The sequence below is a fragment of the Ziziphus jujuba genome, chromosome 1, assembly GCF_031755915.1.
Source record: "Ziziphus jujuba cultivar Dongzao chromosome 1, ASM3175591v1".
NCBI classification, from domain to species: domain Eukaryota; kingdom Viridiplantae; phylum Streptophyta; class Magnoliopsida; order Rosales; family Rhamnaceae; genus Ziziphus; species Ziziphus jujuba.
Window position 1 is genome coordinate 36,546,182 of NC_083379.1, and position 66,871 is coordinate 36,613,052.

The 66,871-nt window shown below is 32.2% G+C and overlaps 4 protein-coding genes across 11 annotated transcripts; all 4 read left to right on the plus strand.

Moving 5' to 3' along the window:
- The first annotated feature begins 15,790 nt into the window (after positions 1–15,790).
- LOC112492011 (replication protein A 70 kDa DNA-binding subunit D-like) lies at positions 15,791–18,342 on the plus strand. The gene is made up of 7 exons (XM_060813974.1): positions 15,791–15,839; positions 16,059–16,137; positions 16,222–16,354; positions 16,439–16,599; positions 17,508–17,628; positions 17,757–18,012; positions 18,107–18,342. The coding sequence occupies exons 1-7, from the start codon at positions 15,791–15,793 to the stop codon at positions 18,340–18,342; spliced, it is 1,035 nt and encodes a 344-aa protein (XP_060669957.1).
- A 6,320-nt stretch (positions 18,343–24,662) lies between these two features.
- LOC132800402 (uncharacterized) lies at positions 24,663–27,763 on the plus strand. The gene is made up of 2 exons (XM_060813975.1): positions 24,663–25,263; positions 27,672–27,763. Exons 1-2 carry the CDS (start codon positions 24,663–24,665, stop codon positions 27,761–27,763), a joined length of 693 nt encoding a protein of 230 aa, XP_060669958.1.
- Positions 27,457–31,486, plus strand: LOC132800014 (uncharacterized). 7 transcript variants are annotated; one of them, XR_009634946.1, is made up of 7 exons: positions 27,457–27,891; positions 27,993–28,022; positions 28,093–28,177; positions 28,324–28,448; positions 28,616–28,714; positions 30,463–30,635; positions 31,347–31,486. XR_009634946.1 is itself a non-coding variant. In XM_060812896.1 (6 exons), exons 1-5 carry the CDS (start codon positions 27,829–27,831, stop codon positions 28,664–28,666), a joined length of 354 nt encoding a protein of 117 aa, XP_060668879.1. In that variant the 5' UTR covers positions 27,457–27,828; the 3' UTR covers positions 28,667–28,714; positions 30,463–30,806. The 7 variants fall into 7 exon arrangements, 3 of the variants coding, with proteins under 3 accessions (XP_060668879.1, XP_060668889.1, XP_060668882.1); XR_009634948.1 differs by lacking the exon at positions 31,347–31,486 and having other exon boundaries at positions 28,324–28,497; positions 30,463–30,806; XM_060812896.1 differs by lacking the exon at positions 31,347–31,486 and having other exon boundaries at positions 30,463–30,806.
- Positions 31,487–37,319: 5,833 nt separating this feature from the next.
- On the plus strand, positions 37,320–43,313 carry LOC112492941 (putative F-box/FBD/LRR-repeat protein At4g03220). 2 transcript variants are annotated; one of them, XM_048467551.2, is made up of 5 exons: positions 37,320–40,530; positions 40,785–40,826; positions 41,414–42,514; positions 42,601–42,783; positions 42,876–43,313. In XM_048467551.2, the coding sequence occupies exons 3-5, from the start codon at positions 41,456–41,458 to the stop codon at positions 43,203–43,205; spliced, it is 1,572 nt and encodes a 523-aa protein (XP_048323508.2). In that variant the 5' UTR covers positions 37,320–40,530; positions 40,785–40,826; positions 41,414–41,455; the 3' UTR covers positions 43,206–43,313. The 2 variants fall into 2 exon arrangements, with proteins under 2 accessions (XP_048323508.2, XP_024933444.3); XM_025077676.3 differs by having other exon boundaries at positions 37,320–42,514.
- Positions 43,314–66,871: the final 23,558 nt, after the last annotated feature.

Below are 66,871 nucleotides of genomic sequence, written 5' to 3' on the forward strand. Positions count from 1 at the left end.
TATTATTGTCATTATTATTATTATTAATATTATTATTATTGTTATTTTTTTTCTAATTATTATCGTTATTATATTTATTATCGTTATTAGTATTAATGTTGTTATTATTATTATTAATATTGTTATTATGGTTATTATTCTTCTTGTTATTATTGTTATTATTATTATTATCATGTTGTCATTATTTATATTATTATTAATATTCTTATTATTTATATTATTTTAATATTGTTATTATTGTTATTATTATCATGATTGTTATTAATATTGTTATTATTGTTGATGTTATTATTTTTATTAATGTAGTCATTATTATTTCTATTATTAATATTATTATTAATGTTGTTATTATTGTTGTTTATTATTATTATTATTGTTATTTTTCTTCTAATTATTATTGTTATTATATTTATTATCGTTATTAGTATTAATGTTGTTATTATTGTTATTAATATTGTTATTATGGTTATTATTCTTATTTTTACTATTGTTATTATTATTATTATTATCATGTTGTCATTATTTATATTATTATTAATATTGTTGTTATTATTATGATTATTATTAATGTTGTTATTATTGTTGATGTTATTATTTTTATTAATGTAGTTATTATTATTTCTATTATTAATATGATTATTAATGTTGTTATTATTGTTATTTATTATTATTATTATTAATATTATTATTATTGTTATTTTTCTTCTAATTATTATTATTATTATTATATTTATTATCGTTATTAGTATTAATGTTGTTATTATTGTTATTAATATTGTTTTTATGATTCTTCTTCTTCTTCTTCTTCTTCTTATTGTTATTATTATTATTATTATCAAGTTGTTATTATTTATATTATTATTAATATTGTTATTATTATCATGATTATTATTAATGTTGTTATTATTGTTGATGTTATTATTTTTATTAATGTAGTTATTATTATTTCTATTATTATTAATGTTGTTTATTATTATTATTATTATTATTATTATTATTGTTATTTTTCTTCTAATTATTATTATTATTATATTTATTATCGTTATTAGTATTAATGTTGTTATTATTGTTATTAATATTGTTATTATGATTATTATTCTTCTTCTTCTTATTGTTATTATTATTATTATTATCAAGTTGTTATTATTTATATTATTATTAATATTGTTATTATTATCATGATTATTATTAATGTTGTTATTATTGTTGATGTTATTATTTTTATTAATGTAGTTATTATTATTTCTATTATTATTAATGTTGTTATTAATGTTGTTTATTATTATTATTGTTATTTTTCTTCTAATTATTATTATTATTATATTTATTATCGTTATTAGTATTAATGTTGTTATTATTGTTATTATGATTCTTCTTCTTCTTCTTCTTATTGTTATTATTATTATTATTATCAAGTTGTTATTAGTTATATTATTATTAATATTGTTATTATTATCATGATTATTATTAATGTTGTTATTATTGTTGATGTTATTATTTTTATTAATGTAGTTATTATTATTTCTATTATTATTAATGTTGTTATTAATGTTGTTTATTATTATTATTAATATTATTATTATTGTTATTTTTCTTCTAATTATTATTATTATTATATTTATTATCGTTATTAGTATTAATGTTGTTATTATTGTTATTAATATTGTTATTATGATTATTATTATTCTTCTTCTTATTGTTATTATTATTATTATTATCAAGTTGTTATTATTTATATTATTATTAATATTGTTATTATTATCATGATTATTATTAATGTTGTTATTATTGTTGATGTTATTATTTTTATTAATGTAGTTATTATTATTTCTATTATTATTAATGTTGTTTATTATTATTATTAATATTATTATTATTGTTATTTTTCTTCTAATTATTATTATTATTATATTTATTATCGTTATTAGTATTAATGTTGTTATTATTGTTATTAATATTGTTATTATGATTATTATTATTCTTCTTCTTATTGTTATTATTATTATTATTATCAAGTTGTTATTATTTATATTATTATTAATATTGTTATTATTATCATGATTATTATTAATGTTGTTATTATTGTTGATGTTATTATTTTTATTAATGTAGTTATTATTATTTCTATTATTATTAATGTTGTTATTAATGTTGTTTATTATTATTATTGTTATTTTTCTTCTAATTTTTATTATTATTATATTTATTATCGTTATTAGTATTAATGTTGTTATTATTGTTATTATGATTATTCTTCTTCTTCTTCTTATTGTTATTATTATTATTATTATCAAGTTGTTATTAGTTATATTATTATTAATATTGTTATTATTATCATGATTATTATTAATGTTGTTATTATTGTTGATGTTATTATTTTTATTAATGTAGTTATTATTATTTCTATTATTATTAATGTTGTTATTAATGTTGTTTATTATTATTATTAATATTATTATTATTGTTATTTTTCTTCTAATTATTATTATTATTATATTTATTATCGTTATTAGTATTAATGTTGTTATTATTGTTATTAATATTGTTATTATGATTATTATTCTTCTTCTTCTTATTGTTATTATTATTATTATTATCAAGTTATTATTATTTATATTATTATTAACATTGTTATTATTATCATGATTATTATTAATGTTGTTATTATTGTTGATGTTATTATTTTTATTAATGTAGTTATTATTATTTCTATTATTAATATTATTATTAATGTTGTTATTATTGTTGTTTATTATTATTATTAATATTATTATTATTGTTATTTTTCTTCCAATTATTATTATTATTATTATATGTATTATCGTTATTAGTATTAATGTTGTTATTATTGTTATTAATATTGTTATTATGGTTATTATTGTTATTATTATTATTATTATTTATATTATTATTAACATTGTTATTATTATCATGATTGTTATTAATGTTGTTATTATTGTTGATGTTATTATTTTTATTATTGTAGTTATTATTATTTCTATTATTAATATTATTATTAATGTTGTTATTATTGTTGTTTATTATTATTATTAATATTATTATTATTGTAATTCTTCTTCTAATTATTATTGTTATTATACTTGTTATCGTTATTATTATTAATGTTGTTATTATTATTATTAATATTGTTATTATTATTGTTATTCTTATTATTATTGAAATTATTATTACTTGTATTATTTTTTTACTTGTTATTATTGTTATTATTTTTCTTATTCTTATTGTTGTTCTTAATATTATTATTAACTTAATAATTATGTATGGTTATTAAAAGGAAAAATGGAAAGTAGTAGCGGAAAAGCAGATCCAGCTTGGTCACATTGTATTCCAATCGAAGGTAACAAGTATGGTACAATTTGCAAATATTGTAACCATAAAATGCAAAGTGGTGGAATAACAAGATTAAAGTATCATTTAGCACATTCTGATCCAAAAAGTAATGTCAAAAAGTGCCCCAATGTATCTCCAGAAGTGAAGAAAGAGATTTACCATTATTTGAGGAAAAAAGAACATGCAAAATTGAAAAAAAAGACAATGTAGGAAGATATTCGTAATAAATTATGGGGTAACTTAGCTCCATCTCGGATTAATTATGATGATGGTGACGATGATGATGATGATAATGATGATATATGTATATATCCAGCAAATATGCATCCTGATGAAAGAGACTCATATAAAGCTGCAGTTCGTGCATCTAAACAAGACAGATGGGAAGAAGAACAAGGAAGGAACTTTGTAAAGCCTAGAGGCCAAGGATCAGGATCTTCTCGAGAGGGTGGTAGTCAACCATGTGCTCAATTCCGTCGTGCAACAAGTGTGAGGGAGCCCATTCGTAGACAACAATCTCAACAATTTTCTCCAGTTGCACTTGTACCTTCATTGTATAAGTCATCCGGTGCAAAACAAAAAAATATAAAAGATGTGTTGACAAAAGGTGGTATGAAAAACACATTGGGAAGACTAGTAGCAAAGTTCTTTATTTATGATAATGTCCCACCTGCAAAGGCAAAATTGCACCATTTCAAAAACATGATCATTGGTGCTCAACAATCAGGTATGGGAGTTCAAATTCCATCTCTATATAAAATTAATGAAAAATATCTAGACATGGAATATAAAGAGATGCAACAGCATATTGAAAAGTTTAAAAAAAGCTGGAAGACATATGGTTGTACAATTATGTGCGATGGATGGACAGGACTAAGCTGTCCATATTGAATTTTATGGTCTATTACAAAGGGTCATCAGTGTTTCTTAAGTCAGTTGATGCCTCAGATAAAATAAAAAACTATAAGTATATATACAAACTTTTGGAGAATGTTATCAATGAAGTGGACAAGAACAATGCTGTGCAAGTAGTCACGGATAACGGTTCTGCATTCGTAAAGGCTGGTAAGAAATTGATGACACAATACAACTTGTATTGGACACCATGTGTTGCGCATTATATTGATCTTATATTTGAGGATATTGGAAAGCATGAAAGTATTGCAAGGATCATTCAGCGTGCAAGAATGATAACCAATTATATTTATAATCATAATTGGTTACTTTCTTTAATGCGAGATATATGCAAAGGAGACATCGTTCGACCAGGAGCAACAAGGTTTGCAACAAACTATATTGCTTTAAATAGTCTCCTTAAAAAGAAAGCTTCTCTAAAACAAGTCTTTACAAGCGATGCATGGGCTGAGTATCAATTGAGTCGAACAAAAGCAGGTAAAGAAGTGGAGAAACTTATCCTTGATAATCATTTTTGGGATTCTGTTACTCACGTTGTTAATTTGTATGGGCCATTATATAATATTTTGCGAATTGTTGATGCTGAGTTCATACCTACGATGCCAATATTGTATGATTGTTTTCAAAAAATGAGATATGCAATCAATAACCAAAGAGAAATTCAGTGGGTTATGGGCATCATAAATGCTCGATGGGATAATACACTTTCTCATCCTCTCCATATGGCTGGTAATTTTATGTCAATTACTTATTATTAATTAATATTTTGTCTTATAATTTATGTATTAGATTTAATTTTTATTATTATTTTGTAGCATACTTTTTGAATCCACGATTCCAGTATAAAGAAGGAATTGGCACTGATTCAGACCTTGTACAAGCTGTTCATGATGTCTTTGCAGCATTATATCCAAATTCGGATCGTATATATCAATTTGGAAATGAAGTAAGATTTTTTTTTTTATTATTTTTTAACTAACATAGTAATAACATTTTTTATAATTTTTTTTCATTTTTACATATAGATAATATGTTTTAGAGATGCACGAAAAGGGTTTGGTGATCGTGTAGCAATTGCCGCCCGGGCGGAAATGATACCTGGTATGTGCATTTTAATTACTTGTTATAAAAAATTGTGCTTAATATCAAAAATTTTATTAATAGTTAAAATTTTTTTAAAATTTAATATATTTTGATTTATAATATTGAAATATACAGCTGAATGATGGACAATGTATGGTAATAGTACCCTAACACTTAGAAAATTAGCAATGCGTATTTTGTCACAAACTGTATCATCATCTACATGCGAGCATAATTGGAGCACCTTCGCTTTAATACATACAAAACAACGAAATAAACTCACATATGAAAAACTTCAGAAATTAGTTTTTTGCTACTATAATATGAAATTGCGGATACGTGATATGGAATTAACAAATCAACCACAATTAGATTCTGATTATTTGGATCTTCTTGAAATTGGAGCTGACCCTGGTGAAGATGAAGATAATCCTATTATCTAATGGGTTAAGAATTCACACTTAGATGATGATGAAGGCAATCCAGATCCTCGAGTCGCAATGCATGCTTCACAATTAGGGATAAATGTTGAGAATGTTATTGCTGAAGAAGTTATGAGCAGTGATAGTGGAGGAAATTATTCATTTGAAGTAGTGACAAGGCCTTCAACTAGACGATTTAGTCCTCGTGTAGAAACATTTGGTGGTGGTTATTCTCAACGAAATGAATATGAGGATGAAGATGATGATGATGTTGTTGATCTTGATGATGATGATGACGACGACGATGACGGTGGCGGTGGTGGTGGTGGTGGCAATAGAGGAGGAGGATATAATATAGGTGGAGGTGGGAGTGGAACATACTATCGAGAACCAAGCCAACAACCATTAAGCCCATTTACTGGTGAAGATCAATATACACATGCAACACAGGATTTTGATCATGGAGCTCGAACAGTAGGCACTGGTTCAAGAAGGCATTATGGCACTTCGATGATGAATCAATATGATGAAGATTATCTTTCTAACTCTTTGGATGCAATGCGTTTAAATACACAAGTTAATTCTCAATCTGGAAATTCTGAGATTCCAATTATGTATCCAATTGGTCAAATGAGCTCACATAATCCTCACAGAGATTACGATGTTGATATCTTCAATCATCCCATGTCTCAAAATGAATGTTACACTCCTCATTGGATAAATCCACACTATCCTCCACTTGGACAATTGGTTGGGATTGATAGAGAAAGATATACTTGGCACATCTACAATTACATGGAAAATTTCTCTAATATGATGAGTTGGAATGCCTATTGTTATACACGTGAAACATTAAAATATGATCATCAATTTGAAGAACCAAGGAATTCTTTTTGGTATTAATAATGTATTAGGGATTATATTTGAGAATTTCTTGTATTTTACTATTATCTGTTAAATTTTCTATATTTTGGTGTGAATTAACTTTATATTCTATTCACTTATAAATAATTTGTTATATTTATAGAATATTTTATGATTATTGTATTTTAATTATTGTATTTTAATACAATTTTATTATATTAATTATCTCATATATAAAAAATTGTATTTTAAATTAAAAATTTACAGTTTCCGTAATTTTACCGATATTTCCATCGATATCGACATTTCTATCGATATTTCCATAAAATCATACCCTCGACATTTCCATCGACATCGATATTTTCTTCACTGATTGAAACATATCTTTTTCTGCACCACGGAAACATATATATAAATATATATATAGAGTGTCTAGGATAAGTACCGACCACATGATTTTCATCAAGACAAAAAACGTGATGAATATTGGAACCTTTAGATTTGGACATCTAACATCAACGGGCCAGATTCAAGTTGCTCACACGTAAGAATTTTGGCCGAATCTCCCCTTTCCCATTCGCAGCTTCCTCTTTTCTTCTCCTCTGCTTCCACACTTCCACCATTCCAGTGACATTGCAAGCCACCGATCTCCAGCTCGTGGGAAAGCAGTTCAACCCCACCCGTTCTAGCCATTCTCCGCTGCTTCCACTGGCTAGCCCTGCTCCAAATTCTCTGCTGCTTCCACCATCTAGGGCTTGGGTTAAATCTGCAACTTCTCCCCACCGTTGCAGCTCTATCGTTCTAGCCATTCTCTGCTGCTTCCACTAGCCACCGGCCAGCTCTGCCCCAGATTTTCAACTCTTTCCACCATTGAGAATGTCTAGGTTAAATTTGCAACTTCTGCTTTTGCCTTATATTGAGTGGTTGTGCTTAATATTAAGAAGAAGGTACATTAATTGGGTAGTTAGGCAAAAATGTGTTTCAATAAATAATGATTTTGCAATTGCATATATTTGCATGGGGCTCCACTCACTATTAATCGGTTTTACTCGGGTTTTTGATTTCGTATAACTTTTTATTCCCCACCAGACAGAGCATTATGTTGATTGTTTATTTCCATAATCTTTTAGCCGCTACAACCGTATATTCCAGTATTAATTAAATTATAAACTTGGGAGATTGAAACATTAATGTTGCAACCAGATATGCTGCTATGTAGAAACTCGTGGACAAAGAGTAAAGTCAGTGTGTTTTGGTGGTTGATGGGGTTAGGAAACAATCTTAATTGTTTTTTTAGGCATAGATAATAGCCACACACATCCTAAAAACATGATTTATGGAAATATTTTTATTCATTTTTTTTCCTCTTTGAAAGAAAGTTATTAGATGAAGGTGGCATTTCCTTATCAATAAAAATTATACGCAATCCTCAACCACCTATACAATAAAAGGTTATATTAAATATATTTAAACAAAAGATGCTAGCCACAATTACTCAGTTACAAATAAATGATAAAAAGTAAATTTAGGATGATAAGCAAGGTCAAACAACTTGACAGATTACCCAAAGAGAACCAATTTAAATGCTAAGATGGAAGAAATATCAAGCCCTGCATGCTTAGTGGTATCACTCATTTTCTGTGAATTAATTCAAGTGAAAAGGTTTGAAAAAAGAAGAGGAAGTAGAGTAGAAGAGGAGCGAGCTGGTGGAATTGGGAATTTTGGCAAAGGTATTTCGAGCTGGTGAGAGCTGCCGCGAGCGGGAATGTCAGATTTGGCCAAAATTCTCACGTAAGAGTTGCAATTGAAACTGGGCTGTTGATGCCGGGTGTTACAATCCAAGGGCTCTAATTTTTATCATGTTTTTTGTCCTTAAGAAAGCCATGCGGTCGGTCTTTATCCTAGACACTATAACCTTCTTAATAGATCTATGGACAAACCAAACACTTGGTCAAGACATAAAATACAAATAATTTCAAAGCCTTTTTTTTTTTTAGTTTGTTCCAAGATCAGTAAGAAGGTGTTAGTGGATCTATGAAAGCATTTTATACTTTTTGATACGCAGCATTCTCAGAATGAAGCAAGTCTAGAATATACTAACATTCAAAGCACATCTAAGATCATAATAAGACTATAGGCTTTTAGGAAGGGAAGAAACTTAGAAATTTATGATACAAGGATAACACTACGGAATGTTATAGATATTTATCTGATGATTACTATAAAGAAAAACCTCTCTTTCTATAAAAGAAGGAGAAAAATAACAAAGTATAAAGGAACAGATGAATCTACTTTCACAATACACGCAAACACACATAAGTAAGGAATCTTGCTTTTACAAATCTAACACATTTAAATTGTTAGACAAAGGAATTTGTGTTTACAGCTTATACACACTATCATACAAGAGAGTGAAAGCTGCCTTTTCAAACGTTGTTTGTGATGGAGACGTGTTGAAATTTCTAGTCTTCTGAGTAGATAGAGAACCATACAGATTTGTCCATCAAGATTGTTGGTTTGAAAAATCTTGGATCTTGGAAAGTGTGCCATCTTAATGTCTGTATCTAGATACAAGATTGGTAGGACATCTTCATGTGGACCTTGAGCATCTTGGAGATCGAGTAAGAAATCTATTACAGGCTCCACTCTTAATGGTGCCCTTCCGTCAATTCCTTTAGTTTCATCCTTGCGACCATACTCCCTCCAGAACTCAAAAACTTTGCTTTCTCATAACGTACCGGTAGAGCCCTATAAGCAACATCCGCCGATCTCCATGGAAACCTCTATATGTGTAGGTTTTGCCTTGGGAACCGTAAGGAAAATTGGAATTCTTGAAACTATTCTATATTCTAAAAATTCACTTATATTAATGGTGATTATATCTTTTTGAGAAGGTGGTTCATAATCATTAAGCTCACAGAGGAACTTAACTAGTGCAGTTTTAATTCTGTCCGGTGCTTAAAACATAATGATCCATTATAAGCAATATTTTGAGACAAAAATAGATTAGCAGTGTAATTGTAATAATATGGTTTATTTATTATGAAAATGGATGCAACATTTTCAGTATCTTTTAAGACATTTTTCAAAGATTGTTTTCTCCAACAATCTTTTCGGCCTGCTTTATCCACCAAGAGATACATTCAAATCATTCAAACATCCTTTAAAGTATCCTAGAGATGTTCAAGGAGGTTAATAGGATGAAAGAAAAGAGATATGATGTACAGAATAATAGCATACCAAAGGAACCAAATGTCATCCGCATTGAAAACGTCTTTAGTATTTAGATTGTAGAGTAAAGGGAAAGGAATTGTTGGGTCGAAAATCAAATATGTGTTATTGGTTCACTGAAAGATTTTAGCTTGGTAAGAAAAAAGTTGGTTTTGGGCAAACTGTTTGATGTATCTAAAACTTGTTGGGTTTTTTAGCCCTTGGAGGGAAGGTTTTTTGGATTAAAACTTTTGAAGGTTGATCAGACAGTTTTAGCCATGAGTATTAAAGGAAATATAGTGATACTGGATATAATATTAATGGACTTGGATTTTCTGCATAACAATTCTGCAATGACATTGTGTTGGCCTTTTATATGGGAAACTTCAAAGTCATATTTTGCAAACCAATCTTTTGATCTTAGTAATTGAGAATTTAGTAGGGCCTTACATTTAAATCGCAGAGTTCTTGGAAAAGATGAGTTATCTATCAAAATCAGAAATATATACCCAATTAAATAAAATTAAAATTTTCAAATTCCATACTTCATTGTTAAGATTTCCTTGTAAACTATGTGATAATATTGTTCTAATGGTTTAAACTGTCAACAGACATGACCATAGTAATGACGATGTCTCTCAATCTCTTCTATTAGGACTGCTTTTTAATGAAGATCACTTGTATATGTCTGAAGGATTCTTTTTCCGGTACTTGGGATTTCTAAAAAAAGAGGTTGCTATGATATCTTTTCGGGATTTCAGACTACCTGTGTTTGCTTTTTTCCCCATGGTGGGGACTCGTTTTGAGAAGCTTACACAGGTGACTGATATGGATGGAAACTTTTGGGATAAAATTTTTGACAAAGTTTTTATCAAGTTTTGGAATAATGGTGTTATTCACAAAGCTTTTCAAGAGCAACTAGTGCCATTTGATGGATCTTAGTGTGATCTGTGACATATGTAGCTTTATTGCAAGTATAAACCTGGATTTCTGGTTGTAATTCTTCTAGGAGAGAAGCTATATACTTACCTGAGATTTGGATCATGGTGTCGTTAATCAAACAGTATCTAGAAGACATTCTCTTATAATGGCTCTCAATGTCTTTTCTCTTAAGAGAATAACACTTCATGGTGAAAAACTCTTTATATGTCTGTATTGATAAAAGATTGTAATTTCCAATGAATTCTATATATATGGTTCTAAGAGTTGTACTAGCATTTAGGACTTGGATGAATTGTAGCTAGCAATATCCTCTCAGTTGTTGGAACTATTCTCTCAAGGATCCAATGAACCTAGAAGCAAATTCTTTCAAGACTTGGATTAGAGTGGTTCTTGGCATGTTCATATGGTTGTCAATCTAGGCACCAAATTCATGCATTTTTTTTCTCTATATAGAAGGGTCAAGGTCATCGAAAGTGAACCACGATCCAGAGGAACTCTTATGGTTGAAAGAATTATCATGGCTTGGCATGTTGGATGCAGTTCCTTCATTTGCTTATTCTTCTGGTTCAAGAACCATGGGTTATGTGTGTTTCGGGTTTTGATAAGTTATGGAAGATTCTACCATTAAGATAATGGAAATGTCTGCTTGCTTAAACTTAGCATCTGTTTGATCCGATTCTGACTCAGAGTACACTTCAGAAGATTTTTCATTAGACTTAACTGAGTCATCTTTACTTGAGTGGTCTTTTGATACGATATGGCTAGTGTAGATGAAGGACCCGAGGGTGGCTTGCGGTCAAGATCCTTTTGAAAGGGTATTTTTTGATGGGATGGTATGGATGAAGATGGTGTGAATTTGAAAAGTTTTGATGGCATTGGTTTATCGAAAACTTCATAAGTCATTTTAAAGGCAGTGGAGAAATATGTTTTGAGTTGACTGTACGGGTGGAGTAAATAGCAGACTGAAGATAGGTGAGCTAGGATGCTTATTAAGATCATCATTTATCTGTTTCAGTTTGACTTTTAGATCTCTAATTACTCTTTCTTTGTTAAAGAATTTGAGCCAAATTCTTTCCATGCAATCATTATTTTGAGTTGTGATCAATTGTTGTTATTAAGGAAACCAAATTATCCCAAAGCTATTGTATCTCTTAAGAAAGGACCTCTATTTTGGCATCAATTAATGCTGTTTGAGTGACAACCTTATCCAACTTGGTGTTTATTCTTTTGAAAATAGAATTGAGCTTTAGCATTAATGGTTTGCCAGTTGAGAGCTTCTTATGCCTCAGCGATAGGTGTAGGAGTTCCATCTATTTGGACTTTGCCAGTTTGGATAAAGGTTTGGACTGAACTTTAAGTGTTGGATGTTCTTGTCTCTATAGAGCTGGAAATTCTTCATCATAAGAGGATGAAAACCCCATAAACTGCTTGCCCCATGATTTAGAAGCCCTTTCTTTTCTAAAACTCACAAAGGTGGTGGCTTGGATATCTGGTAAAGGCATATCAAAGGGGAATCTGGATCATTTGGTGATCTTTTCCTTGGTCGACAAGTACTAAAAGTCTTCTTCTTTGGGTGATAGTCACATTTGTGGATCTACATCCCATAAGAAATGCCCTTTGTGGTGGCTGATGTATACATTTTTCCCATATGCATCAAAGTACTTAATAGAGATCTGCTTTGAGTTGGAATATGAGAAAATGTCTATGCGAGCTGGAGTGATGACCATTCTTTAAAAGAGAGTAGACACTGGTTTCTCAGTAGAAGATTCAAGTTGGGTGAAGATGGTTTTAGACAAAAGTAGGATCTATAATTACCAAAGGTTTAGTCTATTGGTGAAGTCTCTCATAATTGGTGATCCATGTGAGTGGCATAATTTTTTTGAATTCTTCCCCATAAATTCTTCTATGGAATTGGGTTATAGAGACTCTTTCTTCACTATTAGTATTGATAATGATAGAATCAGAAGATAGTTTAGGATCTTTAGATTCAAGGCATGGTTTTGTAACCTGTAGGTTAACTGGTACTAAAGAGTAGCTGCATAGGCACTAGAAATCTATTTTGCACCATTGAGTTGCAACTGGGTCTTCAAGAGATTTGGAAGATTAGGGAGGTAATCTTCAGTGTCTAAGGAAGATAAGACGATGCCAATTACAGCATGTTTGTATTAAACGAATGTGTGATTAAGAAGAGCCATTTTGGCTGTGATAGGAAAATCAAATTTGCCATGTAGGGAGAGATAACAGCACCAAAATGGATATGAAAATATCTTTCATTTAAGCAGGTGGAGATGAGTTGGGATGGAATATTAAGATCAATGTATTGTTCATGTAAGTAATAGGGATAGAGTAGTTGTCCATTTTTGAAGATTGGATAGAGTAGGGGATTTGATCAAAGTTTTAATACTTCTGAGACCAAACTGCTTTATTTGAAAAACCTTTTAAGGTTAAGCAAAGGTCAAAAGTGGGTAGACATTCAGGTTCGTGTTGAGACTTGACAACATGGTTTATCTATTTCCTTTAGTCTATACTATAAGCGAGAAGGGCTCCCAAGTTTTGGTCATGTTTTACTGTTCAAAATGGTTCCAAAACGACTACTTTTCGTGCGTTTTGGCTTTTCTTTTCTCTGTTTTTTACTTTTTTTTTTTTTTACAATTTCATTTATCCAAATCTATCCTTTTTTTGTTTCATTTTACAATAGTATGCCAAGGATAAAAACATCGTTAAAAACCTATACATAATAGTTTTCTTTTCTTTATTTTTTACTTTTTTTTTTTTTTTACAATTTCATTTATCCAAATCTATCCTTTTTTTGTTTCAGTTTACAATAGTATGCCAAGGATAAAAACATCGTTAAAAACCTATACATAATAGCCGATGTTTTTACATAAAAAAGTCAGATTTTTTCCTTTTTCAACGACTGAATTCCAAAAACCATCGCTAAAAATTTATTTTTTATTTTTTATTTTTTTTATTTTTAGTTCTTGCTGCCAAAACAAGAACAAATTGAAGATCTAAGAAGAGAAAAAGAGTCAGCAGTTGACAAATGAAAGAAAGGGATAGGATATGATTATTTTCAAGTAAATTATCACATTTAGTTATTTATTTATTTTGATATCTATTTGCAAATATTATGGATTTTTATTATCAATTATCTATTTTGAAAATAATAATTATAATAATTAGTATAAAACAATCTATGATTAATAACACTAACATTATTACATATGTGAGATGTAGTAAATTTTTTCACTTTAAATATTAAATAAATTTCTGTTAAATGGACTGGACTTTTTTGTTAATAAATAATAGATTGGACTTACTCCAACTATTGCTTTGCATTAGCCTTTTATCTTTTATCTATTACGTTAATTAAAATCCTTGAATGTTCCATCACATATTTGATCTTCAACAGTTGCCATACTGGTGAGATCCACATTTTATGCTTCTTTTTTTATTTTGCCATACAGGTGTCAGGGTTGTGGTATGGCATGCATTATGGTTATGACGACTTACAGTATGGTAAGGATAGAGTTGGTGTACTTTATACAAAATTCTGGACTTCATTATTGTACTTCAGAAAAGACTTTGCCTTACAATGTAAGTAAAGATTTTGATTTATATCATTTAGTCAAAGCCTATTTCCTTGGTTTTCAGTATTTAAATGCCATTGGCTTTTTTTCTGTTCTATTTTTTTTTTCAGCTTTTCTCTCCCCCTACTCTCTTTATCAGTGACGACAAAGAGCCTGAGGATTGTGTTATTCACTACAAAATTGGTAACTTTAATTTTTTCCATTCCTTTGTCTTATTACTTAATTTCCTCGTGCATTTCAATTCTTTTGTGAGTTCATGAATTTCATTGTCCATGGATCTTTGCATTTTTCATTGCTTTTGTGTGCACATGCATATGATTTATATTTCAGTTCTTCACCCAATATCACATATTGATATATGAAAAACCAACATGTATTTATGTTGGGGAAAAAAAAACAGTAAAAAACAAAACAGAAAAAAGAAAAAGTAGTAGGAGAGCATGCAATCCCACAAGAGATCGTGATGGTCATTGTTTTTTTTCTCTCAGTCTAAAAAATAAATAAATAGTCAATGACTATGTCATCTATAATTTGGTTTATTTGATTCATAGTGGTTTCATTTTATGTTTTTCTAAAATATAATATAGCAAAATGGTTAGAGAAGTAAAGCTAATCAAGGATATTCAAGCTCAACAAAGAGGTTGGACAGTAAAAGTGGTGGTTATTGAGAAAGCAATGCCACGAGTTTCTAAATCAAGTCCAAACAATAACAAAGGTTAATCTTAGCTGATGAAGAAGTAAGTTTGTTTTGATAATATATTTATTTTGTATAATTTGTTTCATATATAACTCAATTTTAAGTCTCTTGTTTTTCTTATACAGGGTCATAAGATCCAGGCCACAATATATGGTGGAGACATCCACATCTTCCGAGACACACTCATAATTAGGAAAAATTATTATATTTCTAATGCTTGGGTTAAAGAAATTGGTGCACAATATCAGATTGTTCAAAATAATTTGCAATGGACTATAAATGGTCGAACCATTGTGGAAGAAGTCACTGGAGATTCAGAGATAATTGTGCCTGCTGTTTACAACTTTGTTCCGTTCTCACGACTACACACTTATATTGATTCTCTATCCCACGTCGGTATGTTTGTCTATATAGTCAATTTGTTCAGCTATATTTTATAACTTTTCATTTATATTTAATTCATCATGTGGACAAATTTCTAATGATCTATAACATTTTAATTAACTTTTGAATTTGTTTATCATCAGATGTGATTGGAATAGCGATTGAAATCAAGCCAAAAAAGGAGATAATCACGAATGATGGCTTAGAGATTGTCCAAGAGATGACTTTGATGAATGATAAGTAAGTACTCCAAAAAAATAAAAATAATTATTAATTATTAAATAAGTTAATAAACATTTTTTTTGAATTTTGATTTTAATTTTATGGATAGTATGGATACTTTGATGCTCACCATGTGGAACCAATTTGTGAACAATGAATGTACTCAAATTTTGAATATTATGAATAGAAAACCAATCATAATTGGATGTCGACTTAAAGTTAGCTCATATAATGGTATGTTTCCTTAATGACTACACTACAATTGATGTTATTTTTGAACAATTTTTATGTAATTAAAATAGTCAGCAATTTTCTAAATTAGTTTTTATTAATTCAATTTTTTTCATGCATATTTGTATTATTTATATCATCATATAGGTATCTCGCTTTCAACCAAATCCTCCAGTTCATTTGTTATTGAATCGGAGATACCACAAGCAGCTGCTTTATCAATTTGGTAATTTATATTGGAGTTTAAATTTAGAACAATTTTTCTTGTATAAAAAATAAAAATAGCAATAATTAATTTGAGCAATTACAGGTATAATGCTAATGCTGAAAAAGCCATGGACATAATATGTGGAAGGATTGGTCTTGAGACAAAGTCACTGTCTACACTTCCTTCTGTTGAGGACATCATTACCATTAAGATGATAGATAATCAACTTAATACGGTAAATTTCTTGACTATTATTTTGTTTATAATTATTAACAACTATAATATTAAGATATGTTTATACTTTTCATTATGTAAACAGGGGAGAAGCTTTTGGATCAATGGTCACATCAAAGTGACAAATTTGATTCAACCTTTTTGGTACTTAAGCTGTGAAAAATGCACAAAAGCAACTAGATATGAATTTGAACAGAGGTTTAACTGCTTGTATTGCAGACATGATCAAGTTAAAGCTATGCCAAGGTATGCATACAAATATTTGTTGTTATTATTATTATTATTGTTGTTATTATCGTCCAATTATGCAATCATCATTATATGATTGTAACTTACAACTACTGGGTTTTTTTCCCCATTAAAAACACACTAATTAATTATGCATGAAAAATTTATAATCAATGATATTATATTTTTCATCTCACGTGTGAAACATAAGATAAAGCTTTGATCTAAATGAATAGGACAAGAATAAAACAGAAAAAAGATATGATTATACCTTGCACTGATCGATTTGTACATTTGTTGAGCCCCATAGCAATCACCCCATTCTACAACTTTTGCTCATTGTCAATATGCTGCATTTAAAAGCAAAAACAGGCTACATTATGATTGAGGATCGTGCTTGCTAGCCAAAATAACAAGATTTGTTGCAAGAAAAACTCCACTATCTTTTGAGTATTTTCTGATATTTAGTTGCCATAATAATTTAGATCCACAAAAATTAATAATTTAAATTAATCATCATTATTTGAAACTCAAAAATCAAACTTAAACAGAGATCGTGTTTAAGGATTGCAACACAAAACAAAGAAAAATAACAAAATGAGCCATTTTTTATGTTAAGCATGTTCATTAGGAATTTTTATTTATAGTTTAGTAAGCAAAATATAGAACTCCATAAATTTTTGTTCTCTAAATACTTAGCTTATCTTTGTCATATAGATTATTACTTCATCTACATTATTACTTCATCACCTTTTGTTGTAATGCATTAGGTTAATGCCTCAATCTTTGCCTCTACTCTTTCCACCCAGTGCCACTTCAATTTTGTATAATATGAAATACTTTATTCAATTATTGTATAAGACATTTCATATTATTTATTTTATCATTAATTATAATCTCTAACTGGTAATTCTTCTTTTATTCAGGTGCCGAGTCATTGTTGATTTGATAGATGAGTCTTCATCATTGAATGCTACATTGTTCGGAAATCAAGCTGAAAAATTTCTTGGTTGCACTGCATATGAGTTGATGAATAAATCTGATGGGGTAATATAATTCTTTTCATATGTGTTTGTGGAAATGACTGGTTAGTTTTAACTTGTTCTTTGAAAAAACATATATAAATGATGTAAATGCTTATGTGAGTACTACCTGTGAATCTTTCTTTTTTTTAGGATTCTGTTAAAGATATTGAAAAAATTGCCACATTATCCAGTAGTTATAAGCTTCTAATTCAAGTTAAAGCATCTAAACATGAATATCGTGATATTACAAGATGGAAATACACAATCCTTTCTGTTTGTGATACTATTTCAAAAGAAATCAACACATTAACACAAACAGATACTTCAAATGATGCTGAAGTTAGTCAAGTTTTAGAAATTGTTGAAGAGCAAAGTGGAAAATCATTAGGCATAACTGAATTGAGAGGTATGAACATATTTGATACATGATATCCTAAGTGAAATTACATGAGCTTTTATTTAATGTTCTAATGCATATATATTGCAACTTTCAAAATCAGATATATCTGGAAGTGTTGACAATGCTAAGATAGAGCAAATGAGCAATGAAGATAAAGTCCTAGCTGATTTGGTTTCAAAGCCTACTGCAAGAAACAATGCAACTAAGAAACTAAAGCTGATGATTTCCAAAAGTGCAGGTGAGGCAGATCCAATAGCGCTGAATCTTGAAAGTTCTCATTTACAATTTGGTGAAGGGAGTAGGAAGCAGTTTGCCGAGCTTAAAGACAATGCTTAATTCGTTATCATGGGAACCATCTTTTTGTTAATGTGGACATGATAGATTACTATCAGTTCATAAGTAGATTATTATCAGTCTTTTGTGAATTTATAGCATATTTAGACTATACTGTGATAGTTACACCAATATTATTATTTTGTACATTGCAAGATGTAATAGAAATTGATTTAGGTATAACCTAATACATTTCTATTAAATCATGCAATTTATCTTAGGAAGATAGCAATGATGCCAAGATAGATTCATCTATGACACAAGTATTTTATGACAACTTTTTGTTTAACGAAAGTAAAATAGTAATTATGAGTTTTTATGATTGTACTTATATTTCCTATGATCATTTTTTATTTTTTGTGTTTCTTTTAGTTAATATATAAATCCATGAATAAATTAAATTTCATGATAATGGACTAGAATCAAAATAAATTGTTTATGTTTTCATTAGTTTTAAAATTAATTTATTCTCACTAAATATCTAAAACATCTCAATATTGATTGGTGTATAAAAAACAAATAAAATTGAAAGGATGAAGCTAGAATCTATTTACGAACAATAATGGTTTTTGCTTTTTCAAATTTTCTGCTTTTCTAGGTTTTCTGTTCATCTAAGAGTTGGTGATGCAACCTTGGTGCCTTTATCTAGAAAGTAATTCATTCTCAAAAGAGCGTGTCCATACCTAAAGATAAAAGACCTGTTTTAAGTATTCAAGTGGTGGAGGCTGATACATCGGACACCCATACATCGGATATTTTATATCGGACACCCATGTCTCGGACACAATTTAGCTCGGACAGACATCAGTTAGCTCGGCCAGACACAACTTAGCTTGGACAGACATAAGTTAGCTCGGCCAGACATCAGTTAGCTCGGAGACATCAGTTAGCTCGGCCAGACATCACTTAGCTCGGCCAGACATCAGTTAGCTCGGCCAGACACAACTTAGCTCGGCCAGACACAACTTAGCTCGGCCAGACATCAGTTAGCTCGGTCAGACACAACTTAGCTCGGCCAGACATCAGTTAGCTCGGCCAGACACAACTTACCTCGGCCAGACACAACTTAGCTCGGCCAGACATCAGTTAGCTCGGCCAGACATAAGCTAGCTCGGCCAGACACAACTTAGCTCGGCCAGACATCAGTTAGCTCGGCCAGACATCAGTTAGCTCGGCCAGACACTACTTAGCTCGGCCAGACATCAGTTAGCTCGGCCAGACACTACTTAGCTCGGCCAGACATCAGTTAGCTCGGCCAGACACTACTTAGCTCGGCCAGACATAAGTTAGCTCGGCCAGACACAACTTAGCTCGGCCAGACATCAGTTAGCTCGGCCAGACACAAGTTAGCTCGGCCAGACATCAGTTAGCTCGGCCAGACACAACTTAGCTCGGCCAGACATAAGTTAGCTCGGCCAGACACAACTTAGATCGACCAGACATCAATTAGCTCGGCCAGACACAACTTAGCTCGGCTAGACATCAGTTAACTCGGCCAGACACAACTTAGCTCGGCCAGACACAACTTAGCTCGGCCAGACATAAGTTAGCTCGGCCAGACATCAGTTAGCTCGGCCAGACACAACTTAGCTCGGCCAGACATCAGTTAGCTCGGCCAGACACAACTTAGCTCGGCCAGACATCAGTTAGCTAGGCCAGACACAACTTAGCTCGGCCAGATATCAGTTAGCTCGGCCAGACACAACTTAGCTCGGCCAGACAGAAGTTAGCTTGCGCCAGACATCAGTTAGCTCGACCAGACACAACTTAGCTCGGCCAGACATAAGTTAGCTCGGCCAGACATCAGTTAGCTCGGCCAGATACAACTTAGCTCGACCAGACATAAGTTAGCTCGGCCAAACACAACTTAGATCGGCCAGACATCAGTTAGCTCGGCCAGACACAGCTTAGCTCGGCCAGACACAACTTAGCTCGGCCAGACATCAGTTAGCTCGGCCAGACACAACTTAGCTCGGCCAGACATCAGTTAGTTTTGATCCAATATGTATCAAAAAATAAATGTAAAATGAAGAAATAATTTATGTTTTGATGTGTATATAAATATGTGCATACAATATATATATATATATATATATATATATATATATATGATTTTCAAAGTAAATTAAAAAAAATAAATATTTTTGTTGAATATTTTATCATATGTGAGATGTAGTAAATTTTTTCACTTTAAATATTAAATAAATTTCTGTTAAATGGACTGGACTTTTTTGTTAATAAACAATGGATTGGACTTACTCCAACTATTGCTTTGCATTAGCCTTTTATCTTTTATCTATTACGTTAATTAAAATCCTTGAATGTTCCATCACATATTTGATCTTCAACAGTTGCAATACTGGTGAGATCCACATTTTATGCTTCTTTTTTTATTTTGCCATACAGGTGTCAGGGGTTGTGGTATGGCATGCATTATGGTTATGATGACTTACAGTATGGTAAGGATAGAGTTTGTATACTTTATACAAAATTCTGGACTTCATTATTGTACTTCAGAAAAGACTTTGCCTTACCATGTAAGTAAAGATTTTGATTTATATCATTTAGTCAAAGCCTATTTCCTTGGTTTTCAATATTTAAATGCCATTGGCTTTTTTTCTTTTCTATTTTTTTTTTTTGTTTTCAGCTTTTCTCTCCCCCTACTCTCTTTATCAGTGACGACAAAGAACCTGAGGATTGTGTTATTCAGGTATTTATACATTTGGCCTCACTTTTTAGGTGTTTTTTTTTTTAAATAAAGAATTAGCAAGTGTGGTTTTCTTTAAATAAAAAATAGAAAATTTTTTTTCTTTGCTGATGTCTCTGTAAACATTTTGTTTTTTAGGTGTTCGTTGTTGCTATAGCTTAAATTTGGCCTCACTTTTGTTTATTAGAGAGTTTGGTAAGCTTGTATATATTTTCAATTCTAATTTATCATTGATAGGTGAGAGTATGGAAAAACAAAAACAAGATCAACAAAAATATGATAGTATGTCAAATGCTAAAACAGAAGAAAAAAATAAAAAATGAAGAGAGAAAAGGCTATTACGTAATGAATTACTAAACATAAATGTTAGACGAGACCGTTTATTTTTGAAAACTTCATTTGTTGAATGTCACAGTAATAACATTGGAAATACATCTGAAGCAATGATAGGTGTTGATGAAGGAAGAAAAAAAGAAGATAATTTAGGAATAGAAAACACCTATTCTAAAAAGAGCAAGACAAATGGTATGCATATAAAAGATAATGATAATTTAGTAATAGTTAATAAGAAGGAAGAACAATTAAGAAAAAGAAGAGAAAGATATGCAAAAAAATCGAAAGGGAAAAAAAAACTAATTAATAAGCAACAAACCAAAGAAGGAAATGCACATAATGAAATGTTAAAAATTATATATTTAGGATCTTCATCAAATCAGGTTGGTATTAATGATGCAGAAAATTTACCCATTGGATATGTAACTAAGAGTGGCATAGTTAATGCACATTTGAAAAATCAAATTGAAAACGAGTCATTAATATCTAATAAAGGAACAAGTGTTTGTAAGAAAAGAAAGCAACGAAAAAACATTTTGAAAGAAATAGTTAGTAGTGTGCATGTTCTATCAAATCCTACATTATGTAATCATTGCAATGCTAAAATATTACAATATGAACCCAAGGGATTTTGTTGTCAAATGGAGAAGTTTTATTGGTTCATAATAAAATGCCTATTGAGTTGTATGAATTATTTACTTTAGATGCTGAAGAAGCAAAAGAATTTAGAAAATATGTTAGAACCTACAATAATACATTTGCTTTCACTTCTTTTGGTGTCAAATATGATAAACAACTTTGTATGAGAAATAAAGATATTTACACTTTTCGTGTACAAGGACAGGTCTATCATTTCATAAAATGAATTGTTACCTATGGATAAGCAACCATCATATCTACAATTATATTTTTACGACACTGAACATGAGTTAGAAAATCATCTTCGCTGTTCTAATTCAATGAATTTAATGTTGCTACAAAAAATAACCAACATTCTTTCTGTGAATCCTTATGTAAAGTTTTTTCGAAGCTTGAAAGATATTGAAAATTTACAAAATTATTCTATTCATATCAAATCTGATGTCGGATTAGATCAGAGAGTGTATAATCTTCCCACTGCATCTCAAGTAGCTGCTATATGGATAGAAGATATGAATTCTGAAAATAGAAATCGTGAAATTGTTGTGTATAATCAAGCTGGATATAGTCATAAAATAGAATACTATTTTGGTTGTTATGATGCATTACAATATCCTTTGATATTTCCTTTTGGAGATGCTGGTTGGCATCAAGGAATAAAAAAAATTAACAAAAAAAAAAAAAAGACAATCATATTGTGAAGGTCAATTTTTGACCAATGTGACTGAAATGGATTCTATTGTAGACATGCTTGATAAGGAAACAGAAGGTGTATTTTTTTTTTTTTTTAAACAACAGAATTTATGTATGTATATATATTTTCAATAGTCTTGCTAACTTATCTTCTTTGCAATTTTTCTACAGTGATGGGAATGAAGAAGAAAAGAAATAGCGTTTCATGTCGTGAGTATTATTCTTATAAGTTGCAAATTAGATCACTAAATGATTCGATGATTTTGCATATAGGACGTCTTTTGCAACAATTTGTTGTAGATATGTATGTAAAATTAGAAACTTCTAGGCTTGATTATTTTAGAAAAAATCAAACTGAAATTCGTGCTGAATTGTATCAAGGAATTATGGATAGTGTTGATGTTGGAGAAACTAGGGGCATAAAAGTTGGTCGAAGAATTATATTGCCTTCTACTTTTATCGGTGGTCCTAGAGATATGCGTAGAAGGTACATGGATGCAATAACTTTAGTTCAAAATTTGGAAAGCCAGATATTTTCCTTACTATGACATGCAATCCAAATGGGATAGAAATTAAACAAGAATTGATAAAAAATGAGGAAGCACAAAATAGACCAGATTTAGTTTCACGTGTGTTTAGAGCTAAATTAGAAGAGTTGAAGAAAGATCTTTTTAAAGATGAAATTTTTGGTCCAGTAGCTGCACATGTACATGTAATTGAATTTCAAAAAAGAGGTTTACCACATGCTCATATATTAATCATTTTAAAATCTAATTCAAAGTTACTATGTCCCGATATATTTGATAAGATTGTATGTGCTGAAATACCAAATAAGAATGATAATTTACATTTATTTTCTGCTGTAAAAAAACACATGATGCATGGACCTTGTGGAAAATTTAATCCTAAAAACATATGTATGAAAAAAGATGGTACTTGTAAAAATAAATTTCCTATGTCATTTACATCAAAAACTGTTTTAGGGAAAAATTCTTTTCCATTGTATAGAAGACGTGATGATGGTTGTAAAGTTAAGGTTAGAAGATCTATTCTAGATAATCGATGGGTGGTTCCTTACAATCCTTATCTGCTTGCAAAGTTTGACTGCCACATAAATGTTGAAATATGTTCTACAATAAAGGCTGTTAAATATTTATATAAATATATATACAAAGGACATGATAAAGTTGCAATGAATATAAAGTCATTTAAAAATGATGAAGATATTGATGAAATACATAGTTTTCAGTCTGCTAGATGGATATCACCGCCTAAAGCGATGTGGAGAATTTATGGCTTTTCTTTAAATGAAATGCATCCACATGTAATGACATTACAAATTCATTTGGAAAATAAGCAAATGATGAGTTTCAAGAATTCTGTTAATTTACAATCTGTTGTGAATAATGATTTCTTTGCAAAAACTATGCTTACTGAATATTTTGTTATGAATCGTGTAAATGTAAATAGTAGACAATTATTATATAGGGAGTTTCCTGCACATTATGTTTGGTCATCCCAATTTAAAACTTGGAATATACGCAAACGGTGTGATGTTGTTGGTAGAATTGTAAATGTGAATCCATTTGATCATGAGAGGTATTATCTAAGATTATTATTAAATCATGTTAGGGGAGCCACACCTTTTGATGATCTTAAATGTGTAAATGGTGTTCAATGCTTATCATATCGTGATGCAGCTTTGTTGTATGGTCTATTAGAATCTGATAATAGTTTTGAATTATGCTTGGAGGAAGCATCTTTGTACCAAATGCCTTATAGTTTACGAAGGTTGTTTGCTACTTTATTAGTATATTGTAGTCCAAGTAATCCGAGAGATTTATGGATTAAATATGAGAAAGCATTATCTGATGATTTTAAATATTTAAATTATAGTGATAGAGTTAAAAGATCAAAAGTTTTAGGACATATTAACATTATCCTGGAATCAATGGGAAAAACTTTAGCTGATTATGATCTTTTGGAATTTGACATTGATGACAATGATATTCATGATGATAATAGAGAAATTAGTGAGGAATTATCGATTGTTATAAATGATGATGATATTGCATGTGCACAATCTTTAAATATTGAACAAAAATATGCATACGATCAAATATTAGATAAAGTGTTCTCTAAAGTACCTGGTTTGTTTTTCATTGATGGCCCTGGTGGAAGTGGAAAAACTTTCTTATATAAAACAATTCTTGCTGCTGTTAGATCAAAAGGTTTAATTGCCCTTGATACAGCATCTTCAGGAGTTGCAGCTTCCATTTTACCTGGTGGAAGAACAGCTCATTCCAGGTTTAAAATACCTTTAGTGATGGAAGAACATAATACATGTCATGTTAGTAAACAATCAGGATTAGCGAAACTTATGAAAGATGCAAGTTTAATAGTATGGGATGAAGCTCCGATGGTAAAAAAGGAAGCAATTGAATCATTAGATAAGATGTTACAAGATATAAATGAATGTGATTTGTTATTTGGTGGTAAAGTAGTTGTTTTTGGTGGGGATTTTAGACAAGTTATTCCTGTAGTTCCAAAAGGTACTAGAGAAGAAGTTATAAATTCATCTTTAGTTAATTCATATTTATGGCCAAAATTACATAAAATAAAATTAAGTCAAAATATGCGAGCTCAATTTGATCCTTTATTTAGTCAATATTTGTTACGCATTGGTGATGGAGTTGAAGAATATATTCATGATGATTATATTAAACTGCCATGTCAAATGATTGTTCCAAATGTTGATAAAGAAGATGCATTCGATAACTTAATTAAACATGTATTTCTTGAAATTGAAAAGTATGCTGAAAACTTAGATTTTATGATAAATAGAGCTATTTTAACACCTAAAAATGATTATGTGGATCAAATTAATAATGTCTTAATAAATAGATTTGTAGGTGATACAATAACATATTATAGTTATGATGAATGTTTAAATAAAAGTCAACAAGATATTCATGAAGATTTCTTGAATATGTTAGTGCCTAATGGATTTCCTCCACATGAATCAAGATTAAAAGTAAATTGTCCAGTTATACTATTAAGGAATATTAATCCTTCTGAAGGGCTATGCAATGGAACAAGATTAATTTGTCGTAGATTTGATCAAAATGTGATAGATGCTGAAATTAGTGTTGGAGAATATCGAGGAAAAAGAGTTTTCTTACCTAGAATTCCATTTATGCCAATAGAGAATGTAAAAGATGTCTTACATTTTAAACGTAAACAATTTCCAATACGATTATGTTTTGCAATGACAATTAATAAAGCTCAAGGACAAACATTAGACTATGTTGGTGTATATTTACCGAAACCAGTTTTTTCTCATGGTCAGTTATATGTGGCTTTGTCTAGAGCAAAGATGGGACAATGTATAAAAATTTTGAATATTATGTCTTCAATAGATGAATTAGATTATACATTGACCAAAAATGTTGTATTTCATGAATTGTTGAGTTTAGTAAATTCTTCAAATAGGAAAGCTCAATGTATGTTACTTATATTATTGATGTTATTTTTATTTATTTATTTATTTTAAATTTTCTGGTCATTTTTTATATATTTGAAATCATGCTTTTGAACATATATGATTGTTTTGTTTTTTTAGGGATTGAGGTCAATTCCATTAGAATATATATAATACATCGGACATCCATACACCGGATATTTTATGATGCGATTTGGATATTAAATTTATGAAAAACTTGGGATAAAATGATTAATTTCTTTATGTTTGTTAATAATTTAAGATTAAATCCTTCTAAACAAATTGAAAAATGTTAATTAAAAAAACTAATTTAACAATTTTTTTATTCAAACTTTTCCATATTACTTCAAAGCTATTAAACATTCAAATTTTAATCCAAACCACGTGCATCGCACGTGGCCATACCTAGTAGAATTTAAACAAGGTAAAAAAAGAGATGAAGAAATACGATGAGGTTGTCAAGGTTCCATATGGAGAAACCATCACCATATTATAATAGTAGAAGGCTTACTAGATCAAAAAGCCTAAACATTAGAATGGATATGTACTCTCATGTGAAGAAGTTGAGAATTCTTCCTACAGTACTCAAGTTTCACAGTCAATTTAAAGCGCTTGTCCAAACGTCAAAAATATTCTGACTTAAGAAATTCCTCCAGATTATAGTGAACTTAAAGAAAATTCCTCTCTATTTGTGCTGATAATCATGCATCGTTCAAGTATCCTCATCCATTATGGAAAAATGAGACATTATTTGTCCCATTATCTTTCAAGCTTAGCGAAGATACTAATCGAACCAAAGCATCTCACTTAGGAATGTCACCATCTAATCTAACCCCTGTCAGAGATGGTGATCCTTACTTCTCAAACAAAGATTGATTGAACCACCACATTAGATTGAGTTTGTAAAGCTTTCTATATAGAAAAAAGAGCTGAAAAATTAAAAGGGAAAAAATAAATTACTGACTAACCACAAGCCATTGAATCAATTTCTCAAAGATGATAAATTTCTTTTTTCCCACCTTTACTAGGCCTATATATTTGCAAACTTTGATCTTAAGGTGGGATTTTGACAAATAACAATCCATCCCTTTAATAAGTACAAACAACAGTCTATATTCCTAATGTCCAATATCAATGGACCATTCTTCCTTTCGGCCTAAAGGTTCCTCCTTGTTCCAAAAAACAATGACAAGGATATTTGGGCCCATCCTTGACAGAACCCTCATCTACATAAATGATAGGGTTTTTTCGATAAATAGCCACCATACAACTCTATTTTAGAAAAATAGCAAATTTTTTTATTTTTTTAAAAACTAACCAATATTTTACCCATTTGGACTAAAGTACCCTTATCTATATATATATATATATTTTTTTTTGTTCTTTTCTCTATCAAAACGCAGGGCCATGTATAAGGGTTTCAGTTTTTTTTTTTTTACTTTCCCTTTGAAAACGCAGCTAGGGCATTTCAAAAATTACCATCCCGGCCACCATTTTCACCGACTTTCGTCTCCCATTCGCCGGCATCGTCCTCGTCCATTGTAACATAGCATCCTTATAAGTGCTCAATCGTTTTCTCCCATATTCTGTTTTGGGCATGTGCTAGGCGTACACTATGGAGTTGGAAGCAGAGGTTGCAAAGTTGAAAGAAGAGAACCAGGAATTGAAGAAAAAGCAGGTAAATTTTCATGCGTACGCTTATATAAATCAGTGATTGCAAATAAGCTTGCGTTCCATTCCTGTGGCTAACAATTTTGTGGTTATCTTTGGTTGCTGCAGGCAGAAATGCTAGAAATGCAGAAGAATCAGGTATTGCTCTGACTTATTATATCCTGTCAGTCCCCCTGAAATATTCAATTTAAATATTTGATTCTTTCAGCTAATATTGCATCCAGATTCAGTTCAATTCAACCATGTCCAATTCTTAATGCTCGCTATCTTAAGCAGATTCTATTTTCCTTATGGTAAATTGGACAAAATGTTGGTAACCGAACTCAGCAAGGATATGATCCATAGTTTTCGGATTACTTGTTATTGTGTTTGCAAATTTAATATTGCTGTTCCAGTTTGACATTTATCATAACTAAAGGTAAATTCTATTATAATGTAGGCAATGGAGATGATGAATGTGCAGCGGGGAGTAAAGAAACGGTGCTTGAGACGAACGCAGACTGGTCCATGGTGAAGCATGAAGGGATTGTGATTTCTGTGGTTGAAAATTATGGCACTCAGGCTGTAAATATCTTTTAAGGCAAATGCGTTTTTCTGGTGTAGATCAAAAGAGGTTTAGTGTGCTGTAGATTAAACCTTCCTTAATATTTTACTTGCTAGCTTTGTACATTTATTTATATTATTATTTTTCATTTTTTTATACATTTTCTTACTCTTGCATGATGAAATAGTACTCTAGGTACCCATATGTCATTATCTGCTGGCAAATTGTGCATTATTGAAGTTCTAAAGAAACAAGTGGCAGAAGACAGGGGAGCCATACATATATGGTAGGAAATGTGTGTGCGTATATATATATATATATATATATATTAGAATATTTTATTTTTTTGGATGACTATATTATAGAATATATATTTGTATATATAATATATATGATAACATTGTCATGCTGGCAAATTGCAAATTCTTTATGGATCAGCAATGCGCAAATACATGTATAAATACGAAACATCTAAATAATCAGTTAGTCTTGAGCTTCTTTGAAAATAATTTCTATACTTAGATCTAAGCCATCTAGAAATGGAATTTGTAAATGGAATTTGTTGAGTTGTATAGGATAGCAAGGTGTTTGAAGTGACTTTCACAGTTCACACTACAATCTTGCCAAACTATTTTGGTGGTTTTGTTTACTTTCTTAATAAAAACATCACATTTTTTGTCCACTCTACACCAATATATATATATATATATATATTATCTCTGTTTTAGAAAACCTGCTGTCCACGGATTATCATGAACCCACTTATACATATAAATAAAATTGTTGAGCAATCAAAACCAAAAGATTATTACGCATGTGATAGATTCAAAACTATGTCATTTTGAGTATTTAATCCTGATATGAATCTTCAACATGACATATGATCTGGTTTAGCTATCAATGCAATCTATCTTGCTTGCTAGGTCCCAACCGATATTATATATTATATGCATATATATTCATTAAAATATCAGAGATATCTATATCATGTATCTATAATCTATATATTAATAATATGCGTCTGTCTGAGCTTGTTATTTTCCAATCTTACCTAAATTTTAACTGCTATATCTTCATCATGTTATATATACAGTTTTCTAGGGAAACCAATTTAACAATTTTACAATATAGTACGATATTATAAGAGAAATGGTAAAGATTTGCAAGTAGAGTCCAAAAGAAAGTGAGACAAGGATTTGAAATGAAATTAAAGAGAGAGAAATATATGCCTCCTGTCTAGGTAGAAATAATATCTTTGAGATGGTGATGGATGAGAGGCAAATTTTGAAATACAACAATATATGTCTTCTCATGAAAGACATGAACATTTCATGGAAGGTAGATCATAAATGCATGCAAGTTGCATTCGATTTGGAGACGAACTACATACATGTATTTATGTATGGACCATTTTATTACAAAATTACATATTTCCTGGCATCTTACTTCTATCAACTCAGTCCCATTAACTTTTGGTCATTAACTTTTGGACCTTCAATTAATTTTTATGTCACAAATGTTCCCACCACATTACCATCCTCACCTTTTTCATTAATTTTTCGTTTTCAATTTTATTTTCAGTTGCATTGTTTTTTTGCTATTATATTCTCCATAAGAAAGACAGCTCCATATCTATATATGCATTAATTGTTTGCAATTTGTACTTCTCTACTATGTTCAGTTGAGCATTGAACTTTTTTTCTTTTTCTTTTTTTTTTTTTCCTTTATTTCTTCTTTTGTTTTTGGCCAAAGCAAACGGTAGAAATAATTCCATGCCAAACAGGAGGTTGATTAGCTATCAATGTTTATCTTAACCAGCCTGATAATTTGCTCAACTTATTCAATAAGGCAAATGATATGGAATTGTATGGATTATATTTGTTTAAAAGGGTTTATGCTTCTTGTGGTTTTTTTCTGTTGGTGGAAAATTTCCAAATTTCTCATATGCTCTTGTTCATATGCACATCTTACACATATAATATGCTAAATTTGATTGCTGCATGGTTACTAATATTGATTTTCTATTTCTTTCAGCATTGGAGGAGCAACTGATGGACTGAGCAGAAAATTGAAGCACAAAATTTGCGATCGTGGAGTTACAAGTGCAAGCTGATAAAATTACACATACACTCACAGAGATAGATAAAGAGAGAGAGATATATATAAATAGATAGAGAAGCATTGGTGGTGGTTTGTCCCCCATTAATGTAAGTTGCTTCTCTGTACAACATAGAAAATATTTTGCAAACTAATTTCGCTTTAATGTAACGAACTTATTTGAAAACCTTTAGTTGTGCTGTATTGAATGAGTTTTACAATTTTGAACTTTGTCATTATGCGCTATGCTTATAATATTGTTTTATTTGGTGTGACAGAAATGTTTGTGTTGCATGGTTAGAATGTGAAATGTGAAATTAAAACTATTGTGAAGTTGTGTTTTTGTTTGAATTTAATGGGAGGTTTGAATGTGAAACCATAATATATCTATAGGTTATCTTTACGAAGCAATGTATAATGTACACTACTAATGTATAATGTATTATGCGCTGGTTTGAAAATCCCGTTAGGTGTATGTTATTTTGGTTCTGGAAAATTTTCCACCCCGAGGAAAATATTTTCTCTTTTTTTCCTCCTGGCGGGAATTTTTTTACTCCTGGAGGAAAAAATTTCCTCCAGGCGGAAAATGTTTTCCTCCTGGAGGAAATTTTTCCGCCTGGAGGAAATTTTTTCCTCCAGGCGAATTTCCTCCAGGAGGAAAACATTTTTCCCCTGGAGGAAATTTTTTCCTCCAGGCGGAAAACCTTTTCCTCCAGGCGGAAAATTTTTTCCTCCAGGCGGAAAAATTGTCCTTCAGGCTTTTCTCGTGTCGGAAAAAATGTTTCCTCCATCTGTTATGTTTTGTTGTATTTGATTTGCAGATAAATGGATTCAGATTACCAACGAAGGTTTTGGGACTCGGAGATATCGAGGGCAAAGGTTAATTGTAGATCGAACTTCTGGAAAGCCGTGTCGGATATTAAGTTCAAACTGACTCCAGCCCAAATAAAGAAGTTTGAGGATAGCTCCACCGAGGATAGCCCAAAGACAAACATTATATAAGATGAAGATGGAATTAACAAAAAATGTAGTGACATTTAAAATCAATAACCATTTTAAATAAAAATAAAATTGATATATGTTTGTTTTTATTTTCAAAATCATTTGGACATTTCATAAAATGATATGTAAACTAAAGATTGAAAATCAATTCCAGAAAGCATCTGTGTACATTATCAAAAATTCTCACAACAAATATTTCTCCATTTTTAAATGTGGTTGCACGTAGTCGCCATTTACAAGTATTTTCCAAGCATACAACCTCATACCGTTGTGTAGTTGATCGTGTCACCTTGAACTCCTTATTTTCTCTCATGCAATAGATACTCAGTTTATTCTGTAGGTCACGTTTGTTGCGAAATAATTGTCCAACTACTATGCTCTCACAGCCAGTGAACTTTGACGAAAATATGGCCATAGAACCACTTCTGTTGCTCGATGATATGTGGTCACTTGTAGCACGATGAACCCTAACATCATCAACTCCTTCATTGTTCATTTCAGGATGCATATCATTATCATTATCCGGCAACTCATGATCAAAATCTACATCATTATGACCAACATCATCCCCTGCTGCATTGTAATTCTCATCATGATCAATATGATGCAACTGCTCATACTCCTCGTCGTTAGGAAACCGTTCAGCATAGTCACCTCCAACATCAACTCCTTCGTGAATGTTAAATGATGTCCAGGCCCTCCCACGAATTTCCTGAGATGTAGCCTGAATTGGTTCAGTACCGGAAGCTTGTGGTAGACGACCGCCAATTGGAGGACAAGAAAAAGAATGAAGATTACTCCCACTATCCGAAGCAAATGTTGTTTGATGAACATTTCTACATACATGTTCAACTTTTGAAATCACCTCAACATACAATGGAGGCCGCATCATTGTCATCCCTTCATTCCTCACTTCTTGAAGAAAGCATTTCACATCCCTATCACATCGTATTTCTGTAGGATCCAACTTTTCTGCACATCGTCCATATATCCATTTTAGCTTTAGCAAATATTCATTTCGATCTATCTCAATAGAATTGAAAATCTCATCCTCTAACTCTGATTTTGTGCATCTCTTGCCGACGGAAACCATTACATTTTTACCATTTCGATATTCCCAATCACCACTATCATTTTGTACCAATGTTCCATTGTATAAAACCGCAATTACAATGTCATCATCTTCCATTTGACTACAAAATTAAATGAATAACGTTAAACTAAATCAATAAATATATAAAATTTTGAATAATATTAAACAAACATATTAATTGTATTAAAAAAGTTGATTCTGTTTTTTTTTTTCGGGCCAAATATAGCTTTTTCCTACTGGCGGAAAACTGGCGGAAAATTGGCGAAAAATTAGCGGAAATTTGCGAAAACTGACAAACTGGAGGAAATTGGCGGAAACTGACAAACTGGAGGAAATTGGCGGAAATTCATCTTTTTCGCCAAATTTCCTCCGTTTTTACTGTTTTTCGCGATTTTTCAGTTTTACACAAAATTTCTCACATTTTCAAACCATATGCCACCTAAAGTATCTTTAAAATCACATAGAACATCTCATAAATCAATTTCTTGCATACCCATATCAAATAAAAAGCTTAAAAAACCCTAAACTAATAAAACTTACAAGAAAAAATAGAAAAACAAAAAACAAAAAAAACACATATTTCCTTACTTTCATCTAATAAGAAAAAAGATAAAATTTTTACCTGATTTTAGTTTGAGATATGAGAAAATAAAAAAAAAATGAGAGTGAGAGGCGATGAGATGCAAAGAGTTTAGAGAAACCCCACAAACAGTTTTGTATAAACCCCACCCCCACGAACGAACGGCTGTGTAGAAGAAAGGAAAGCTTTTGTGTAATTTTCAATTTTATCAAGGGTATTTTTGTCCTAAGGTGGCTAGTTTTTAAAAAAACAAAAAATTTTGCTATTTTTCTAAAATGGAGTTGTAAGATGACTATTTATGGGAAAAACCCTAAATGATATCCTACTCTTTTCTAATACCCAAGAAGCCCATAAGAATTTGCTAGCCCAATTCCTTGATTTGGCCCAAGGCATGGAATTTTGCTATAAAAAAAGAAAAGCAAATTGGCCCATTTCGAAATTGATTTCTTGGAAATGCATTTTAACCAAGACAAGTATGAGCCAAGACCTCACATCACCCAAGAATTGCCCTTTCCTTACTCAAACTTATCTAATAAAGCAAATACAACAATTCCTTGGCATCATAAGCATTGTCAAAAACTTTATCCCATAAGTTTACATCCATATTAGCTATCTGTCAAAACTTCTTAAAAAAAATCCTCCACTATGGGGAAAAGAACAAACACATGCAATTCAAAATCTCAAAAAAATAGTACATAAACCTCCTCCTTTAAAAATCCCAAATAGTGGAAAAAAAATCTTTCAGACATACAAAAGTGATCTTCCTTGGAGAGCAATATTGGTAGAAGAGATTGATGGACATTACCATTACTATAGCCATGCCATTGGACAGTTTAAACCATCAGAACAACATTATCACACATTTTACAAGAAAATCTTAGTGATAAAGTATAAAATCCAAAAATTTGAATTTCATTTAATTGGGTACAAATTTCTAATCCAGATGGATAATTTATCTTTTCCAAGAATGGAATTTAAAAGGCCCTATCAAATCCTCAATCACTAAGATTGAAGGATTGGTTTGCGAAGTATGACTTTAAAATTTCCTATATAAAAAGCTAACGTAATGTCATCGCAGATATGTTATCTAGCAAATCCAAGTCCATTCATATTGTATGCAGAATTGCTACATTTCTTTAATACTCATGACTAAAGCATCTAATGGACCTTAAAAAGATTTGATCCAAAAAACCTTCCTTTCAAGGCTTAAAAACTTACCAGCTCTTAGACACATCAAATAGTTTGCCCCACAACCATTTTTTTCTCCTTCATGGCTAGAATCCTTTAGAGAACCAATAACACATATGTGGTTTTTTAACTCAGTCATTCCCTTCTTTTTACCCTACAATCTAAATTCTAAAGCCGTTTTTAATGGGGATGACCTTTGCTTTCTTTGGTGTGCTACTATTCTATACAGCATACCTCTTTCCTTTCATCTTATTAATCTCTTTGAACAGCTTCAGAATATTTCAAAAATTGATTTTCTCATTTAGACTTTCCTATAATAGTTTGAACCTATTTCTTGGTATATAAAGCAGGCTGAAAAGATTGTTGCAGAAAATAATATTTGGAAGATGACTCCAGAAGATGCTGAAAAATGTTACATCTATTTTCATAATAAAAAAGCGATATTATTACACTCACACTACAAATTTATTTTGGTCTCAGAATATTACCTTTGAATGGAACATCACTTTTGAAGCATCGTCCTCCTCTAAAAATAAAGCAGCACTAGTTAAGTTCCTGAACTTGGTGATATGAGCCACTATCTCAAAAAGACATAATCACAACCATTATAAATGAATTTTCAGAACATAGAACAATTTCAAAAATTCCAAATATCCTTATGATTCCTAAGCTAAACCCTAAACCAATGAAGATGGATTTTCCTGCTAGATTTACAGGATGCTTAAGATCCACATAAAGATGTCCTACCAACCTCAGTGCTGGATACAGACATTAAGATAGATACTTTTCAGAACCCAAGATTTTTCCAACCGACGACCTTGGTGGGCAAATCTATATAGTTCATCGACTCAGAAGACTATAGGTATTTCAGTCCGTCTCCATCACAAAACAGCCTTTGAAAAAGTAGCTTTCACTCTCTTGTATAGTAGTGTATGAGTTGTAAAGACTGATTCCTCTGCCTAATAATTTAAATGTATCAGCCTTGTAAAAGCAAGATTCCTTACTTATATGTGTGTTTATGTGTATTGTAAAAGTAGATTCTCTGCTCCTTTGTAATCTATTATTTTTTCCTCCATCTATAAAAATGAAGTTTTCCTTTATAGTAACCATCAGATAAATATCAATAACATTCCATAGTATTTTCCTTGAAACATAAACTTCTAAGTTTCTTCCTTTCTTGAAAGCCTATAGCTTTATTATGATCTCAGATGTACTTTGAATATTAGTCTGTTCTAGGTTTGTTTCATTCTAAGGTTCTTTCCTATTAGAAAGCAAGATATGCTCTCATAAATCTACTAACACCTTCATACCGATTTTGGAATAAACCAAAAAAGGACTACTTTGATACTATTTGTGCTTTATGTCTTGGCCAAGTGTTTAGTTTGTCCATAGATTTGTTAAGAAGGCAGAAGTGGTATCATATATATATATATATATATATATTTGTTGTCCTAAATGAGGGAAAACAGATCAAAATCATTCTTGTTCAGCACACCAATTCATACGAGGATAAATAACAAAGTGTTCCCTGTCCTCCTTGGCTGCTTGATACGCATGCATGCAAACTTCAGATCAACCCTTTCCCTGCAAGAGCATCCCAAGTCATTCGTATTCCATTCATGGAAGGTCAACGGAAAAATGAATTGAAATAAAATAAAGAAATTGTTAATCAGTGCACGCACTCCAGAAAAGCTAAACCAGGCAGGTCAACGTGGTGGCAAATTCCAAGGGTGCATAATATGACAAAAAGGAATACATGTTATATTCTCTTTGAGTCAAGGATATAAATATTATACTGAATATAAAATATGAAGGTAGCAGGGGTTAGCAAAATGATAGACCTATTTAATTCATACTATTTGTTTTTAAATAAATATACAGTCGGATAAAATATTACACATTATGTTTCCTATACTTGTAAGTTTAACAAAATTTAATCATCCTAGCTCATAATTTCAAGCAGTAGGTAAGGGTTTCACTTCAATTAAACCATTTTCTACACACTGTACCAACATTCAAAATAATTTTTTAAATAGGTGAGAACTGAATATACGACATCAAGATTACTAAGATAAAATTAATGTACTAAAAGATCCAAGAAGTAATGGTTAAGTTTTGGGGTCAAATTGGTCTCATGAATATATGAAGACCCATTTAACATGCACTCCGTGATCTCCCAAAATTATAACAAATTAGTATTACAGCGCTAAAGACCTTGGGCTGGAGAAGGTATAGGTGGCATCAAGACTGTTGTCAATTTAGGTTGGAACATTGGACTCGAATGGGCTGGCTGATTGATTGAGAACACCAGCCACATAAGGATGAACTACTAGAATTTCCTGGGTCGAGATGCCACAATTGAAGAATAAGTATTGGACTCTATTGGGCTAAGCCATTTGAGTTAAAAAAGGAGCCATTTTAGGTCGAGTATTGCAGTGTATTGGGATGAGTTATTGAGCAGGATAATAGAAGTTCACAGAAGGATGAAGTATTAGACTCTCTTAGGCTGAGCTAATTGCTGATTAAGATAATAAGCTATTGAAGGAGGGTAAATTGGACTCTCCATGGTGGGACAAGAAATATTGCACTCTCTTGGGACAAAATGTCACTCAAGACAAATATTGGTCTTTCCTGGATAGAAGAAGGAAATATTGACAATGAAGTATTTGAAGGATAAGTATTTTAGTAAGTACAAATTTGCATATGAAGCAGGAACCTAAAACAGCCTAGATGAAATTAAAGTAAGTTATAAATTCATACTTGAAAGCATTATAAATTCATACTTGAAAGCATTCTCTCTTGGACGAAGATAACAAGTCATTGAGGACGAAGTTTTGGGCCCTCCAAGGTCGAGGCTACAAGCCAAGGAGATGAAGTATTGGAATGGCTACAAAGTCCTGTACGGAGCAGGTACCTGAAACAACCAAAATGGAGTTGATGATGAATTAATACTTGAAAAAGAAGTTTGTTGAGAAATGAGAGTGAATCGAGTATACCACTTCCAGAATACAATGAAGGAATTTAGATTTAATATATTCAGACAGATTCAAGATCTAATAGGTTAACTTTGGGTCAAGTTGGGTTTCAATATATTAAGGCCTATTCTGGTATGGAATCGTCAATCTTCTTAAAGTATAACAAAAAGTTTATAATATCTTCTTCTAATTACACAATAAAAAGTTCATAATATCTTCTTCTAATTACACAACAAGAGTTAGATGCATTTCCATATTATTAGTTTAATCTTAAAATATGCATACGTTTAGAAATATCTAGCATCACAGTAGAGCATAAGAGGAAAAACCAGTGGCTCCATCATAAAAGTATCTGTGCTACGTTACTTGCAGAAAAAGCTGAAAGATGACAAAGATTCAGGTATTCATATAAAGATTAAAGTTTAGGACATTTGCATATAATACTGTTATTGTTCACCCTTTAATTTTCGATGACAAAAATATGAATACCATCCACTTTGCACTGATTTAACAAAAATCTGGAACTTCCTCATATGCTATCTAAAATTCTTTACAAGGAATAAAACAATGGCATCAGTGACTATGTATGAAAAATTTGCGGTGATCGTTGAACTGCTAGAGCCACCATATATTGCACCATGAAAGCTACCAAGAGTGGAGAAGGCTGTCCTTAATAAGATGTTTCTGCTTATCCAACAGGAAGACTGCTTTTCTAAGTCTGAATCAACTAGAGATATAAGGTTACGAATTGCATTATGTGAGGGGTTAAAAAAAAAAAAAAAAATACTGGTTCATCTATGTCCTCTCTCTCCCACTCTCTCCCCTAAGTAGGGATGGAAATTGACACCAGGGTTTCAGTAGTTACAGATACTCAGTTAATGAGGAATTTCTTATTAGGACCAGAGAGGGGAAAAATTCCATACCTTCAGGTATGCTAAGGCAAGGGCAGCAAATAAATTAAATCTCTGGAGAGAAAAATTATTACATTTCTTACCACCATATATAAAGATATACATTACTTATATGTGTGTGTGTGTATAAAATTATATGAAAAGTTGTCTTTTATGTAGATAGAAATATATATTTTACGTTAAAATGAGAATCAAAATACATTTTGTATTTCTTTTTAATTAAATAGATGATATGATGAGAGGCAAGCAGAGACACTAACCGAAGGTAGGGGATCCACCACCTTCCCTGCCTCTTTTACAATGGGGATAAGGTAGAGATGGGGAGAGAATGATAGAGGCAAAAAGGGAAAGGATAGCTAGCGGCCACCCACCGCCATCCTGCACATTGCCATCCTAACCAAATGTCTTCGAAACCTCAGGCAACAACAATTTAACTTTTTGACGACGAAAAAAAAAAAAAAGAAGGTTATTCAAGTTTCTTTATAAAAAGAATTTTCTTTTATTCAAGATTCTTGTCTTGATAATGCCTTTGCCATGAAGGCATTTTGCATCAGCAATCTTCACAAGCCCAGTATCAGTATCACAAGATATAACTTAATAAGTTCACAGAGAACTAAAAATCCAAAGAAAATAACGCGAGAAAATATCTAAAGATCTTGTCTCTAATACCCGTTACAAGTTCCCTGTTTTAATTTTCCAAGTACTCTCTTATGAATTGAAACTTAAGAAGAAATGCAATTTTCTACCTTAAAACCCAAGTTTTCATCAATGTTGTTAACCATAAATAAATAAGAAATGCATCTCTTTTAAATGAACCACAAGGTATTGGTTAGACTTTAAAAAAATCTGCTAAATAATTTTTTTTAAAAAAAAAAAAAAAAAAAAAGAAAAAAAGAAAAAATCTTTGACTTAGACTGCAACCCTATGAATTGTCCTTGGAACTCTTTTAAGTTTCAGAAACGGCAATCATCCAACAAATGGCACATATAGCAAGAGATTGGTCTCATTTTACCATCCACATGTACGGGTATTTTAAATAAAATCAATATGTCAAGGCTGCTAAGTAGTTGCTATTCTAAAAGGCTTAAGCTACTAAGAAATGGATTCAATAATATTGCAACAAGCAAACGAAAAACTTACTAGCCGTCCCTTCACAAGTTGGCCCCACCCATTAATGAGAATCAAATCTGGATCTTGCACAAGTAGAATTGAGAAAACTACCTAAACCATGAATTGCCAGTATTTAAACACAAGAGTAAACAAACTATCACCTTGTGGATGTCGAATAAGATGCTAAAAACCATGACGCCTAGAATCATAAGTTGTAGGAAGTAGATCCAACAATCTACAGGAGACACAACTAAAACCACCAAAAAGATCTCCAATATGAAGTTAGACATACAAGCCAAAAAATTTTACGAAGGCACTCACAAGATAGACTTTCCCAATTTTTAAAGTATTGAATCCACGCTTCATAACGCCCACAATAGCTTTTAAAAAAAAGATGTTTTGACTTATGTAACATATACATACTCTTTCCATAACTACTATGCAATTACTAACGTTTCTCCAAAATAGGCTAACTGATTGCTATTAATGTAAAGCATTTATAACATTGTTTTTTACTTTCAAAAATGGAAAACTTTTATTAAGGCATTCCACAACAAACTAAAATGGAACTTCGGCCTGCTTGATTTTCATCCTAAGGTTAAAAGTAGCATTCTTCTTAGGTTTACAAGACAAATCAAAAGGAAATGTAAAATATTATCGATGAATCAACTCATTTAAAACCATAAAACAGAGATTAAAAGAACAAATTTAGTTTCCTTTAGATGAAACTTTGGCATTTCTATGTGCTACCCCAGATACACCTCAAAAAAATATTATAAGAAAAAATGTAAAATTACTCAAAATAACAAAATGGTTAAACTAAAATAACTCAATCTTTTCAATTTTTACCATCACCAGAAAGCACTGCTGCAAAAAGTGGCCACCCTCAGCCCTTCTCACCATAAACGTGTCATAAAAAAGTTGCCACGCATCAATTTTTTCTTGTGAGCATCTTTTCTTTTGCTTATAACAACAGCAGCCTGACTACCTTGCATCTCCATCCCTCTCTGCCATGAAAATCAACCTAGTGACAAACTAGCATCTTGCCTCACTCTATTCTTACCAAATTTCCATTGTCTCCTCCCTGTCACGACATATAAGTTAGCATATCAACTCATTTTTTTAACTCCTTAAGAGGAATTAGAGGTGAGATGGTTTTTCAAGATTTTGCACGATGATTTTTTCCTATTTAGCTGCTTTAGTGGTTTATATCTCTTATCATTATATGGCCAATTCTATCTCTGATGGATTATTTGAGGCTAGAAAGCCTAAGCTTGCTATCAATTTACAACACTAATTTTACTGATTATTTTTCATTCATAATCTCATCTTAATCATTTGTTAGACATTCTTCTAATATTTCTAGCTGACCCAAATTGTCGTAATAAAAACTCCACCAGGTTCGCTACTATTGTACAACTACAGAATTTTCTTCTAGAAAGGTATATTGTTATAAGTGAATTAATCTAATTTTTATGTTTTCTTAGTTTGCACTAATTAAAATCTATGTTTTCTGTCAATTTAGTGCGTTGCATATTTAGTTTGCCATATTTAATTATTCATCATTGCAATTATCAAATGTCAACTCCTCGAATTCTGTTTTGATATAATGAATTACCAATATGCACATGCATAAACAAAATAATTATCTTGTTCCGTGTTTGGCCATCTCTTTTGAGATGAGATTAAGCAATTTAGTTAACCTAGATGCAAGAAGATAACCTAAATGCAAAAAGAGTAAGGCTCAAAGGATAGCTAGAGGGTCTAAGATATGAGCTTGTGCATATGGCTTCTCAATATAAAATTCAGTTCATTGATGTGCAAGTTAAAATTTCATAGATCTAATAAATTGTCCAAGAATTCACAATTGGCATAGAGTTAACCATTTGATGATCACTTGTTCACCAAATGCAGGTTCATTTCCAAGCAACTTTTCTTCTTCCATAAAATTAACCTAGAAACTCCTATTTTTAAATCATTATGTTCTATAATATGCTCCAAATGCTGACAATTTATTTTTCCTAACCAGCTAATATTGAATAAGATCAATCCTCGCATCCAACCAGAGAGAATGGAAAAATTTGGTGCCCGCAACAACATAGGCAAACAAAGAAAAAGAAAGAAAACATCTGAAGGGATTGATTACATAAGCCACCTACCTGAGGAAATTATACTCCACGTTCTCTCATTCTTACCAATAAAAGAGTTGACTGTGGTCAGCCTCCTATCAAACCTATGGAAATACATGGTAGTGAGCCACTTGTCAAAAGTACCATCAAGTTTAAATCTTGATGAACCAGATATGATCAGAAATTTCATAACAAGAAGTATTTATCAACAAGAATGTGCTGTTTATCACAGATCCTCTAGGCCTCCAAGGAGCTTACACCATGTGGTACGCTTAGCAAGGAAGCACTACATGGATTTTGTAAATCGTACTCTCTTGCTTCACTCTGGATGCACCATCAACGACCTGCATTTTTGTTTCTGTTATGATGGCAGTGATGGATACAAAAAAAGGATTAATAGCTGGCTCCGTTTTGCCTTGACCAACAACATTAAAGAGATTGAACTAGATTTCTCTGAAGGAGAACTACACAGATCCAACGCCTTGGTTCAACCATATGAATTTCCTCTAGGCTGTTTTTCACCCAGGATGTTGAACACTTTGATCCTGAAGTACTGTAAGCTCAGAGCACTTTGTTTTGGAGTTCTTCGATCTCTTCAAAGGTTATGTTTGCAGCAGGTAAAAATCCTTAAATGCTCAATAGGTGAAATAGTATCCAAATGTCCCATTCTAGAAGAGGTGAGTCTAGAATACTGCACCTTTCCTAATGACTTTATGGTGAACAAACGAGACATGAAGATCAAGAGATTGTCATTGATTGAATGCCAAACAGTAGACTGGCCCATGTTTGCTATAAATATATCAGTTCCAGACCTGTCAATGTTGACAATAGTGGGAAGATACCTCATGACTTCAAGGATTCGAAAAGCGGTGCATCTTCTAGATGTTATAATAGACATCAACCAGTTATATGCGGACCATGTACAAGGAGATGCTCTAGGTTCACTGTTGAATGGTTTGAGCCACAGCCAAACCCTTATATTAACCACTTGGTGCATTCAGGTAGCAACTTGTGCCTCCTATTATCTTTATTCTTCAAAGCTTTAACACATTTGGGGTCTTATCTCATAAAATTTCCTATTTTGGAGGTTCTGCCTACGGGAGAAAATTTGCTACACCAATTGCCAATTCCACTCCAAAATCTGAAGCACTTAAAATTGGTGGTGGGCTTAGTGAAACAAGAACTCCCTGGAATATCTTGCCTATTAAGAAGTTGCCCCAACTTGGAGAATTTAACTCTAGAAATGCAAGAACCTTTCAATGTTGATTGGGTAGAAAACTAAACATTTCCATTTTACTTTTCAAAATTAACATTGGACACCACTAATCTAAGGTTTTTATGTATTGTTTATCAATGCAACAGGCAGAATTTGAAGAAGACATTCCAGACATATTGAACTTTGAAGAGCACAGTTACTGGGAACTGCAGAATTTGCCATTCAGTTGTCTGCAAAACTATCTCAAGCAAATAAAAATAAGTGGGTTTACAGGAAGAACTAATGAGATGCAGATGATTCGCTTTTTACTGGAAAATGCAGGAGTACTGGAAAAGATGGAGATCTACCATAGCCCTCAACAAGAAATTGATTCTACAGGGTTCCAAGACAACTTACATCATCTGCTAAACTTACCAAGGGCATCTCCTCGAGCACAAATGGAAATTTTCACAAATTTCCAGTTCAACAATATGTGATGTTCTTTAAATTTTCTTGTCATGTTTAATACTTTCTGTTTTGTTCTTCTTTTGGTCGTTTTTAAAGTGTAAGTGTCATCGTTCTAATATATGAAAGTGTTTACTGAAGGTACCATATGTTTCATATTTAACTGATTTCAACCTTTTGTTGGCACAATAAGTACCCTAACAAACTTTTAAGCATCTAATTTTATGTTAGCTAAGAGATGCTCCACAAAATAAAAAAATAAAAAATTCTCAAACTCTTGGTCATACATTTGCATAGGCACAAGATGGTAGAGGATGTTACTCGGAAAAGGTAAATATGAAATGTTGTTTGATCATATAAAGACCATACCAATTAAAAGGACAAAAAGGGCTTCAACGCCAACAAATAAAAATATATTAAAGCAAAACAACTATCTCTAGCAGTAAGCTTCTGGTATTTGTTGCAATAAATTTATAAATTTTATCTAAATTTCCATAAATTGCAAAAAGATTATACTTGCAAATTTAATTTAATCAAATAATGACATTTCAATCCACTGTTAATAGAGCATATTAATTACTCTCTAATGCAATCTGTTGAAACTTCTAACAAAAGGAAATTAAAATGCAAAAATGGTTATCACACCCTATCTTGCCATTAGTGACAAGATTTTAAGTTTCCTTGTAAATTCAGCAATAAAAAGGCTGTTAACATTAATTCGAACCGAGATCATGGTAAACATATCTTATAATATAGTTTGTCCTTTATCTTAGCACCTTAATCTTGACAAAACTGAATCACCAAACTATTGCAATAATAATCCTTCTTTCTCCATGTCAATTTAACCTTGATTAAACTATAGCAGCACAATAATTCTGTTTTCCCCTAGACAAAAACTAGAAAGAAGGCAATTTACAATTCTCAAATTAGTTTATTGGGTAGGTTCTGCTGCTAGGTTCCATGGTCGTACAAATAACATCACAGGAAACAGGTGTTCTACATATTTCATGGCTATTTTTGTCATTTAAATGATTTTGCTGTCGATATAAATAAGCAAGAATCCCACCAAATCCACCTCCCCTACCCTCTCTCTCTCTCTCTCTATCTCTCTCTCCGGAAAAATCTTCTTTACCCTTTCACACTTCATTATCCTCTAGCAAATATTTTCCTTAATCAGAAACCCTAACAAAACAAGCAGCAGTGCGAAGGTATAGAAAAGCTAAACAATCACATAAATGCCTTTCTTAATACATTTTTTTTTTTTTTCCCTCTTTTCAATTTATGTATCTTACTGATATTTTAACAATGCTATCTCCAATTGGTTGCAGCCTAGTATGCAATTTCATAGGTAAGCATGATTTTTTATACTAGAACTATTAGTTTCTAAAGCACATTATATCGATCTAATAAAGGAATTAGATTTCCATGAGATTTCTATCCTAAAACTAGAGGCAACGATTTAGCCAACTACATCTGCAACTGGACCATCCCCTACAGGTACGGACTAGCCTAGATTTTGAGTTTGAATTCTCCCACCCACAAGATAAATTATAATATAAAGATAAAAATAATAATAATAAATCCCAGATAAAGTTAGATTTAATTCATAAAGCATTACAGATCACGCACATTCTTAGATCTTATTTTTTTATCTTGCATGCATAGAACACCATTCTGGATCTCAACATAATTGTTAATCACCAAATCACAATGAACCTTTTTTGTTTTTCACAGAATGTATGCCCCTAAATCCAGGAGTATGGTATAGTTACCAGAACCAGGTAGTCCATCAACTAGCATATTTAAAATATTCGTGTAATTAGTAGTTCCTATAGTCTCTGCACTACCATAATTCATAATCTATTGTCTACCACCTGTTGTGTAACATATATTCTGCAAATCAACATGATCTGAAATCATATTATATTTTAAACCTAACCTAATGGGTTTTCTACAACCTGTAAAGGGATCCAAAATTTTAAATTCTTTAGCAATTTTTTATGTCCAAAATGGATCCCAATAAAGGCCTTCAAACTTCATAAAACATTTCAAACATGGACTGGATACATGGAGAATGGCAACTATAGACACATGAAATGAGGACCAGAAGCATAGCTTAATAGTCCAACGTAGGGATTAATCCAATGCTCATCAAATGAAATATTCAATTCTCTAATGTGCTTCCAACTATAAACTTGAACTGTTTCTGTAGCATGAAAATCATTCATAACACAACTTACGAGGTGATTATGGGTTGCTCAACTAATTTGTAGGCAAGGAACAATTCTTACTTTTGCCTTTACTTATTTAGACCTCACTTAGTAAAGTCTCCTTATATACTAATATCCTTCTAATTCAGACTAATTTCAATTGAGTGATATCAATCCAATCAATCAACAAAAAAGAATGGAAATTGCCAGCAGCAGCAGCAACAAAGGCAAAGTAGTTAGCAGAAGAAGACGACGAATGTCTGCATCTGAAGCCATTGATTACATAAGTCACCTACCTGAGGTTATGCTACTCCATATCCTTAAAAGATGCCATTGTTGTAAGCCTTGTGTCAAGACAATGGAAATACCTTTGGACTAAACTCTCAAGCCTAAATCTCAATGAACTAGTATTGATTGAAAAAAAAAAAAAAGACTAACAGAGATTCCCCCTACCTCTTACGTGGAAATATTCTTAGATTTTTTGACTCTGTTCGAAGGCCACACCATTTGGTCTATGCAGCAAGAAGGAAATTTGCAGACCTTGGGGCCCAACTCATCATGCATCACTCAGGCTGCACAATCAACAATTTCAGGTTATCATTCAATTATAGTCCCTGTGATGGATATACCAGAAGAATGGACAGCTAGGTTGAGTTTGCAATGAGAACCGAGATCAACGAGCTTGAATTGAACTTCTGTGACAAAGAACTGTATGCTTGCTAAGTTGAGAAAAACTTAGCATTGAGAAAAAACAACTCATATCATCCATATAATTGGCCCCATGGTTGTTATGCATCTCAGGTTGTAAAATCTATGATTTTGACCTATTGCAAGTTTGGAACAGCAGCTGCTATTGGAATTTTTGGTGCACTACAGAAATTATCTCTGAGCCATTCAGTGGTCCTTGATTTCTGAATAGGAGATCTAGCATCAAAATGTCCAGCATTGGACACTTTAGCATGCAAAACTGTGTTGTTCATGGTGATTTCTTTGTGAGTGAAGATGACAAAATGGTGAGGACACTAAAATTGCTTAACTGCCAACCATGTGGAGGGTCCAAGCTCTGTATAAATATGTCAACTCCTTACCTATCAACACTGATAATAGACACAAAGCATCTTGCAATATCAACGATTCGGAATTCGATATATCTGGTAGATGCAACCATTGAAGTCAACAAGATATTTCCAGGTAGGAGATGCTCTAGGTTCACTGGCACAAGATTTGAACCATTGCAAAACGCTAAAGTTAAGCACTCAGTGCATTCAGGTATCAATTTCTTTTTTAACATTTCCATTTTTGCACAATTGAAGTTTATTCAAATAGTTTTCTTATGAATTTTTCTGCTACAAGGTTTCATATAGAGAGCAAAGTTTGCCAAGGCAAATATCACTTCCATTTCGAAATTTAAAGAACTTAATCTTGGTAGTGGTTTTGCAGAACAAGAATATCCCAGAATCATGCCTCTTAAGGGACTCCCTAAACTTGGATTGTCTGACTCTAGAGATGGTCCCGCCCCTAAGCCTTCGTTGGGTGAGTATGGCTGAACTCTGCAGTTAGTGTTACAAATTCACCACTACAGCTACTTATCTATGTACCTTCAATATTTATAAGCTAGAGCCAGTGTTCGAAGCAGATATTTCAGACATGTTTAATTTTGATGAACCAAACTATTGGGAGTTGCATGCATTGCAAAGCCATTGTCTCCAGAACTGTCTCAAGAAAATAACTGTAAAGGGATTTGCTGGAAGAGGCATGGAGGTACAGCTCCTTCACTTTCTGCTGAATAATGCTGGAGTCCTGGAAAAGATGGTCATCTCTCCTATAACAAGATGCCATGTTGATGGCAAGATCTTACAAGAGTTGTTGAAGTTGCCAAGGGCATCTCCCAAAGCTACAATAGAAATCCTCACAAGCCACAATCTCATCATCATATGATGTTTTTGCAACTCTTTATTGTCTTGTTTTGCGTACTATCCTACAAAACTTGTTTGACTAGGTACAGATTATGAGCATCCTTTAATTTCTGCAATCCTAACATGGTATCAAGACTGAATTTTAGACGTGTTTGACTCCTCTAAAGTTTATTAGCAGAATAAGAGCTTTGATTATGTAGTTTAGCCAAATGCTTTGATTTTAGACATCATTTTTGTTTTTCACACAATATTTTGCCAGAATAATATAATTATAATTTGAACACATAAATAGTTGTAAAGACAAGCTCTTAGATATCACTAACATGACATATGCACAAAGTAAAAAACCCAGAAACAATGTACTTTAGATTCATATTTTAAGCACCCAGTGGGTTGGTAAAAAATTTTCTAGAGCGGATTCTAAACAATGATAACAACCACCACTACTCAATCAATGCCACAACTAGAATATCAGAAAGTTTCAAATCTTTGTTTCCGGAAGGGAATGCCCTGGTGGTAAAATTTTACCACTCCTCACGGGAGAGTTGCAGACATAATCTACCTTGTCTAATATCAGTATACTGTATAACTATTTTCTAATCAACTTAATAAATCAGCATTCTCAGTAACATAACTCTCAGTCCACCAACTCAATATTGCCGGCCATAAAATTGATAGGCACGTAAGACTAAGATACAATGAAATAACAACACCCACTACCAACTATATATATTCAAAGTTTTTTCTTTTCTTTTCTTTCTTTTTTTTTTTTTTTTTTTTTTTTGTTTTTGCTCCTTATACGATTAACATCTCAAAAATTATCTCCAAGCTTTCTAAAGCAATAAACGAGCAACATATATACATACATATAAAATATAAAACATATGTATATCAGAGGTGCTTTCCAATTTGCCGGCCAAAAATTTAACAAACTATGACAAATGTGAATCTGAAGGTACAATTCACTGCTTAAGGTAAGATTATAATGAAAGATAATAAACGAAAAGCAACAAAGAAAATTAAAGGAACGAAAGAAAAAAAAAAAAAAAAAAGAGGAAAAGAAAGAACCTTGTAAGAGACATTGCAAGTGTTATTCCGTATTACCCACAACGGTGAACTCCCTAAAGCTTCATTCTTTGACGCCGCTTCTGCCATCTGACGTATTTTCCATTAAAATCCTTCGTTTCCTTGTATTGTCTCTTTTTGATTGGAAATTTTATATGAAAAATAGTTTTTTTTTTTTTTTTTGGGTGAAAATAACGCTTAAGATAATTATTTTTATTTTACGTGGAAGAAAATTCTTAATTATAATCTAAAAAATGAATTTTTCAGTTTTTACTCATGCAAATTTTTTTTCTAATATTTAAAAAAAAATGTCTTTTTTTTTTTTTTGGGGGGGTTTTACCTTTTGTGATGGAACTTATAAACCCAAAACAGCCCAACTCCATCTTCCTTGTGGTTCTCTCCGATTCAACTCGTTGACTCGGACTTGCTTGGTTAAAAAATGTCACGGAAAGAGTGCAATCAGGAACTTAATATGTACATACATATATATATATATATATATATTGCTACAATTTGGAGCCTTAATATTGATTGTTCACTGAAATAGATTTTTAGTTCCCGGAAAAAAAATTTATTGCTTATTTTACGAGGTTCTACATTTTGTGTTGAAGCTTGGGGATTTTGTTTTAAGTATGGAGTAATAGCAATTGTGAATACACATTCATTATATTATAATTTCCTGTATTGGTTTTGGTTTTGTTTTGCATTTCTACATTTTTACTTTGAGCATTCAAATCCGTTCTAAATTTGAAATTGTAAAAATCAAAACCCCTATAGAATGCTGTCATTCAAACTGACAAATTTGATGATCATGTTTCCTGACTTCCATTTGGAAAGAACTATTTGGCCAAACCATTTTTTTTTTTTTTTAAATGCTCAAAGTTTGTGAGATGCTTGTATCTTTGCCATTTATTTCATTCCCCCTTGAAGGGTGCTGTTAGACCATGAAAAATAACATGCTTCAATCAATGTTTATGTAGAATCTGTTTGAAAGCTTTTTGAAATCAATTATTTTTGGTGTTTTTTTCTTTAAAGTTTGCTTTTTGCTTTTTCCTTGCTTTCAAGATTGTAACTTTTATTGACTCCATAACCAAATAGTGTTTACTTAGTGGAGAATTTCATTGTTGATCTCAAATGGTTTTTCTTTGTTACAGCATGGAAGAAGCAAAGAAGAATATGGATGCTTTCAGAACCACAACCTCTACTTGATACCTATAAAAGATTTTGTTTTAATTTACCTCCGTAGTTTAGTAAAGGATCTTATAACAGACTCAATGGTCCAGCTTCCTTTTTTTCCTTTTAGTTGCCTGCCAGTGATCAACTGGCTTTGATTAATATTAGTTATGTTTTCTTATTTATAGATTTAACAGTCACATTTGCATGATACAAACATCTCTCAAACCAGACACCACATTGTGCCAAATATCTACCACTATGTGGAACAGGTTATAATTCATTATTTTTCTTAAGGATGAAACTCTTCTGTTATATAGTGACATATTTTCTTTACAACTATAGGCTATAGCAATTAATATTGAAGGCAAATTTGATTATGTAAAAGAGTTTATGGCAAGAAAAGAATAAGGTTTAATATGCCTCTTTGGAATGTCAAGTCCATTGGCAAGGTGTTTTCCTGGTGACTTGGAAATTTCTGGTGGTCATTCTGTTCAGCTTAAACTACTACTCTTTGTTGTTTTGTTGCTGCCACCGTTTGTGTTGTAAGTAACAGAGTTTGTCTTGCAACAACAGAAACATGCAAGGAAATACAAGAAATCAAATCCTTACCAACACAAACTGACAATTGTTTTAAGTACTATGGTTCACATTCTTTACAAACAATTGAAATACGACACCAGGGGAACAGGCTCTACTCAAAATCATTTCTTTTATCATATAAATTGAACAAGCTCAGTTATATATATGGAATTATAAACATAGATGTATATATAGATTGTTCAGTCGACAAAATATATTCACCATTCACTATTGCAAAGTTACATCAATCTCTACCTTTCTAATTTATTTTTAGTTTAAAAATAAAAACAAAAACCCTAAATGTAATTAAGATTTATAAAATCACTAAACACAATGAGAAATATGATTTAAAAAAAATACCCTATTTAAATTAATGAACGAATAGATAAATCTTAATTATGGTGAATTCTCCCACCAAGTCCCCAACCAAGGTTAATATGGTAAACTCACATCCAATTCTACTTTTTCAAAACAAACAGCTGTCGACTTTCCGCCTCTACAAAAACCTCTCTCTCTCTCTCTCTCTCTCTCTCTCTCTCTCTCTCTCTCTCACTCTCTGTGTCTATAAACATCATGATCAGAACCTTGTTTGATATCCACTCCACAACACCAAATTCAAGAGCAGGGTTGTCTTTGACAGCCAACCTCAGCTCTGGCAATCCCATAACAATTGTGGGTCCATGGATGCGAATATTTATAATATTATCAATATTTTTATATTTGTTTATGTTCGACAGAAATAAAAGAATAAAAAATATCTATCAATATATTTAATATCGATACAGAAATAAAATTTATTTATCATTTATATAGATTGAATATCAAATTTATCGGTAATTATTAATAATATCGATATTTATTAATAGAAATAAATAAAAAATATTAATTTTTATAGAAATATAAAAAAATGTTAAATTTATTAATAGTTGTCAATAGATATATAGTTATTGCCAATATTTACTATATAAATTATCAATTACATGAAGGTCTTCTCCATTTTTAACAAGAATTTAATCATTATAGTTAAAAATTATGTATTTTAGAAAGTACTTATCATCTTTTTCAATTTTCAAACTTCGACGCGATTGAAAATCCGCCTCCTGCATGTTGTAATATAAAAAAAGATAATATTCAATATTAAATTTAATTAAGATTTTAAATTTATAATTATGTTTGATCAAGTATTGTGACATATAATTAAAATAATAATATTTTAGTATGATCATGATTAGTACCATCATTATTGCATAATAGTAAGCTGTTAATATATATATATATATATATATATTATTAATTTTAGATAAAATTACATACTTTGATTTATTTAAAATTTTAGATACATGTTTAATTAGTCAAATTTACAATATTTGGATTCTAATAAACACTTTATTTGTTTTAATATTTATGGACTATTTTTTTACAATTTTATTCTAATTATTGTATATTTTATTTTATTTATTTTATTATAAATTTCATATGTAAAAATCTATGTTTTACGTTAAATAATTATAACTTTTGTAATTTTTTCGATATTTCAATCGGTATCGATATTTTCATCAATATTTTTATAAAGTTATATATTCAATATTTTTATCCATACTGATATTTTCATCAATGATTTGACTCAAAAAGAGCTCATTGTGTAGCTGCTGCTGAAATATATCATTATTGGTGATCCAAGATCAGTTCACATACTGCTTAACATTTTGGTCGCTCACAAATAGCTCTCTTTGATTGTTACCCCAAATAAATAGAATTATTGGTCTCTTTCACAATCATTAATTTATACTTTTAGTTTATTTTGACTGATAACTGGCGTATTTCAAATATTCACGTAACTAGTAGTTCCTGTAGCCCCTTAGTTGACACAGTTCTTAATTAATCTATTATCTCTGAACTATTGTGTATCGTGTAACATATTCTTGATAGATTTTTTTATACTTGTAAACGGATCCAAAAGTTCTAATTTCTTTAGCAATTTGTTACATCCAAAATGGATCCAGTAAAGGCCCTTCGAGTGTCATGAAAACTTCTTTAGATATGGACTGGATGGCATGGAGAATGACAATCATAGGCACATGAAATGAGGATCAAAAGCATAGCTTTAATAGTCTAACATAGGGAGGGGCTAATCCAATGATCATCAAAAGTAATATTTGATTCTCTAATTAATGTGCTTGCCAACTATAAGCTTCAACGGTTTCACTAGCATGAAAACATCAAATCAAATCTAAGTCCTAACACTAACTTACTAGCTGACAATGGGTCGCACCATATCTATACTATAAGTCTATACTATAAAGGAGAAGAGAAGTGGTTTTTGATCCTTTTTTACTGTTTATTTTGGTTCAAAAAACGGCACTCCTCCCATGCGTTTTGCCAACCTGTTTTTGGTCCTTTTTACTGTTCATTTTTTCCTCATATTGTTATTTATTTTAGTTAACTTTTTTTTTTGTTTTTTTGGGGGGGGAATAACTTGTATGGCCTTAGCTTGATTTCAATGTTTACTCTTACTATTAAATTTGTTTAATTCAGGTCAATAATGCCTATGTCATTTATTTTATTTACAATATTAAACATAATTACAAGTAAGATGATAGTATTGTCTATTTCAAATTTTGTCTAATTTTGTCAAAATAAAAAGGAAGTGTGTAATTTTCACTTTTTGATATATGGAAAGGAATTTGAACTTTAATAACTTAGCAAGTTTTTGAGTTGCATTTAATTCAACACTAATTCATCAAAAAATGTTTAAATCATTATTTTAATATAATAGTGGTGCTAAAATGATAAAAAGCAAATAGTTGTGGTAAAATACAGTGGATATGCACATAATATGATAATAGTCATACATAAGAGTTAGACATTATTTCAACATTAATACAAAATCAGGTTCAAATATCCATTTTATGGTTTGGGTGAAAAGAGTAATATATAATAGGAGTGTTATTAGTAATGCAAAAAAATAGAAATAAATAAAAAGAGTAAAAACAAAGGGAGTATTGTCAGTAAGAGTTGATAATAAAGCCATAGATTTATATTTCCATATTTTATTATTATATATCATTTTATTCTAAATAAATGTTAAGGATTTTTATTAAAAAAAATCAATAATAAAATTATTATTTTTTAAACATTAATTTTTAATTCAGTAGAGTGTTACCTCAAACAACACTTATAACCATACAAATTAGAAAATATCACTGAAGTATTACGTTTTGACTACATTTTGGATTTGATATTTACCATATTTGAGTATTGAAGTGTAATAATGCTGTCTATGAGGACAATCAAGTAGCTCTCCTCACATATTGTTTTTTCAAGATCAAATTCCCCAACTCCAATAAGAAATTAAAAAATTCAAAATTTTTATTTAGTAAGTTACTTGAAAATAAAAAAAGTATAATATAACGAATAAAATATAAAAGGAAGAGAAATCAATGGCTTAGTTAAGTTAATAGAAATATAACAAATATTAATATTTTTATCTTTTTTACTATATGATGAAAACATAATCCATAATATATGCAAACATCTCTCTTACAGTATGATGAGAGTAGCGAGAAAAGTTTTGCTCAGCATAAAGACAAACAAAGAATGCTTAATTGGCTATCATGAAATATTCTTTACGTCAATATTGGAATGATAGACAATTGTAACTTTTTGTATACTATTACAAAATACTTTATTTTTAATATCCTACAATAATAGCACTAACATTAATATTTTTTAAAATGCAAGATGTAATAGAAAATAGTTTAAATATTACATATTTTTCTATTAAATCTTGCAATTATCTTATAAAAGTATTAATTGTGCTAAAATATCCTCATTTATAATGCAAGTACTTTGTGTTTTTACTGTTCATTTAATTTTTTGCTTAGTAAAAGAATGTTCTATTTTCTACAAAAATAAATCACTCTTCATGAAATGCTTTATATGATTATTTTATTCAAATAAATTTTCTCCTTTCTATTAATATAAAATTAAAAAAATAATTAGTAAATAGACGATTTTCAAATTATTGTATCATAACAATCATAAAATTATTTTAATTATAAATATTTTATATAAACTATTAGATATCCAAATTTTATATTAAACCACGTGCATCGCACGTGACCAGACCTAGTATATATATACATATATATGTTGGTCTAGAACAATTTTTACTTCTGCTTTAGCTTATTTAGACATTACTTAGTAAAGTGTCCTAATATGCTGATATTCAATTCTCGTTCAGACAGCTTTCAATTGAGTGACACTGACCTTTTCATTCAACAAAAGAGAATGGAAATTATTGGCAGTAGCAGCACCAAAGGCAAAATGTTAGAAGAAGAAAACAGTGAATGTCTGCATCTGAGGGTATCGATTACTTAAAGTCACCTACCTAAGGTTATCTTACTCCATATTGTTTCCTTTTTATCCTTATGTCTGCATCTGAAGGTGTCGATTACTTAAAGTCACCTACCTGAGGTTATCTTACTCCATATCCTTTCCTTTTTATCCTTAAAAGAGGCCATTGTCTTAAGCCTTGTGCCAAGATGATGGATATACCTTTAGACTAAACTCTCAATCTTAAATCGCAATGAACTTGTTTGGATTAAAACCATGAATGAAGCACCTATACTTCCCACCTCTTACATGGCAATGTTCTTCCATTTATTTATTTTGTTACTCCATTGAAAGACCGCCGCATTTGTTACATGAAGCAAGAAGGAAAATTGCATACTGATATATGTCAATGCCGACTCTCCTCTGTAGAAGAATCTAGAGTCATTTTGTTTTCTCTTTAAGAATGAAGAACAGCTATATCTTGGAATTATGAAAAAGGGAAAAAAAATCTATTATTAAATATTAATATATTACAACTAGAAGGATCCACCACCGACTTTAGCTTGTATAAATAGGTGAAAGGATGGGTCCCTTTTGTGTCATGTCAAAAAAACAAACAAAAAGAGTTAGTGAGTGTCTTACGTCAGTGTGTGTCCTCATGAGTTATCAATGAGAAGAGTGTGAAAAGGTGTTTTGTGTCCTAGTGTGTGTGAGCCATTAAAAAGTAAAGTGAGTGTGTGAGTAAGTTATTCCTTTTTCATGTGTGAGAGTGTATTAATCTCCTATAAATTAATAAAAATCGATATTTGGATTTGCTTTTTAGTCCTCTGTCTCCAGCATTTTTGGTATCAAAGCAAGGCGGTCTAAGTTCGACTTTGTAGGAGCTTCTTGTTCGTGGTCACGCAGTCAAAACTAAGTTCACATATGTGCTGCCGGAATTTTCAGCAACCACAATGGGAGACCTTCAAGTTGGCGGAGGCATTAAGAAGCTCAACAGTGAGAATTATGGCATGTGGTCGACATGCATGAAGTCATATTTGAAGGGTCAAGATCTTTGGGGGATCATATCAGGCAGTGAAGTCGAGCAACCGCAAGATGCTGAAACTTTAAAAAAGTGGAATATTAAACCTGGTAAAGCAATGTTTGCCCTTAAATCTACAATTGAAGAAGAGATGTTGGAGTACATACAAGATATAAAAGTTCCAAATGAGGCTTGGGACATGTTTGTAAGACTCTTCTCAAGGAGGAACGACACAAGGTTGCAGCTTCTTGAGAGTGAAATGCTGTCAACAACATAGCATGACATGACAATCCAGAAATATTTCAGTAAGGTAAAAACTCTTAGTCGTGAAATTACTGAGATAGATCCTAGTTCTCCTATTACAGAATCTAGAATGAGGAGAATAATTTTACATAGGTTGATACCCGCATTTAAAAGATTTATTTCAGCCATTCAAGATTGGCCAGTCCAACCTTCATTAATTGACTTAAAAAATTTACTTATCGATCAAGAAAATATGATCAAACAAATGGCTGTGGTCTCGCTAAAAAGCAATGAAGAAGCACTCTTTAGCTGCAGAAGAAAAAGACGACCCAAACAACAAAAATATAATAAGCTAAATCAATATGGAGAAGATTTTAGAGGAGAACAAAGGAATAATAGAAATAAACAATAATTTTTAGAAAATAAAAGAAATAATGGATGATTTTAGAAAATAAAAGAGATGATGGAAAATGCTTCAACTGTGGAAGAAAAGGACATTATATTAAAAATTGTAGACTAAGGAAAAAATTTACAGAAAGTGATATAGTTATCTCAGAGCCTCAAAATAATATAAGTGAAGATGAATGAGAAGTTGAAGCATCCTTGGCTACTGCTGAGCTCATGGATAGCTTAAGTTCAATGCAAGAAAGGGAAATGGCATTCACAGTGGTTATCTGATAGGACCTGCCCCGGGAACCCTCCCAGGACCTCCCGGGTGATCCCCGCCTAGTGAAGTCCCACTGGACAATCCCTAGAAAATATCCAATGGAACCTCACCTTAAAACGTAGATAATCAAACACCAACATTAATATTAATACCTCAATATATATATATATATATATATAAGTCTACAACCGGCCTACTGTATTACAGGTCACAACTACACACATAAGTACCATGGTCTCTACTGAGTTCCATATTTAAAATTAAAGCATTCTAAGAATGTCAACAAAGTCTATGAGTACAAATAAATAATAAATAAGTCCAGAAGATAAAAATAGGTAAAAAAAAAGGATAAATATGACTGCTATAGTGGAAGGAAACAAACGATAAGCTGTGCGCGAGATAGACTGCTACTAGCTGCCTGGGCCTAGGAGAACGAATTTAAAACAATAAAACGTGAGATAAAGAAATCTCAGTGAGTGGCATAGTATAGTAGAAAAATAATAATTTATTTCTGAAAAATCTTTCTCTTAAGACCTCTCGTTTCACTCGTTTTGAAAATTTTTCCATTTAAAAAATCATTTCACAAAATCCAAACTTGTACCCCAATTAATATCATAAAAACCGATGCTCAAAAGTATGAATGAACGATCATTGTAATATTATGAAATATCTCAAATCAAGATATAAACATTTGAGCATAAAATATAATAAATACAGTTCCACCAAATAAATATGAAAATTCAGAAATCACCATAATATTTGTAAATCGACAATATATACAAACATATACAATGTACCAATCTGCAAACCGTGGGAAACACCCATCTCACGACCCTTAATATACGAAAGATGTCGTGGAAATATCAATTAACCGTCGGGACGTACCCAACCTCACGGTCCATGGCAATAATAAACCGTTGGATGATACCAACCCCACAACACCGTGGTAATAATAATAAACCGTCGAATAAATCCGACCTCACAATCCGTTGTAATAATAGATAACCGTTGGATGAAACCAACCTCACGGCACCGTAGTAAACCCAGCGCGCTGTAATATAATACTAAACCAAACTCTGGTACTATACGGTACATCATTTTAAAATAACCGATATAGTATCTTACCGTATCATAAATCATAATTTAATATTCACGCTTAACCGTTTGTCTAAATATTTTTAAAAAAAACTTCAAATCATGATTTCTTACTAAAATAAGAAAATATCACAGTGAAATATATTCATCATAAACTGATTTTAAGCATCTAAAAGTTTATAAAATATTTGAACATGCTTAAAATCATATAATTTTCAATATGCCTTCTCAAATTGATTAATTTCCAAAGTGATTTAAAATCTCAATTCAAATACCAAATATTTAAATATCACAAGTTTATTCATGAACTCATTAGAATTGCCAAACGTTTAAAATATTGAAAAAAGTCATATAAAATAATAACACATATATCTAAAAGCAGATCCTCATGCATCCATAGAATGAACATTCAAATCAAACGATAGGTATAAGTAAAATACTCAAACCATATATATATTATACTATATACCCAAAACATTTTTAAAACTAATAACCACTCACAGTACTGTAGATGCTCACGTCTGCTCCTCTACGGGACCGCCTCTAGGCTCAACTCGAGTGCCTGTAATATAATAAAATATTTCTTAGGCTCCAAACGACTAAACTAGAGACACGTGTATAATCCAAATGTCTCAAAATAATTTACAGTACTACAAAATTTCATATATTGGACACCGGACAGTCCAATTATATTGCGTGTCCTTAGGATCCGGTACCCAAAATTGGAGATTTTCACCCGAAGCCTAATATTTTGAAATCAAACCACCTAATGGGTCCTAATAATATCCAATTTCACTAATTCAACTCCAATTTTAACTAATTTGATCAATTTTGTCCAAACACAGTCCCCAATTTATCCGAAAATTAACTAATTGATCCAAAAATGGAAAAGTTATCAAACGACCTTCAAAATTCACAAACTTTATATTGACGAAAAGCCCAAAAGACAAGGAACTCATCAGTATGCTCACCTTGATCCAAAGTTTCCTCCGGTGGCCGGAAAACACTGTTGAATCATCGGTCGAACTTTTCGTTGTCGGATCTTTCAAACGGTGAGGAACCTGGACAAAATAACCACGGAAATGAGTTCAGAGGGGTCAAAAATAGTGGAAAAGGTGTATGGGTTGGCCTGAAATGGCCAAGAAATGAGAAAGTCCGGCGACCCACCTCGCCGGCTGCCGCAGACTTCGCCGACCCGATCTGGGCGCGTCCGCCTGCTTCTTGTCGTGAAATTTCATGGCTGAGCTCACCTTCAAGTGACCTTTCTAGTTGGCTGGCACGTGTAAGTGGTGGTTGGCCGGAAATAGGCAAAATGGCGGTGACCCGGTTCGACGGTAAACGGGTCGAAATGATCCAGTTCGGAGCCACGGGTCTAAGGAGAGAATTTCTCGGGTTTTGTGGAACAAATGGGTATTTTGGGCTTTGTTTCCTATTTAACATGCTTACCTAGGCTTATATAAAGCCTTGGATCACTAACAGATAAAAACTGGGGACTGGCTTGGACACTGATTTAAAACTTATGCTTAAAACTTTTCAGAACCATAACTTTTTATCCGTAACTCAGAATTTGGCGTGCCGCCAGTCTAGAACTCGTATCAACGAGATCTACACAATGGTACCTCAGTCAAACCAAAAATATTGACTATTGAAAAAGTCAACTTGAACCCATATCTTGTTCACTTTGTCAAACTTAGTCAATTTGGTCAAACTTATTTAATCATGTATATTTTTTGGTGCGGAATGTTACATTATCCCTGAATGCACTGATTATAAAAATGATTAGATTATAGACTCAGGAAGTTCAAATCATATGACTGGGGATAAAGAGAAGCTCCAAAGCATGACAAAGTATAAAAGAGGGCATATGGTGGTGACGGCAAACGACTCGAGATTGCCGATAGCTCATGTTGGTAAGGCAGCGATCATGCCTCATTTCAGCTGCAATCAAGTCCAATTGCAAGATGTCTTTCATGTGCTAGGAATGAAGAAGAATTTACTATCAGTTGCTCAACTAAGTCAATACTCAAGGGTCTTCCCCAACTCGATGTTAGTGTCGACACAATCTGTGCAGGATGTCAATATGGTAAAGCACATCAACTACCATTTGAAGATTCAAAATTCCACCAAAAGAGCCTCTGAAACTCATTCACTCTGATGTCTTCGGACGTATCAAGCAGTCGTCAATTAGAGGCATGTATTATATGGTGACATTCATTGACGATTTTTCAAGGTACGTCTGGGTTTTTTTTATGAAAGAAAAATCTAAGACCTTTTTCAAAATTTAAGCAATTTAAAGAAAAGGTAGAAAGAGAAGTAGGCAAAAGGATACAATACCTACACACAGATAATGGGGGAGAATATACATCAAGAGAGTTTATTCAATATTTAAGAGAATATAAAATAAGACATCAATTGACATGTCTGAATACTCTCAACATAATGGTATTGCGGAAAGAAAGAACCAACATCTGGCATAAACATGTCAGAGCATGCTACATGCAAAAAATGTTCCAATAATATTTTGGGCTGAGTGCATGAAGACAGCAGCCCATGTAATTAATAGGCTCCCTCAAGCAAAGTTAGGATTCCTCTCACCCTTTGAAAAACTATGGAACATAAAACCCACAGTAAGTCACTTTCGAATCTTTGGTTATGTTTGCTATGTGTTTTTACCTTCTCACTTACGTACAAAGTTTGATAAGAAGGCAATACGATGCATTTTTTCGGATATGACAACCAAAGAAAAGGGTGGAGATGCTGTGATCCAAACACTGGACGATGTTATACTTCATGAAATGAGGTGTTCAATGAAGCATCTTCCTGGTGGGCACCTCATAATATAGAGTTGCCAAATTCAAATGAGATTGAAGTCAAGTTGCAACAAAAGATGAGAGAGCAACAAAGTGAATCATGCCAGGAGCCACAAATATTGAAGAGGTACAGGAGCCAACAAATGAAGGAGAAGAAAAGCCAACTGTAGCAGATGAGCCTATGATATCATCTCAAAGTCCTTGGAAATCTGGTGTACATCAAGGAACATTGGAAAACATCAAGTTGAGTCTTCAACAAGATGATAAAGAGACAACTTCAGAACCAAGAAGATCGAGTAAACAACGAAGATCAAATCCGAGGAACGCTAATGTAGTAATAACAGAAACGAATGATATAAAAGAACCCACATCATATGAAGAAGCATATAAATGGCATGAATGGAGAAAGGCTATGAAAGAAGAAATTTCTGCACTAAATCAAAATCAAACTTGGGATTTGGTGCCTAACCCTAAAAATGTAAAACCCATATCCCGTAAATAGGTTTACAAGATAAAAACTCATCATGATGGATCAATTGAGAGATCCAAAGCCCGTTTAGTCGCGGGGGGATTCTCACAACAACATGGACTAGACTATGATGAGACATTTAGTCCAGTGGCAAAGATTACTACCATACGTCTCCTATGAACACTTGCGGCAAATAAAGACTAGAAGTTGTGGCAGATGGACATGAAGAATGCCTTCTTAAATGGAGAATTAGACAAAGAAATTTATATGATACAGCCAAAAGGTTTTGAAAGCAAAACTAATCCAAAGTACATGTGCGAGCTAAGGAAGGCACTTATGATTTAAAACAAGCTCCACTGGGATGGTACAATAAGATTGTAGAGTTCCTTTTTCAAAGTGGATATATATTATCTTCTGCAAATTCTAGTTTATTTGTGAAGACTGAAGGAACAAAACTAGCAATAGTGCTAGTATATATGGATGATTTAATTATCACAAAAGATCATGAAGATGAAATCTCTCGAACAAAGAGAAATTTATCAGCTTACTTCCAAATGAAGGAACTTGGGGAGTTAAAGCACTTCCTTGGGCTCGAAGTTGACCGAACAAGGAAAGGCTTATTTCTTGGTCAACAAAAGTATGCAAAGAATCTATAACAAAAATTTGGAATGTTGGACTATAAGCCAATATCAATTCCAATGGAGGTGAATGCTAAACTATCTGCATACAAAGGAAAAGACTTGGAGGATGCCACTATGCACCAACAAATGGTATGAAGTCTTATGTAACACCCCGTCCCGAACCATGTCGGAATTTTTACACGTTGACCGAGGTTGACTGTTGACCGTTGACCGAAGAGGTCAAAAGTTGACTTTTTGACCCGATTGGAATTCTAGGTTGACTGAGGTACCGTTACGAAGTACACGTTAGCACGAGTTCGTAGACTAGTAGCACGTTGAAAACGGAGGTGAATGCTAAACTATCTGCATACAAAGGAAAAGACTTGGAGGATGCCACTATGCACCAACAAATGGTATGAAGTCTTATGTAACACCCCGTCCCGAACCATGTCGAAATTTTTGCACGTTGACCGAGGTTGACTGTTGACCGTTGACCCAAGGGGTTAAAAGTTGACTTTTTGACCCGATTGGAATTCTAGGTTGACTGAGGTACCGTTACGAAGTACACGCTGGCACGAGTTCGTAGACTAGTAGCACGTTGAAAACGGAGCTACGGTTTGAAAGTTATGAGCAAAACAAGTTGACGTCCAAACTGTCCAAGGGGTGCCGGAGTTAACTTTTTATTCATGCAAAGTGGAGCTTTGACTCATGCATGGTTGTAAAGTGCTCATCGATACGAGACCGTAGACTAGCGGCACGTCCGATTTGGACATGTGGTTTGAAAGTTATGGACCTGTAGAGTTTTTCAAATACTGTATTATTTTGATATTATTTTAATATTATTTTTTTAAACGCGTAACGATGTGCCATGTGTGACTTAATAAATGTGACCATGTGTCACCATGTGGAGATGCCACATGTCAACCATGCTTAATGCCCTATTATTTTATTATTGTTAATTGATAAAATAATATTATTTTTAATATTATTTAATTAAATTATTTTATTTTCTTTTATTTCTTTTTCTTTCTTTTTCTTTTCTTTTTTCTTTTTTTTCTTTTCCCCCACGTGGGTAAAAAGGGGACCCAGCCCCGTTCTCCTTCTTCTTCTCCTTCTTCTTCCTTCTTCTTCTTTTCTTCTTCCTTTCCTTTCCTTTCTCCCTCTCGGCCTCACCGTATTTTTAAATTCCGGCCACCCATTGCCCACACGCGCCGGCCAGTGATGAGCGGAGGGAGGAGGCGAGCTCGGCCGCCAATTTTCACGGTCACCGGCCGCCGGACGCGCCCCGATCGGGCCGGAGAAGCCGTCGACCGGAAAAATTTCTCTCTCATCTTTTCGTGTGTATTCCGGCCAGCCCAGTCCAAATTGCCACCCCTCTCCCCCTATTTTGGGTCCTCTGAGTTCAAATATGGCCTCCAATTTCCAAAATTCGAAGTGGTTTGTGAGATGCAAAGGAATCAAAACCGGCCGAAACTTTTCGGCCAAATTCTGGCCACCTCCGGCGGAATTGGGGTCGATGGAGACCGGATTTGTAATCCTCATCACTCAAGCTTCGATTCGGTGTATTATTCGACTATTTTGGATAACGTTTGTGTTTAACCCCCCGGATACCGGGTATTATTTACCCGAATAAAATATTAATTTATTTGACTGTGTGTGAATTGTGTTTTAGGAGCACCGGTGAGTCGTGGAATTGATCCCATGGTGGATCATGGTTTAATTGTGTGCTCCAGGTGAGTGACCCACCTTCAAAAAATATTTTGGGCATTTAATTATGTTTAATTGATATTTAAATTATGCTCATGTGGTACAATTTAGTTATGGTTTTATTGTGATTTAATTTATTTATTATGCATGAGCAAAGTATATTTCGGTAATAGTCGTACGTGGTTTTAAGTATTATTTTGGGCATAATAGGTTTAAATATTTTATGAAAATATTTGTTAAATTGGTGGTTTAATTTTATAATTATGCCCACGGTATTTTATCTGTTGAACCTCGTATTACGAGAAAATTATGGTTTATTTGTTATCGATGTTTTCGTACCGGTTTGTTAAATAAAAATATGTGGGATGGTAAGTGTGAAAATTTAATATATTTCCCACGGTAATTTTGGAAAACGGTACGGTTGGTTTAATAATTATTTTAGACGCACTCATACAGTATTGGTGTTCTGGTATATGTACACGTGGTTTAGCGCGCAAGTATTATATGGGTTAGCACGCAAGTATTATGTCTCCCGTGGTTGCCATTGGACCGTGGGCAGGCAAGTTTGATATTGGCCACAGCCGCCCCTCCCTTGGCCGGGATGATGGTTTCAGCAGCGGTACTGTCGGGACGCTGAAGTGCCGTTTACAAGTTTCTCTCTTTAATCTCCCCGCCAGTCGGTGCTCGGGATGCTGGGTATCGGAGGGCATCACTGGTATATGGTGTGGTGCGTCAAGTGTAATTTTTCGGATAGAAATTTCAAACCCCAAAGAGTACAAAAATTATTTATTATAATTTATTACACTTTATTTCTATTTGGGGTATTTAATTATTTATTTATTGTTTATTAAATTATTTGATCCCTTGGTTTTCGGGAAGTACGAGTATCGGGTTTTGTGAAAATGTTTTAAAATGGAAACATTTCCAACGGAGTGAATAGTGAGGGTTTTGAGAGAAATTATTACTTCAATTGTTTATTTATTTATTTATTTAATCGTTCGGTATTGAGTAATTAAATCCCTTTATTTGGTATATTATTGATATTAAAGGTGTACAGTAGATAGGGTCACTCACTAAGATGATTAGCATCTCACGTTTTTAAATTCCGTTCCCCTAGGTCCAGGTTGGAGACGTTAATTGTCCGAGGCGAGTCCAACGTCTCAGTTCGTTGCCAAAAGTTTAAGAAGTATTTCTTCCCTTTTTCCTCTCTCTTGTATTGCTTTTTATTTGTCATGGTATTAATTCCACATTTATTGTATAATGCTCTGTATACTGTATTGGACATGTAGTTATTATTTATGCACTGAGTTGCTGTTATTTCTCTGAAATGCTGTAAATTTGTGGAAACAAATTGTAGTAACGTGGGAGGAATAAGGGGATGTTTTTAAAAGTGTGTTTTCAGTGCAGGTAATTTTTGGTTAGTCCTACCCTTAGGGGAGGTGCTGCCGGATTTTCCGTTGGAAGGTTCGGTGGTATTTCCCTGGGATCAGGACTTGTCTAGGGTTCCGGGGAGGAATTCTAGACGGATCCTGACATCTTATCTATTTAACATTGACAAGGCTAGATATTTCATTTACGGTTGGAGTTATAAGTCGATATATGCAAAGTCCTAAGAAATCTCACTTGGAAGCAGTCTGGCGAATACTAGATACGTTAAAGGGACTGTAAACTTGGGGCTTCTACATAAAAGAGGAGAAGAATGCAAGTTGGTTGGCTATTGTGATGCTGACTACGCCGGAGATCATGATACACGGCGATCAACTATTGGATATATATTCAGCCTTAGTTCAGGAGCAATTTCTTGGTGCAGTAAAAGACAGTCAACTGTGTCTCTATCAACTACAGAAGTAGAATATAGAACAGCTACTATGGCAGCCCAAGAAGGTACGTGGTTAAGACAATTACTTGAAGATTTACATCAACAAGTTGACTATGCAGTACCCCTCCATTGTGACAACCAATCAAATACAACAGGCAGAGAATCTAGTATTTCATACAAGGATAAAACATGTGGAGGCACATTATCATTTTATCAAAGAAAAGGTACTGCCGGAAGAAATTAAAAATGCAGCATGTTAAAACGGAGGATCAAGCAGCAGACTTATTTACTAAAAGACTCAATATTACCAAGCTTGCAACATTAAGAGAAATGCTCAACATGGTGAATAGAAAATCAATCAAGAGAGTTCACATTGAAGGGGAGTATTGATAAATATCAATGCCAACTCTCTTCTCTAGAAGAATCTAAAGTCATTTTGTTTTCTCTTTAAGAATGGAGAACAGTTATATCTTGGAATTGATGAAAAAGGGAAAAAAAATCTATAATTAAATATTAATATATTACAGCTAGAAGGATCCACCACCGAATTTAGCTTGTATAAATAGGTGAAAGGATGGGTCTTATGTCAAAAAACAAACAAAAAGAGTTGGTGAGTGTCTTACGTCAGTGTGTATCCTTTAGTGTGGGCTATCAATGAGAAGAGTATGAAAAGGTGTTTTGTGTCCTAGTGTGTATGAGCCATTAAAAAGTCAAGTGAGTGTGTGAGTGAGTTATTCCTTTTTTACGTGTGAGAGTGTATTAATCTTCTTTAAATTAATAAAAACCGACAGTTTGATTTGCTTTTTAGTCCTTTGTCTCCAATGTAGACCTTGTGAAACAACTCATCATGCATCATTCAGGCTGCGCCATCAACCATTTCATGTTATAATTCCATTATAGTCTTCGTGAAGTTTATAGGAGAATGGATAGCTAGATTAAATTTGCAATGAGAACTGATATCAACAAGCTTGAATTGAAATGCGACAATGAACTGGATGTATACAACAAGTTATTTGAACAATTTGATTAGTCCCATCATTGTAATGCATCCAAGTTTGTTAAAATCTATTATTTTGACCTGTTGCAAATTTTGAACAGCAACTACTATTGGAATTTTTGGTGCACTACAGAAATTATCTCTAAACCATTTAGCAGTCCTTGATTACACAATAGGAGATCTAGCATCAAAATGTCCGATATTAGAAGATTTGAGCCTTCAAAATTGTGATGTTTTGGAATACACGTAGATCTGCAGATCCAGTGTTTGAAGTTATTAGAGTATGTCTCGATTGAGCAGTCATTTTGTGCAGTGGGTGTATGGGCTAGCCCATGGTGCGGTCAGCTATGATATACTCAACTTCTTAGGAAGTACTAGATTCAGTCCTTTACCTTTCTATCTCTCTAGATAGAAAGTCCTCCGTATGATCATACTAAAGCGGGGAGACCTATGTGATCTTACGAGCGACTCCTCTACTTATTTGGATTGATATTTCCTTTTCCATGCGGGAAAGAAAAGGCTTTGTACGAGGGTTCCTCCCATGCCTGGCAAACTCTTCTCTAGGGCTATACTAGCTTTCCTAGTTTGTTGGATTGCTATCTGAGTAGCTAGTAGTGAGCAGACGCAGACGAGAAAACGAAGATGATAGCTTCAGGGATAGCTGCTGTATGGCACGACGAAGCTTTGCGACTATGCCATTCTTGGCGACGGTGATCGCTCGATAGGCTTAGATCAGATGCAAGCTCAGTCTCAATATGCGCATTAGAGAAGGGGGGGCAAATAAAGTCTGAAATGCCTCAGAAGCAAGTCTCGGCTTAGCTGCATTATCTTCCTACCGATGTCATACTAGACATTTTCCATCAAAAAAAAGTGAAACGTCTTTTTCTTAAAGCTTAACTTGAAATTGGCTTTACCTGGTACACCGATTCCAGGTCAACTTAACTTGGTACTGATTCCGGGTAACCATAG

What these genes read in the sequence shown, in the direction of transcription:
- LOC112492011 (XM_060813974.1), top strand. Translation starts at nt 15,791, where the DNA reads ATGGATACTTTGATGCTCACCATGTGGAACCAATTTGTGAACAATGAA. An exon ending in TAGATAATCAACTTAATACG is followed by an intron (nt 16,355 to 16,438) that starts GTAAATTTCTTG and finishes TTATGTAAACAG; the next exon opens with GGGAGAAGCTTTTGGATCAA. An exon ending in TGATGAATAAATCTGATGGG is followed by an intron (nt 17,629 to 17,756) that starts GTAATATAATTC and finishes TCTTTTTTTTAG; the next exon opens with GATTCTGTTAAAGATATTGA.
- LOC132800402 (XM_060813975.1), top strand. Translation starts at nt 24,663, where the DNA reads ATGGGAAAAACTTTAGCTGATTATGATCTTTTGGAATTTGACATTGAT. An exon ending in TATTCCTGTAGTTCCAAAAG is followed by an intron (nt 25,264 to 27,671) that starts GTACTAGAGAAG and finishes TTGAAAACGCAG; the next exon opens with CTAGGGCATTTCAAAAATTA.
- LOC132800014 (XM_060812896.1), top strand. Translation starts at nt 27,829, where the DNA reads ATGGAGTTGGAAGCAGAGGTTGCAAAGTTGAAAGAAGAGAACCAGGAA. An exon ending in AGGAATTGAAGAAAAAGCAG is followed by an intron (nt 27,892 to 27,992) that starts GTAAATTTTCAT and finishes TGGTTGCTGCAG; the next exon opens with GCAGAAATGCTAGAAATGCA. An exon ending in TAGAAATGCAGAAGAATCAG is followed by an intron (nt 28,023 to 28,092) that starts GTATTGCTCTGA and finishes TGATTCTTTCAG; the next exon opens with CTAATATTGCATCCAGATTC.
- LOC112492941 (XM_025077676.3), top strand. Translation starts at nt 41,456, where the DNA reads ATGGAAAAATTTGGTGCCCGCAACAACATAGGCAAACAAAGAAAAAGA. An exon ending in TAACCACTTGGTGCATTCAG is followed by an intron (nt 42,515 to 42,600) that starts GTAGCAACTTGT and finishes CCTATTTTGGAG; the next exon opens with GTTCTGCCTACGGGAGAAAA. An exon ending in AACCTTTCAATGTTGATTGG is followed by an intron (nt 42,784 to 42,875) that starts GTAGAAAACTAA and finishes TCAATGCAACAG; the next exon opens with GCAGAATTTGAAGAAGACAT.